Consider the following 72,089-nt stretch of genomic DNA (forward strand, 5'->3'; position numbering starts at 1 on the left):
ATATAGTACAGATGCTGAGTTGCAGATAGGCACAACAAAAAGATTTTCACACTTAAAGCTTTTGGTCAATGGCCTTTGTCAACAATAGACACACATAAGCACACACACACTCACACAAACACAACTCACACACACAACTGCAGTCTCAGGCAACTAAAACCACACTGTGAGCAGCAGCACCAGTGTATGATGGGGGTGGCAACTGGGTGGGAGAAAGGAGGAGGCTGGGGTGGGGAGGGATAGTGTAGTGGGGATGGCAGACAGTGAAATGCTGCAGGTTGGGCAGTGGGAAGGGGAGAGAGGTGGGGATGGGGGGAGGGGGGAGTAGTCGAAAAGGAGAGAAATAGAGAGAAATAAATAAAAAATAAAATAACATAAATAAAAAAGAGAATGGGAGTGGGGCTGGAATGATGGCTGCGTAGCGATGGAATGGGAGCATGGAAGGGTCTGGATGGGTGAGGACAGCGACTAATGAAGGTTGAGGCCAGGAGGGTTACGGAAAGATAGGATGTATCACAGGGAAAGTTCAAACCTGCGCAATTCGTAAAATCTGGTGTTGGTGGGAAGGATCCATATGGCACAGGCTTTGAAGCAGTCATTGAAATGAAGGATATCATGTTTGGCAGTGTGTTCAGCAACAGGGTGGTCCACTTGTTTCTTGGCCACAGTTTGTCGGTGGCCATTCATGCAGACAGACAGCTTTTTGGTTGTCATGCCCACATAGAATGCAGCACAGTGGTTGCAGCTTAGCTTGTAGACCACATGACTGGTTTCACAGGTAGCCCTGCCTTTGATGGGATAGGTGATGTTAGTGACCGGACTGGAATAGGTGGTGGTGGGAGGATGTATGGGATGTGTGGTGTCACCGCCAGACACCACACTTGCTAGGTGGTAGCTTTTAAATCGGCCGCGGTCCGGTAGTAAACGTCGGACCCGCGTGTCGCCACTGTCAGTAATTGTGACCGAGCGCCGCCACACGGCATGTCTAGAGAGAGACGTACTATCACTCGCCCAGCTGTACAGCCGACATTGCTAGCCATGGTTCACTGAGAATTACGCTCTCATTTGCCGAGACGATAGTAGCATAGCCTTCAGCTACATTTGCTACAACCTAGCAAGGCGCCATTACTAGTATAGATATTGAGATTCTATTAATGTATCATCAAGAGCGATGTTCTACAAATGTGGATTAAAGTTAAGTATTCCAGAAGCTACGTACTTTTCTTTATAGCATTCATTACGTATCCTGTTTCAGACCTCACGCCAGCCTGCGTGAGTTTAAGCGCGTGCCTTTCGGCTTCATCTCATTGTGTCTAGGCCGTCTTGTCTAGACGCAACAGGATGGGTCTTACATCTAGGTCTATTACAGGGGTAGGAGCCATGAGGTAAGGGATTTGGAACAGGGGTTGTGTAAGGATGGACGAGTATATTGTGTGGGTTTGGTGTATGGCTGAATACCACTGTTGGAGGTGTGGGAAGGATAGTGGACGGGATATTTCTCATTTCAGGGCATGATAAGAGGCAATCAAAACCCTGGCAGAGAATGTAATTCAGTTGCTCCAGTCCTGGATGGTACTGAGTTATGAGGGTAATGCTCCACTGTGGCCAGACGATGGGGTTTTGGGAGGTGGTGGGAGACTGGAAAGATAAGGCACGGGAGATTTGTTTTTGTACAAGATTGAGAGGATAATTACAGTCAGTGAAGGCTTCAGTGAGACCCTCAGCATATTTTGAGAGAGACTGCTCGTCACTGCAGATTCAATGACCATGGGTGGCTAGGCTGTATGGAAGGGACTTCTTGGTATGGAATAGGTGGCAGCTGTTGAAGTGGAGGTATTGCTGATGGTTATTAGGTTTGATATGGACAGAGGTACTGATGTATCAATCTTCGAGGTGGAGGTCAACATCTAGGAAGATGGCTTGTTGGGTTGAGCAGAACCAGGTGACGCAAATGGGGGGAAGTTGTTGAGGTTCTGGAGGAATGTGGATAGGGTGTCCTCACCTTCAATCCAGATAGAAAAGATGTCATCCATGTAACTGAACCAGGTGAAGGGTTTAGGATTCTGGGTGTTTAGGAAGGATTCCTCTAGATGGCCCTGAATAGGTTGCCATAGGATGGTGCCATGCAGGTGTGCGTAGCCTACCTCTGATTTGTTTGTAGGTAATGCCTTCAAAGGAGAAGTAATTGTTGGTGAGGATATAGTTGGTCATGGCAACTAGGAAGGAGGTTGTTGGTTTGGAATCCATTTGGCACTGGGGAAGGTAGTGTTCAATAGCTGTAAGGGCACGGGCATTAGGAATGTTAGTGTACAGGGAGGTGGCATCAATAATGACGAGCAGGGCACCGTGTGATAAAGGGACAGGAACTATGCAGAGTCGGTGGAGAAAGTAGTTGGTATCTTTTATATAGGAGGGTAGGTTCCTGGCAATAGATTGAATATGATTTGTTTGTATGTCTGTTTTAAACATACAGTATCCCTTATGTCTTACATATTGTTTTAAACATACAGTATCCCTTATGTCTTACATATTTAACTAGTGATCCTTGCAATCTAAAGACACGGGTAAGAGAAAATACGTGTGCTATTTTCTTGCTATAGGATACAAACACTATTAAAAACTATTTTTTTTAATTCAGTTTTGTATTTTTAAATACAAGTATTTCAATATTTTATTTACATTACAGTATATGTTCTACAACTATAAATTAAATAAGATGTATGACCATTCAGTACAAAAAATCAAAGATATGAACAGACAGTACTTGATGTCCAGAAAAAAAGGAGGAAGCTCTCACAGAAAATGAACAGATTGTACTTAAAATATAACAACCATGATATGCACTGAGCCTGATTGTGATAAAGTGACAGGACTAGCATTTACCAGCTCTACTGCACACTAGATGAGTATTATCAAAATCAGCACCCAGCTACAATGCAGCATCCTTCTTTTCCCTTGATAACATTAACATCCATGCACAATAAATAATATCATTAAGCACATTTGCTTTTTTTTATTTTTCAGTACACAAAGCCCTGAGGAACCTTGCTTTAACGAAAGGATCACTGGCTACTTCTCACTGTCTGCTGGCTTAGTTTTGAAAAAAATTTAAGACAGCTCTTTAGAAAGAATTTTAACTAAACTTTTTTGTCTTTAGAATATGTAGATAATTGAGGAATGATAAATCCCAAAATTGAATAGATTCATTTCATTTTGAGTTTGTGGCAGCTCCCTATCAATCCACTTCAAGTTTGCGAAAACTGCCATTTAGAGCCTCAATCCCAATTATGCTTTGGTGTTTACCATTCTGAGTATTTTTTCTTCTGATTATTCCTTGGTCACTCAGTATCTTCATATTTTCTAATGCCAACAATGTGTCTCTTTTGGCAACAAGTTCCTTCTTCCAGAGATCTGCAATAAAAATCATTTTCATTACTGTAATTATTGTCTGTAACAAGAACACTGTTGTAAGATGCTTAGATATCAGTTCTCTGTTTATAACAGCAATTAATTATTCATGCTTCCTCCTTTCCTCTTTTTTCTTTCAATCTAGCATCTGTCATTACTGTTAAATGAGTAAAAATATGTTAGTTGCAGTGTAACATATCTACTGTTAATGAATCACTTTTTAAAAGGAGAATCACATCTCTAAAAAATAAAATCTTACCTATCATTTCATCCATCGGTATTTGTCCACCATACTCTTTAGGGAGTATGTCAAGTCCTACCGTGTTTTGAAGGTTGCCCAAGGACTCATGCATCTGAAAGGGAAGAGATTGTATTGAGTAATAAGCTGCATAGGATGCATGTGGTTTACTTAATAAATCATGTCTCATACCTAAGTCTCCAGTATTTATTTAACAAAAAAATTAATTTTGAGTTGGATTATTAAAACTGGTTATGCAATTTTGGATGAGAAATACCTTTCCAGGTAATAGGTAGCTGTGCTGTGGTTGCTGGGAAAATAACTCATGTTGGTGTGTGCTTAAAACAATGAGTCATGTTGAGTTCATATTGCAAACAATAAAAACTCCAGTTCTCTATACAATATTTTGAAGGACATTTATGGAGCATGAACTGGGCTGATTGATTGTTTGACACTATGAAGCTTAACTAATCAGAGCTTGTTGTCTCGTTGTTTCACATTGTAGTGTCTTAACACAGACATTACTGGGTTAGAGAAATTTAAAATAACTTATTACAGAATCTTAGAGCTAGCTCTCAGGTAGCTCACACTAAAAGCAATCAATCTGCTATTGTATTTAACAGTCACTGCCATGATTTTATTTTACAGATGCTTTTATTGAGTCACATTTACACAACATAATGCACACATTACTCGTTTTGCGAAGCTATAGTCATTTTCTAATGTGATGTTGTTATACTAATTGTCAAACTGTGCTTCATTAAAAAAAGAAAAAAAGGACCATGTACTGTACAACACTTAAATATGTTTTGATACAGTTGAGAGAAATAGCTACATCTACTGGGCTGAAATAGTTATTGCCTCAGCAATAAGTATGTCATTCAAGATGTGTATGACCCTTTGCTATTATCAGTGGCATTGCTGTGATAGGAATGATTCTAGTTTATTTTACTGTAGCCTTTTGTCTCACATCTATAAAAATGAATAGAAATGTTGTTGGATAGTTATGTTGATTTTTGCTGATTATCAATTAACTGCATTGTGACAATTAATGTATGGTATACTACTGCAGCAAAAGAAGGTTATAGGCAGCTGAAACTGGTAATCTGTACATTACTTAGTGCAGTTGCAACTGACTGTATGATATTTGTTAATTTTAGTAATCAGAAAATGAGGCTGCTGTTTCTGCATTAGATATTATGTTAGTGTTTACTACCATGGTATACAACAACGTCCACCACTTTGAAAAAGAAAAAGAAGAAAGAAGAGAGAGAGAGAGAGAGAGAGAGAGAGAGAGAGAGAGAGAGAGAGAGAGAGAGAGAGTAGACAATATCGGCAAACTTGACTTCTTAAGTAATAGAACCCAGTATGTTGTCCTCGATGGTGAGTGTTCATCGGAGGTGGAGTGCCCCAGGGAAGTGTGGTAGGTCCACTGTTGTTTTCTATCTACATAAATGATCTTTTGGATAGGGTGGATAGCAATGTGCGGCTGTTTGCTGATGACGCTGTGGTGTACGGGAAGGTGTCATCATTGAGTGGCTGTAGGAGGATACAAGATGACTTGGACAGGATTTGTGATTGGTGTAAAGAATGGCAGCTAACTCTAAATATGGATAAATGTAAAGTAATGTAGATGAATAGGAAAAAGAATCTTGTAATGTTTGAATACTCCATTAGTAGTCTAGTGCTTGACACAGTCACGTTGATTAAATATTTGGGCGCAACATTGCAGAGTGATATGAAGTGGGACAAGCATGTAATGGCAGTTGTGGGGAAGGCGGATAGTCATCTTCGGTTCATTGGTAGAATTTTGGGAAGATGTGGTTCATCTGTAAAGGAGACCGCTTATAAAACACTAATACGACCTATTCTTGAGTACTGCTTGAGCATTTGGGATCCCTATCAGGTCGGATTGAGGGAGGACATAGAAGCAATTCCGAGGCGGGCTGCTATATTTTTGCTGGTAGGTTTGATCATCATGCGAGTGTTACGGAAATGCTTCAGGAACTCGGGTGGGAGTCTCTAGAGGAAAGGAGGCATTCTTTTCATGAATCACTACTGAGGAAATTTAGAGAACCAGCATTTGAGGCTGACTGCAGTACAATTGTACTGCTGCCAACTTAGATTTTGCGGAAGGACCACAAAGATAAGATAAGAGAGATTAGGGCTCGTACAGAGGTATATAGGCAGTCATTTTTCCCTCGTTCTGTTTGGGAGTGGAACAGGGAGAGAAGATGCTAGTTGTGGTTAGAGGTACCCTCCGCCACACACCGTATGGTGGATTGTGGAGTATGTATGTAGATGTAGATGTAGATGTAGAACTTGCTGCATCAGTTACAACACTCAGTTCCAAGCATCCAAATTAATAAAAAGTAGTTGAGGGAAAGATTTATACAGTACTGACATTTGTTCACTTTTAGACAGATTAATAGAAAATGATAAAATAGGTGCAAATTGTACTGAAAGTAACAAAAGCATGGGTAGAACTGTGTAAATATCAAACAGTTTGTTCTTTAGTTCAAGAGGTATTAAATATTTTGTATCAATAAGTGACATATTCTCAAATAGTTCAGCTCCTTCGGTGTCTGTGTGTAGTTAAATGTGGATTTGATCATCCATTCTCCTTCCTCTGGAAATGCTGTGTGGCTAGGGCCTCCCGTCGGGTAGACTGTTCGCCTGGTGCAAGTCTTTCGAGTTGAAACCACTTAAGCGAATTGTGTGTTGATGGGGATGAAATGATGGTGATAAGGACAACACAATACCCAGTCCCTGAATGGAGAAAATCCCCGACCCAACCGGGAATCGAAACCGGACGATTAGGTGTGAAATTCTGTCACGCTGACCACCCAGCTACTAGGGGCAGACTCTCCCTCCTCTAATATGTAATGTTGTTCAGCATTTTAATTGTATGTGTTGTAATAACTAATGGTGCAACATTTTAGCAAAATTATTAAAGAGTACAGAAAGAAGAGTCAAGAAATATCTAAAGATATGGCAGTTCAGATTAAATTTTGTGCCACTTATTTTGATTATTCAAGCAAGGCCAAGCAACAGAGGAAAATTCAAAAAGAAATTAGAACAATAAATTCAGTCAGTGAGAACTTATTGCTATTATAATAGTAAAAACAAATTGTAAAAATGATAAAATGTACTTACTGTAATTCTGTTCTTTATCTTGTCACTCAGTCTTGTTCGTGCAAAGTCATACACATATCGCACTGGGGCAGGAACATTTAGTAAATGAACTTCTTTGTGCCTCATTGGCAGTGATTGCTGCAAATTCAGAAATAAATTACATAAAGTATATGTGTCGGTAGTACCTGTTCAGTGAATTCAATTGTTGTAAACAACTGAGCATAACTATCATGTTAAATTTAAAGCGGTTTTACGCAGAAATTTATTGCGTTTCTACTTTTGAAATCTCTATAATATCTTAAATTATCTACATTGATATCAAGTAAATGACAGTTGTCTCATTAATATTCAGCATCTCATCACAGCTGTACAATTGAAAAGTTACATTTACCTTATTTAAAGCTCTGCTACACAGTCACAAATGTCTTACCTCTCCCCACTTAACAATGGTTGCAAACTCCGTTGGTGTAAGGAAGGTAATGAGTGATGGTGAGGAATTGGAAATATCACCAATGTGTGTTACCCCCAGCACTTGGTTGTCTTCATCTTCCATAAGAGCCTCATATGTCATCATGAATACTCGCCCTAAATCCTGAATTGTATGCTTCTTTGGATCCAGCTTACCTTTAAAAAATAAACTACATGGTTCATACTGCAGGAGAAATTTTTCAGCTAAGGTTCCAAAATTTCATTGATAAAAGAGTTATCTATTCCAATTTGGCACACCATAATGAAAAAGTGTATCTTGTGCATGGTAAAATATGCTATACATTTATTACTGCAGAATAATGGAAAGCAAAGTTCTTTCAGAATATTAATATTACTAAAGTTATTATTATTATTATTATCTTTATCATTACTTTAATCTGAAACTTGCATACCTGGTGCATAGAAAATCACCCTACGACCATTTTTGTCCCTTCTTGGTGAAACAAACATGAATCTGTGGAGAATGCAATTGGTTCAGTTTTATGAAATTCACTTTAGTACAAGAGGAGTCAACATATAACTGCATATTGATTTTACATACCCACGACTGATAAGCTCATCTACTCGTGAGTCTAATGGGTCAAGTTTTGGTACTAAGTATGAGAATGTCTTCTTAAAATTTAGGTATTTCAGTAGGACCTGTTGAGCCATTGGTAAACTAAACTTCTTTACACGAAGAAAACGAAGAAGGAAGCTGTTGTCTGTAAAAAAAAAAAAAAAAAAATAGAAAACACACAAATAAATTTCATTGCCACATTTAACATAGTAAGGACCTAACTGACGATTATAATGAAGGAAGTATGTGAAAGCCAGAGTTTTCATTCAAAACTGATGTGGCAACAAGACAGAAAATGTGATTAAAATATAAGCATGATGAACTGTGTTCATATTCTAAAGAATTTGTTCTCACAGTGTTGCCTGGGAGCATAACATGGTGCCAAACTAAAGTAATAATTCTGAACTGAAGAGAAAGACAAATGTTTGGACAGACACTGCAGTGTGCTCAGTTAAATGAAACACACAACCTATTTCAGAATAGTTGCAAAAGCGAAATATACCCCAATTATTCTTCTTTGGGCTAGGGTGTTCACTAGGGAACAAAATCTGGGCTGTAGTGGACATCTCTATTTTTATGTAGTTACTAGCTGAATATCCAGCATTTCCAGGTATGTAGTTATTCCAGCCTTCTATTAATCCACAGCTTCCTCCCTTCTCTCTTTGTCCACCTGCTCCTCCCCTCTAGCCCAACTCCTTATTCCCCAACTCTCTGCCAATCTCTTACTCCCTGCCTCTGTCTGTCTCCTTCTCTTTCCTTTCTCTGTCCACCTTCTGCTCTTTCCTCTCTCAGTTCACTTCTTCCCCCCCCCCCCCCCCCTGTCCATCCCCTCCTCTCCCATATCCGTGCCCATCTCCTCCTTCCCCATCATTATGTGTCCATCTCCTTCCTCCCCCCCCCCTCCCCTCCCCACAAATTCATCCCAATGTGGAGGCTGTTTTTCTTTCCACATTAGATAGTAGTTAATTTCATGTTCCATGCATCCGATAAGTAAGTAACATGTGTACCAAATTTGGCTGAAATTGTTCCAGGGAATTAGTATGAGTTTTTTATCCATGTCTTTGCCCATGTAAGGACATGTCAAATATATTTCACATACACTTAATATATTGCACATGTATTTGTAGACAAATTTTACCTGTATCTCTATTGAATTTCGACATGCAGTTTCATTTTCATGCAACTCAATGTTTAGGACATCGTAACTCCTGAACAATATTCTGTACAATGATATAATTTTGCAGGTGTGTCCAGTGGTATGTGTGGTCACTGTCTGAAAAATGTGCTGTGAACAGTGTTAGTAGTACAGAAGTAATAAATTAAAAATGTCATGCATGATGTGGTAGATTTCATGTATCTCTGTATTTGAGGCCATAGCTCCTAAACTCTATGTCATACAATGAGATATTTTTCTAGGTACATTCAATCACACATGTGGATACTCTCTGCAAAAAGTGTTGTGAATAGAGTTATTAGCAATGAAGTAATAAATTTAAATGTCTTGCTTGATGCAGCAGTTTTCACACAACTCAATGTTTATGAAATCATATCTTCTGAACTATCTGCCATAAAATGATATAATTTTGCTGGTACATTTTGTGGTAACTGTCTATTAGTGTGTTATGAATACAGTTAGTAGTGAAGAAGTAATAAATCAAAACATCATGCTTAATGTGACACATTTACTGCATGAACAGCAAAAATATAGTAAACAATAAACTTTCCTCCTTTTATAATTTTGTGGGGGTCATCAAGCAGAAGAAATTTCTTAAGGGTTTCAAATTGTGTGTCAGTTCTGTTGCAAGTCCCTAAGCACTCACACTCTCAAATGCTGGCTGATTAAAGAATGGGTACCGACACGTCATGGGCTACACTGCTTTTCCACCTCCACCCCCACCCCCACCCCTTTGAAGTTAGGTGGTTCTTACCCCCACAGTGATGATTTCCGGACAGTAAGTGATATGTTTATGAAGGCTGATTAAGACCATCCAGTGCTTTATGAGGAGACGTGGAATGAACATACAGGCATACATTTGTACATACATACTATAAAATGGTTGTATGTAGACTAATTTTCACAAGAGAGGGTGTCTTAAAAAATGGAAACATCTTCCAACAAAACTCTGATTTACATGCATATGAATCTAGGCTGAACCTTAGCCTACATCTAAAGATGGTAAGTACAAACATATACAAAAGAGAAGTAAATCATACTGGAGCTATTTTGGATAATCATTTGCCCTCTTATGTAAAATGCTTACTGACATTAAATACATTTAATGCAAAGATGAAACAGTCCTTGCTTGACACTGCTTCTGCTCTGTCTCTGAATTTCTGGAACACTGTATTAAGTAAATCTCATTTATTAAATATTGTTAATTATGTATTATGCCACTTTATAATATATAATTTGATTATTTATTCTCACTTAATAACTAAAGCTATTATATGTACATGCAGTGAAGTATGTCAGTTTATATTACGATGTACTGTACTTGTATTATGTTGATCATGTGGTCATAGTGTCTACTGTAATTGTAAATCAGTTTTTTACCCCTTGTCCCATATGTGAAAACAATGTATTAAATTGATTTCCTGGACCAAATAAATAAATAATTAATGTGCTTTTTATGTTTATGGGACATCTGTGAGCATATCAATATAATATAGTAGGCCATGGTGTAATTCAGAAGTTGATTTCAATTGAAAATATTGTTTCTTTGTAAAATATTTAATAAAATATTTTATGACAATATATATTTCCTTACACATTTTAACCATTTTCATTGCATTAATATGTATATATTTTGCATGTTGCTATTACATAAAAATCTTGGCTTTAATGGTTGCTTACAAGATAATTCAAGCTAGAACACCACTGAATAAATTGCATCAATGTTGAATATATAGGAAGAATGACAAACTTGTTTGATTCATGGAGAAATCTTAGCTGGAGAACATGGGAACGAGGACAACAAATACGAAGTGATAAAGGAAATCATGCAATTAAGTATTGGTAGAAAGTTTGTTCTCTTCAAAATCTTTTTTATTAATTGTAATGATGGTGTCGGTATATCTCACGGTGTGTTCATTGTTGTCCTGTTTCTAATGAATTGTGCTACCTCCCACAAATCTAATTAGACAGTTAGAACAATAAATTTTCTGCACTCTGTCTACGACTATTCTCCAGTGTGCTCCATATTATTTACACAGTTAACTGGAACATACAATTGTGTTAATGACAGGGTATATAGATTTCTGTTATTCTTTTCATGCTCCATACTGTAATATTAGTAATTTTCACCTCACAAACATTAATATATGCTCAATAGTAAATGCCTGATGGCCTAAAGTTATCGAACAATTGTAAAGTAAAAGGAATGAACCATCGCATCACAGCGACAGAATCTATTATTCTTTATCTTTGCCGTTCTTATGTGGCACCTGTAAATCTCTATGTACATGTATCAATTAACAATATAAAAAAGAATTCTGTTGTTTCAAGAGAATGAGGCATAGGGCACCTCACCTTTTACTGTTTGTATTCCATGAAAGGTGGATGCGGACGTGCTGTGTTCCGCATTGGTATTTTATATTTTATGTGAAAATATTCAGTAAATATGCTAGTTGTTATTTTCTCAATCAGAAAACATGTAGTTTCTTGTAACTGATTACAAGCAGACAGCATCAAGAGGACATTTTGACTGTTATGTATAAAGTATTTAACCACAATGGTCAGCTACTGTAATTTAATTTGAAAGGTATGCACCATTAAAAAACGTGTGTTAAAGATAAGTGTGCTTATTTTAGTAAATTAACCTTGATGATTTCCATCTCCTCATTTACTGAAATGTTAATTTTTTGTGTTAGTTCATCACCAGAAATTACGATCACGCTGATGGGCCGAATGCAGCATGAGGCAGAAGGAACATTATCGTTTTCCTATTATTTCTGAATCAGCTCTTTTTTTTAATTGTGTAGTGTTGCATTTCTTTTAAAGTCTATAAATCTTCTGGTCCCTTAGTGTTGTTACGGGTATGACTACATCGCAACTATAAAAACGCACAGAAATGATGTTTCTTCCGAACGATCTCAAATAAATCAATCTGCTGCTCTTATTCAAAATAATCCAACCAGGTATTTAATGCTCAACGTATGTTATTATAATAGTGTAATCAGTCCCTGATTCTGTTGCCAAGTGGCCCACCTAAATATTCAATTTTTCGACATTTTTCAAAAAAATTATAAAATAACAATTCTTTTTCTTTTCGTCCCCCAAGAGCAACGCTACAATACATACAATAAATGAAAGTGGAATTTAATATTTGCTGTAGTAAAAACTTGCCTGACATCTGAATTGAAACAGCATGTAACAACAAGATAAAACTTTTCACAAGTGTTGTACACAGATGCACAGGCTCACAGATCACTTACAAATGTAATGGAAAATGGTAAACTCTTTTTATTTATCTATGTTATCTATGATCTTGGAGTGAAAGAAAAGGCTACAGGGAAGCAAGATAGCTATAAATTGTCCACATCTAATGAAAAGCACCCATGGATAACTTCAAACGATCACATTTAATGGACAAATGACCATCAACAATGTCTTGTCAATTCACTTCACAGGAAGGAGCAGGGACATTCAAAATGTATTCAGGAACTAAACACTCTGATCTTTCCTCCAATAGCCCATCAATTAAGCATGAAAATACTCAGTGGAATGCATGAAAAAGTTTAGAGGAGGCACTTATCCACCTGTGGATATCAAGTGCATGATGATGATGTGCATAGGAAAGAGTATAATTCTGAAGATGGTCATTTGTGTGCTGTGAGCTCATATGAGGCTTGCTAAATAAAGCCCAGGGTACTGCAAATGATGATTCTTTTGCTGAACCAGAAGGTTTGTCTCAGGAATGCAGGGATATTGTGACATAGTAAATGAAATGATTCATGGGTAATTTGTAAGCATAAAATACTTTAAAGGAACTGGCTTTTGATTGTACATTTAATTCTGTAGGTGTGCAATGCTAACGATCATCGACGTACATTTGTCTTGACACCTCTAAAAGTACCTAAATGTTAGGAGGCTGTTTCAGCAACTGTCTTCTTCCAGAAATTTGTTTGTTGTTTGGGTTTCAGCCATTCAAAGCTGAGTTTGTTAGTGTCTTGTGTGATATCAATTTCACATAAAGCTTGCCTTTTTCTTTGCGTTTTTTGCATCACAAAATAAATAAATGCTATATTGTCAACCAGGGACCTAGAAATGATGGAGAGGCTCCGTCCCCGCCGCAGCCGTCTACAACCCCACGATGACTACGGCAGTCCACTTCACCCCTCCGCCGCCCCACACCAAACCCAGGGTTATTGTGCTGTTCGGACCCCGGTGGACCCCCCAGGGAACGTCTCACACCAGACGAGTGTAGCCCCTATGTCTGCATGGTAGAGTAATGGTGGTGTACACGTACATGGAGAACTTGTTTGCGCAGCAATCGCTGACATAGTGTCACCTAGGCAGATGGAAAACCGCCTAAAAACCATCCACAGACTGGCCGGTTTGCCAGACCTCGACACAAATCTACCAGGCGGATTTGTGCCGGGAACCAGGCGCTCCTTCCCGCCCGGAAAGCTGTCCGTCAGACCCCACAGCCAACCGGTCGGACTAATGGTATATTACTAAAAACACATTTTAGATTCCTCTATTATAATATTGGGCTGTCTATCTGTTTCCCCAACATCTAAAACATTTATGTTAAAATGCCTATTTATACCATGGTGCGTGCATATATCTTTGAATTTCCAATTTTTTCTCTGAGAAAATTGTTATTTTTGTGTGTTTATTTCCTCTGTTACTGTAAAAGTCAGTACAGAAATGAACAGAAGGTATTTACAAATAACTGGCTTTGCTCAATATTCACAAGAGTAATAAGATACTTGTACTGCAAGCTAAGTAGAAAGTGTCAAGTCACTGTGAATTTATTGCACTTTACTTAGACAAGGAATAGGGTTCATAAAACAAACTCATTGCCACTGTTAAGTTTTCGCTCCGGTTCGAAAATATTGTCGATCTGTATCTGGATTTTGGAGTTGCTTTGCAATGAAGGTCCATGTCTCATTAACGTAAAGTTAAACTGCTAACACGCACTGGCTGTAAAGTTCCTGTTCTAGACACATTAGAAATTTGGTTGGAAATTCATTCAGTTTAAAGTAAAGCACTCTACACCACTTTTACTCTGTCTTTGCTGTTCATTCAGTTGTTGCTTTCAAGTGTCTTAAGACCAAAAACTCGTCAACTGTTTCTATGACTTCACTGCGACTATTTAATATTTTATTACTGATGTATCTATTGTACTTATTTTAGACTTATTATAATTTATTTTCAAGCCTACTTTCAAACCTGCAGTGCTAAGTATTTCCATGCTTATTGAAGTTCATCCGCTCTAGAAGCAAACAGAACAACTTCATCAGCAAAACAAAGCTGGTTCAGATATTTTACATTAAGCGTATACTTGACTGACTTCCTCAGTTTAAGGAGCTGAAAACATCCTCTAGGACTGTTGAGAATATTATTGATGATATGGAAATTTCACACTCTTGGTGTAATATAATGGCAGCTCTTACAATGGCAAGTTTTTTCTTTCGTATATTATTATATGTCAGTCAAAGTGTGTGAAAAACTATTGATATCTGTACTGGGAGCTTGGGTCCACATGTCAACGATCGAAATAACAACTAGATGTCAAGTCCAAAAGCGTAAAGTCCCTACCGGCGGTTTCTGAAGCTTTCTCTCGGTTGTAAGACAACTGACAGAATTGAAATCCTCTCCACTACATTCCCAATTGGAATATTTCTCCATCTGTCTATTTTGGGAGGGAATAAGAAATACCTACTTCTAGGATATAAATAGTCAAGCGTCTATAATGATTTGCTGTACTTGAATTAGATTAGTATCACTGTTGGCTCTAGAGGATATATGCTAAGATGGTAACACAGATAACTGTATGCTTGACAAGCACAATGCGAATTGCGAAAGCGTGATTGCATAAGCATGCACAAACCCTCGTCTCCATGTGGTTCAAGCGTGCTTGCAGACCTAACGTATGAGTCTTTTACGGGAAATGTCGATCTCATGCAACGAAGTGCTGGCTTTGGCAGCCTTTTTGCTTGTAGCATGAGAAAAACAAAAAAAAGGAAACGTGATAGGTATATGGAGCAAAGAGTGGATAAAGAAACGTAAATATTATTTCCATATTAACTGTTCTCGGTGGACAGGCTACGCAAATTGCCTCATAGAACTGCTGATTTCTTCTCTTTCTCTCTCTACGTAATATTGTATTTTTTCATTTGACAAATTATACAACCTTTATACAGGATGTATTTTAACAGGACTAAATAAACATTAAATCAAACCAGTCATTGATGAATGCTTCTACAAGCCTCCCTATTCTTGATACAAATAATCCAGCATGTCCACGCTTCAACGATTGCACAAGCAAGCATAATCGGAATTCGATCAAGCATCAGACCCGATGCTTGAGCCAAGATACACAGATTAGAATGCTTGGGGAAGCACGGTTGCTTGTCACTAACGCAGTTACGTGTATTATCATCTTTAGGTAGCACAAATGTGCAGTTATCGGGAACTCAACTGTAACATCACTACAAGTACTTCTGTAGGAATATTAGAACATCATTCTTTAACGTAAATGAGATGAAAAGTTACAATATTTAACAATGAAGATATTTTTTAAATTCTATAATAGCCATCAAAGACCACGTTAGGTGGTCCTGTTTTGCAGCCTTCTTTGCAGCGCAAAATTTGCGTTCTTCCTCTGGCAGTCTATCTGCTTTCGTATGTCTTCACCTGTTCAGTTTCTGTTCACCTATGAAGCCTTTAACGCTGGTAATCGCTGATCTCTACTTTGCCTGATGTGAGGTGTGTCTTCGATTTAATCCAACACGCTCAAGAGAGTGTCTCACCTCCTTGAACCATTTGTCAGACAATTTGGGTCTGCTGACAATTAGGAAAACTTGTGATGTCAGCTTCGATTTATCCATCATACGTAGAGGTCCATAAAATTTTAGTCTTTTTTTTCTAATACTCTCGATTAATCTGTCATATTCCTTCCTCGTATTGTGTAACCAACTATTCCTGCTCTTTAGACACATTATCTTGCAGAGAACATTTCTCTCGAATTTCTCGACGTCTCTCCGTCTCGACAATCCTGTCATTTGGAAGCGTTCACTAATATACAGACACTCTGTTTTAATACCAGTGTTGTAGTGTTTTACTTTTACTGGCCTTGAGGAGTACTTTCTCTTGTATAAAGCACGTGTCCTACGAAAGACATTGGCTACATTTTCTCATCCAGTAGCTGACATTTCTTTCGTTAGTTTTCAGGTGTTCGATTTTCCCAACATATTTAAAGCTGTAAGCTCTTTCAGCCTTACCGTGCTCTGTCTTTAGGTCACGAGGGACAGCTTCGGTGATTGTTACATATTTTGTTTTTTGAAAGAAATTTGGCTTCGACCCTTTCTGTTTTTTGTTTCAGTATGTTTATCTTCTCGCTAGCTCCGTTACCTGCATTCGTAGAATGGACTGCTATATTGTCAGCGAATTCAAGGTACCATTTAGGGTTCTTCTACACATACTTTGTTGATAGGCCTTAACCTGTCCAGTTCTTTTTATTAGTCGCAAATGAACTTCTCCAAAACACAGCTCAAGAAATCAGAAGCAGCCCATCATCCTATCTGACCACCTTCGAAAGCTCCGCCATAAACTGTGTCTTCAAACAGGTCGACATTAACGTTAGCTTGATAATTGTTATTGTTTTGGCGCCCACTCCGAATTCTGTCGGTATGTCGATAACGCTTCCCTGTCGACCGAATTGTATGCTATATTGAAGCCTAAAAAACTATTATCAGATCTTTGCAGGGACAGTCTTTCGGTACCGTACACGTTTCAGTCTCCACATCCACTCCGAGCATAATCATCCTATTACACTACTGGCCATTAAAATTGCTACACCACGAAGATGACGTGCTACAGACGTGAAATTTAACCGACAGGAAGAAGATACTGTGATATGCAAAAGATTAGCTTTTCAGAGCATTCACACAAGGTTGGCACCGGTGGCGACATCTACAACGTGCTGACATGAGGAAAGTTTCCAACCGATTTCTCATACACAAACAGCAGTTGACCGGCGTTGCCTGGTGACACGTTATTGTGGTGCCTCGTGTAAGGAGAAGAAATGCGTACCATCACGTTTCTGACGTTGATAAAGGTCGGATTGTAGCCTATCGCGATTGCGGTTTATCGTATCGCGACATTGCTGCTCGCGTTGGTCGAGATCCAATGACTGTTAGCAGAATATGGACTCGGTGGGTTCAGGAGGATAATACGGAACGCCGTGCTGGATCCCAACGGACTCGTATCACTAGCAGTCGAGATGGTAGGCATCGTATCTGCATGGCTGTAACGGATCGTGCAGCCACGTCTCGCTCCCTGAGTCAACAGATGGGGACGTTTGCAAGACAACAACCATCTGCACGAACAGTTCGACGACGTTTGCAGCAGCACGGACTATCAGCTCGGAGACCATGGCTGCCGTCACCCTTGACGCTGCATCACAGACAGGAGCGCCTGCGATGGTGTACTCAACGACGAACCTGGGTGCACGAATGGTAAAACGTCAATTTTTCGGATGAATCCAGGTTCTGTTTACAGCATCATGATGGTCGCATCCGTGTTTGGCGACATCTTGGCGAATGCACGTTGGAAGCGTGTATTCGTCATCGCCATACTGGCGTATCACCCGGCGTGTTGATATGGGGTGCCATTGGTTACGCGTTACGGTCACCTCTTGTTCGGATTGACGGCACTTTCAACAGTCGACGTTACATTTAAGATGTGTTACGACCCCTGGCTCTACCCTTCATTCGATCCCTGCGAAACCCTACATTTCAGCAGGATCATGCACTGCCGCATGTTGCAGGTATGTTGCAGGTCCTGTACTGGCATTTCTGGATACAGAAAATGTTCGACTGCTGCCCTGGCCAGCACATTCGCCAGATCTCTCACCAATTGAAAACGTCCGGTAAACGGTGGCCGAGGAACTGGCTCGTCAGAATACGTCAGTCACTACTCTTGATGAACTGTGGTATCGCCTTGAAGCTGCATGGGCAGCTGTACCTGTACACGCCATCCAAGCTCTGTTTGACTTAATGCCCAGGCGTATCAAGGCCGTTATTACGGCCAGAGGTGGTTGTTCTGGGTACTGATTTCTCAGGATCTATGCACCCAAATTGCGTGAAAATGTAATCACACGTCAGGTCTAATGAATATCCGTTTATCATCTGCATTTCTTCTTGGTGTAGCAATTTTAATGGCCAGTAGCGTTTGAAGCCCGCTAAATATTCCCCATGCAAGCGATCAATTTGCTCCTCTAGTTTCGTTGGCAGTGCTTTGAATAGTAGCCGGCCGGGGTGGCCTAGCTGTTCTAGGCGCTACAGTCTGGGACCTCGCGACCGCTACGGTCGCAGGTTCGAATCCTGCCTCGGGCATGGTTGTGTGTGATGTCCTTAGGTTAGTTAGGTTTAAGTAGTTCTGAGTTCTAGGGGACTGATGACCACAGCAGTTAAACCCCATAGTGCTCAGAGCCATTTGAACCATTTGAATAGTAATTTATGTTACAGGGGCGATCGAAATGTGGCCGTAGCTACTGGGATCTGTTATTTCCTCTTCTTTATATAAATGATGAATCCATAGGCATCTGCTGGAGGGGAGGGGGGCGGGAGGAGAGGACAAGTGTGGGCATTGCCCTCTCCTGGAAGCTGGAGTACAGAGATTTTATTCAGTACAGAATTCTTATACATTTCTGGAAGTGATGACACATGGTTCTGCTAAACATAACTCCATGAGATACAATAAAATTTTCCTCTCACCTACAATATTTAGTTCTTGTAGAATGACACGTCTCGAAATTGGCAATCTCATTTACATCAAAAATGATAATTTTGGAGTCTTGCCACCCGTGGATAAATTTCTTAGCCGCCCTTGGAGGAATCAGAGGGAATCACTTTCGAAAAGAATTTTCGGAAGTATTTTTAAAATAAATGCACAAAGAAATAAACTGTACGACAAATTTAAAGAACTAGGTGGGTTCAGACACGTCTCTTGCACGAATCAGCTCTTCGCATACTATTGTCATGATAACGAAGTCGGGCACTGTTTTGGCAACAGTATTCTATTAGCCAAGAACGACTGAGTATTCCGGCTAGGCACGCGCGATGGTTTTGTTTGTTACCGTGCGCGAGTGACAGGAGTCGCTGAATCAGCTCTTGCGTAGCCATCGAGTTCGTGCCTTTAGGTGACGACCTTTCACTGCCCACCACGCTGCGGATGAGTGACGGCTGACACTGCCGAAAGGCATCTCATTGTTCTACATTAATCGTCAAGGCAGTTTCAAAATATTTATCGCAGTTTGTAGCAGTAAGCTGTCCAGTAACAGACTTTTAACTCAGCTACAAAAGAGATCATTAGCGACCCAGCTCGTGTGCGCGAATGGTCGACTTCAATTTACTGGGAGAAATCTAAGAAAGTGCAGCTCATCTAGAAAGCAGACTGCTTACAGAACACTTCTTCGACTCATGCTTGAGTACTGCTCGCGTGTCTGGGCTCGCCACCAGATCGGATTAAACGAAGACATTGAAACAACTGAGAGGCGTGCTGCTAGATTTGTTACCAGCAGGTTCGATCAACACGTGACTATTACGGAAATGCTGCGTGAGCTCAAATGAGAATCCTTGGAGGGAACAAGACGTTATTTTTGCAAAACACTATTGAGAAAGTTGAAAGAACCGACTTTTGCGGGAGATTGCAAAAAGATTCTTCTACCACCAACATATTATAACTCGCGAAGACATGATAAGAGAAATTAGGGTTCGTACGGATACATATAGACAGTCGTTTTTCCCTTTCTCCATTTGCGAGTGGAATAGGAAAGGGAATGACGAATAGTGGTACAAGACACACTCCATCACGCACTGTATCGTGGCTGATGGAGCATGGGTCAGCACAGCCGGTAAGAAGGAGAAACCAGACATTGCCTCAATAGCTATTAAGGGCGCGTGATTACCAATTCCTGGTACGAGTGCTTACTACACGCGTTTTCGCTGTAACTACGAGCGCGTGGGGCAACTGTGTGGAAGAGGCCTTGACATATCAGCTTGTGGAGAGTTTCTAACGTGACCCATCTTCTGTCAGTGGATATTAACGAGGTAAAAAATGTCTTGTGACTGGTGCAAGAGTTTCGATTTGAAGGCGCTTCAGCAGCTTGAGTGTCAATTTTGCTACACACAATGCCTGACGAAAAAAAGTGGAGTACCCAGAACGGATGGTCAGATCTCAATGTAGCTTCGTACACATATGCACCATCATTGGGTATGTAAATGATTAGAGTTGCAATTCTCTGTGACAGAGCGACCATCAGAGTGTCTTAATGTTGATCATATTTAGTCTTGATTGCGAACAGCGCCAGATGTGAAGGACACGGATGTGTTGGCTACTCATTTTACTGGTTACTCATGTTATCAGCACCAGACAGAGTTTGGAAGAGGTCTCATTGTGGATCTCCGTTTGGCTGGCTGACTGAATAGTGCAGTGTCCAGATTTGGATGACTTTGGATTTGACAGTGGCCAAATGTTGGGCTAAATGAAAACGTGGGGGCAGGGATACTCGCCGTTAAGGTTCCGATGAACGACGTCCGACTATTACAAGGGAGGATCGGAGTATGTGCACGAAGCTCATCGTAAACCCTTCATATCTACGTTTGCCATCCAAGAACAAGTAGTGGCCTTCCTTCTACATTCTTCGGCGCCACTGGTCAGAGGCCAGTAGCAGACGGACTAGTGAGTTACCGCCCCATGCGTGGGCTGCCGTTAAAGTTACAAAACAAACGGCTGTGTCTGGAATGGTGCCGTAAACGGGAAGCGTGCACTGTTGGTGAATGGCGTCGCACAGCGTTCAGCAATGATCCGCGCTTCTGTACTACCCCGGATGAGTACACGAATATGGCGGCGATCTGAGGTAAAGTCCTTGGTTGGTTGGTTGGTTGATCTGTGGGAGGGGACCAAACAGCGGGGTGATCGGTCCCATCGGATTAGGCAAGGATGGAGGAAGGAAGTCGGCCGTGACCTTTCAAAGGAACCATCCCGACATTTGCCTGAAGCGATTTAGGGAAACCACGGAAAACCTAAATCTGGACGGCCGGACGCAGATTTGAACCGCCGTCCTCCCGAATGCGAGTCCAGTGTGTCAACCACTGGTCCAACTTCCTCGGTAGGAAAAGTCCTATTCTTCTAATCCTTAGGAGAGGCAATGCGACGTTATTCCCGGTGTCATGGTATGGGGGTGGGGAGCCATCGGATATGACTTCAAATAAATCATATCACTGAGGAAACGCTAACTCCAAAACGGTACATCATGAACATCGAGTGTCTACATGTATTACCTCTCACACGGCAGTACCATGTTACCATTTTTCAACAGGACAATGCTCGTCCATTTGTGGCTAATATTTCTAATTGTCTGCGTGATGTTGAGTTACTCCCGTGGCCAGGAAGACACCCAGATCTGCCGCCAATACAACACGTATCGGACCAGCTCGGAAGTCAACTGCAGTGTCTACGGTGTAAAGGACTAGTGGCGAGATTGCCTCAGGAGAAGGTACAATGCCTTTATGACACCATTCCCATCAGAATCAGTGTACGTATCCAGACCAGAGAGGCTGCAACTTTATACTTACAAGTGGGCTCATATTGCCAAATTATTTGTAAATTTTCCTCGATTTCGTAATAACTAAAATAACATCACATACGCTCTCAACCTATGAAGTTTCACTTCGTTTCCTCCTCACCTTCATTCTTTTTTGTCACGCAGTGTATTTTGTTGGGTAGTTGCCCAATGAGTCTTACAAAGCTGAGAGTCTTACAAAGCTGAGTGGACGCTGTTCCACAACTGTTCACTACAGAAAAGTGTGAGTGCGGTCACTGGGATTCGAAATGTCAATCACTCGCAAGCAATGCTAAATCACTAGACGCGGTCGTGTTGAGCGTGGCGAGGACGAAACACCAGAGCCACGCCAAAAATGCACCAAGAAAGAAATAACGGGAGGTATGATTTGTTTTCTGTTTTCTGAAGGGACCAACGTTGTGGAGATTATTCACAGAACGCAGCCGCACTGTGGCGATGGCTGTCTTAGTGAACAATAAATTTACGATTCGGTGAACCATGTATCTATCTGTGATGAAGAGCGGTTTGGTAGGCCATCCATTTCGAAAACGGACAGGAGCCAACTGAACAATTCGCGATCGTCGTACCAGATTTTATGATACTGTGCATGTGTTGGTCATTAGAGATCCATGGAAGACTGCAAGTGCTGAACCGTGGCTAAATTATCGTGATGTTTGTACTAATTGGCTACCGTGCTACCGGGCGAACACAAACAGGAACGTTTGAAAACGCTGAAATCACATTTACTGTTGTCTGAAGAGGATGGAGCTCCTCAATCTTATAGCAACCTTCGATGAGATGTAGGTCCCTCACTACGAACTACGGACTAAGTGGCAGATGTGACGGTACGTCACGTAAATTGACATTTTAGTAAAAGAAAAAAGGTTTTTGCTTGTGTCACGTGTGAATTATACATTATTTCAAGACTGTGTACGTGTGCACGATGTATAAGAAAGATTAAGAAAGTTAAATAATACCACCAAAAATCACAAACTGCGATGTGATTAACGAAGAACATGTTTATTATCTGTGTAATGAAAATGAACATGACCAGAGACTATTGTTTTATTGAAAGCGCTCTGCTTTTTTTGTTTCGTCTAGAGGTAGGCCGCCATTGTAGCGCTGGATAATAATTAATGTACGTTTTTCTGTATTTTTGCAAAATATAATAGAAATTGTTATTAGAAAATGTGTATTATTGACTTAGTTGTCACCTCTCATGGTCGCAACCATTAATTCTCATTAACCAAGTTTTTACAGAACCTCGTTGTGCAGGGAGCTCTTCTCCCTTTGCAGTATTTAGTCGGCCATTACGCTGACTGTATTATTTAATTAAAATTTCATCTCATCATATTAAATGTAAATGCGAGAGACTTCTCAATTTTGATCTTTCATTAATTTCAAAGTTAAAAAGAGTAGTGATAGATTTCATTTACCAAAATTCACAGCCCTGAATGAGTTAAGTATGTTTTATTTTGGCTGCCTAATGGCAGATGAGATTTTCTCTAGTCTTGCCTTGCAAATAATGAGCAAGAAATACTGAAAATCATTCCATTCAATAAGCTCCGCTATATCTCAGTTAATCGTTGTGAAATTTGGTACATAAATAACCAGTATCCCCTGAGACCCATATTAATAATTACAGTTTGCGTGAGAATACGCATATTTTCTTTTCTAAATAGCAGCGCTAACGCAAACTATTTATTAGAAGGCGGTGAGTCGCGCGTTGCGTTTAAAACATATCATACCGTACGGGGCAGCCGATGTCCGTACGACTGTTATCGCGGTATAAGTTAATTAAAAGTCTCATGCTGGCCCACGGTATTTAAAGACACCCCAACCAAAATGATAAAATATATAATTATAAAAATAAAAATATATGAAACTTCCTGGCAGATTAAAACTGTGTGCCGGACCGAGACTCGAACTCGGGACCTTCGCCTTTCGCGGGCAAGTGCTCTACCAACTGAGCTACCCAAGCTGTGAGGACGGGGCGTGAGTCGTGCTTGGGTAGCTCAGTTGGTAGAGCACTTGCCCGCGAAAGGCAAAGGTCCCGAGTTCGAGTCTCGGTCCGGCACACAGTTTTAATCTGCCAGGAAGTTTCATATCAGCGCACACTCCGCTGCAGAGTGAAAATCTCATTCTGGATAAAAATATATAATTATCCCGTGATAAGTGGCAGCATACATATATATATACTTATACCGTGATACAGAGCATGGTGTAGAAACACCCATCTTCACCTACAACAAGAAAATTCAAAAGCTAAGCTTCTGCAGAAAAGTTGAAGATGACAGTGGTTTGGGATATGAGAGGTCTATTGTTGATTCATTACACTTCTAAGAGTCAAACTGTGAATACTGACAGTTATTATCAGCAACTGCGAGCCCTCAAATCCCAAAGCAAAACAACGAAGAGAGAGAGCTTTTTAAAAGGAGGGCTTTTGCTTCTGAGCTATGTTCGCCCTCATACACTAGGTATTTTCAATAAGTAATGCAACAAATGTAGGTGGGTTTTATTCAGGATTTCAATAAACCACATTATTCCCCACTCTTTTTGCTACAAAGCCCTATTGCTCAGCATTATCCGCTTTCAATGCGACGGCCTTACGCCATCGTATTAGGAGGCCATGTATTCCCGCATGCTATCAGTCTACTAGTCGACGTCGGAGCCAACGTTTCCTCCCCATCATCCACATACTGCTTCCCGTGAAGTGTATCCTTCACTGGCCCAAACACCAAACAGATGGAAGTCGGAAGGTGCGAGATTCGGGCTGTAGGATGGATGAGGAAGAACAATCCAATTAAGTTTTGTGAGCACAACCAACAGAGACGTTAGTTGTGCAGCGAGGTATTTAATTGTGACCACCTCGAATGAGAGTGTCCCCAAGTTCTGACACTACAGAAGTCACAGCTACGCGCTACCGTCCAGGAGATCGGACAGGCTTTCGCGACTTTGTTACGGTGATGACAGACGCCTCGCCCAACGACTCGCCGTGCTTTTTTTCACTGACAGATCTCTGTAGACATTCTGCAGACGCCTATGAATATCTGAGACGCTCTGATTTTCCGCCACAGGAAACTCAATGACAGCTCTCTACTTGGAATGCACGTCAGTTACAGATGCCATTTAGAAGGTTAAGTATAGAGCCGCCACATGTCGAAACTTCATGAAACTATGGAGACTGAAGTAGAATATTCCACGAAGTCCCGTAACAAATATCGAATTTTTTCAACCTAAACTGGCAAAGAAGAAAAAATGTTGCATTGTTTATTGAACTCCCCTCGTAGTTGGAAAAACAATTTAGACCTAGATTTTCAACTTTTTGGTGAAACCAAGTTTCCCACGGATGACGAGGTTGTGGAGGTGGTGAAGAGTAGATGTGGACGATGCTACAAAGCTTCTTCCGGCACAGAATGTTTGTCAAGAGATGGACCAGGTACATAGATGTTGAGGGAGATTATGTAGAGAATGACGTCACTAGTAATATTGTTTTCTACCAATTTTTTAAAGAGCTGTTTTTCCTTTTTGGATTCACTTCGTATTTCGTATAAATGTTCATGCCTACCTTTGATGATACAGCGAACATCTGAGATAGCTCGTTCGTTCTTGCAAGCTTGTTAGCATATTGTGGTGGCCCTTCGGTGGCAATGCGAGTACAGAAACACTGGGGGCAAAGGCGCCCTTACCCCTTGGCAAGGGGGGGTCGCTCCCCCCCCCCCCCCCCTCTAGCTCTCAGGGAAAGGGAAAAATATAGCGTACATGGGTGGTTTTCTTTCAACAAAATGATTTAAAAGTTGGTGTTACACTGGTTTTCAACAGGTTCGGAATTGAATCTTTTTTATGGCTACTTACAAGTCGCCATTCGTCTTCCAAAATATTAAAAATACTCTACACACTCAGATCTAGCCTCCTCCTCCCCCCTCCCCAACGTCCTATACACTATCGTATGGGCACACTTGCTTAATGCTGGATGGTACACAGAGACACCGACCACAATCCAATAAATTAATAGTGTAGCGAGAGTCTTGTACTCGTAATTAGCAGAACATTTTCTTTCCTGAACATCCTCTCCATCTGATGCGGCCTTGTTCGTCTTGGTGGTGATGAGGTGACAACTACGTTGTTGAAGGACGTAATCTGTATAGCACAGCTCTCCTGACTTGACTTTTCCAAAATTATTTTACCTACAGTCGTTGCATTTGTTATTTACCTACACTCGTTGCATTTGTCTTGTGGCAGCAGGGCAAATCAGTCCACAAGGGCCTACAGAGATCTTATACTTGAGCTTATGCTATGGAAATCATTTTTTCATTCTCTGATTAACGGCTTTACAGGTATGTGGTTGCTTCTCATCTGATTCTCTTCGTGCAGTCGAGACGTTAGTGATAAGCGATATTCAATTTCCCAGAACTATTATATTAGAGTGTATGCAGACTTGTTACTCCTTGGTCCGATCAACAAGTGGGTATTACGGAAATGATCCATGAACTCGAATGGGTATCCCTGAAGGAAAGCCGACGCCGGACACTTTCGAGAAATTTTATTCTTGGTGGGCACCACAGCCTCAAAAAATCTGAGGAGAGACATCATTCATTATTCAGCACCACGAAGCTTCGGGCGTGACCCATTTTCAAATGCATCTATAACAGATGGGAAACATTGCCCTCGTCTCGCCATACAAAAATCGCGTGTCACACGTCCTGCATACACTTGTACATATGTGTCAGTGCTACGAACAGTTGTGTGTAGGTTTGTTTCGTAGCTATGCGTCACCAGATCGTCCTCTTTGGCGACCATGCCACGCACAATTACGAATGGCGCGTGATTTTTTTTTTCTATGACGAGACAGGGACGATGTATCCATGCATGTTATACAAGGTATCGTCAGCCGAGTTTTCTCTGGTGTTTTGGCACGTATTTGCAATATCGTTTCTGCAATGTGTAGCTGGGGTCAACCCAAAATAAATACTGCCCACGCAAAGCGTTCGTTCCTTTCCCGTCACAAACAAAATTATTTGTAAAGTGGAATTTTACGTCCCCATTCTATAGGGTGGCTCCAAATTAACCTGGTGCGGCATTCGTTTCATCAATATGTATTAACAGGTACTGTAAAATATGACGAATAACCAGTACTCAAACTGTGACAGCTCTGTCACCGACATGCGGCAGCGCTGCTCAGTGGCTGCTGCAGTACTGATGGTGCTGAATAAAGTACAGTTCTAAAATACAGCCCGATGGAACGATGTCTCTCCTCAAACTCTTGAGAAAGTTTAAAGAACTGTCATTTGTAGCAGACTGCATAACGATCCCACTGTCACCAACATACATCTCGGGTGAGGCCCGAAAATATAAGCTAAGAGAAATTACCACTCGTACGGAACCGTATACGCAACCATTTTTCCTTGTTCCATTTGCGAATGGAACAGGAAAGGAAAGGATTAACAATAGTATACGATACCCTCCGCCACGAACTGATTGGTGACCTAGCGATTATGTATGTACACTACTGGCCATTAAAATTGCTCACCACGAAGATGACATGCTACAGACGTGAAATTTAACCGACAGGAAGAATATGCTGTGATATGCAAATGATTAGCTTTTCAGAGCATTCACACAAGGTTGGCGCCGGTAGCGACACCTACAATGTGCTGACATGAGGAAAGTTTCCAACCGATTTTTCATACACAAACATCAGTTGACCGGCGCTGCCTGTTGAAACGTTGTTGTGATGCCTCGTGTAAGGAGGAGAAGTGCGTAACATCACGTTTCCGACTTTGATAAAGGTCGGATTGTAGCCTATCACGATTGCGGTTTATCGTATCGCGACATTGCTGCTCGCGTTGGTCGAGATCCAATGACTGTTAGCAGAATATGGAATCGGTGGGTTCAGGAGGGTAATACGGAACGCCGTGCTGGATCCCAACGGCCTCGTATCACTAGCAGTCGAGATCTACATCTACATCTACATTTATACTCCGCAAGCCACCCAACGGTGTGTGGCGGAGGGTACTTTACATGCCACTGTTATTACCTCCCTTTCCTGTTCCAGTCGCGTATGGTTCGCGGGAAGAACGACTGTCTGAAAGCCTCCGTGCGCGCTCTAATCTCTCTAATTTTACATTCGTGATCTCCTTGGGAGGTATAAGTAGGGGGAAGCAATATATTCGATACCTCATCCAGAAACGCACCCTCTCGAAACCTGGCGAGCAAGGTACACCGCGATGCAGAGCGCCTCTCTTGCAGAGTCTGCCACTTAAGTTTGTTAAACATCTCCGTAACGCTATCACGGTTACCAAACAACCCTGTGACGAAACGCGCCGCTCTCCTTTGGATCTTCTCTATCTCCTCCGTCAACCCGATCTGGTACGGATCCCACACTGATGAGCAATACTCAAGTATAGGTCGAACGAGTGTTTTGTAAGCCACCTCCTTTGTTGATGGACTACATTTTCTAAGGACTCTCCCAATGAATCTCAACCTGGTACCCGCCTTACCAACAATTAATTTTATATGATCATTCCACTTCAAATCGTTCCGCACGCATACTCCCAGATATTTTACAGAAGTAACCGCTACCAGTGTTTGTTCCGCTATCATATAAACATACAATAAAGGATCCTTCTTTCTATGTATTCGCAATACATTACATTTGTCTGTGTTAAGGGTCAGTTGCCACTCCCTGCACCAAGTGCCTATCCGCTGCAGATCTTCCTGCATTTCGCTACAATTTTCTAATGCTGCTACTTCTCTGTATACTACAGCATCATCCGCGAAAAGCCGCATGGAACTTCCGACACTATCTACTAGGTCATTTATATATATTGTGAAAAGCAATGTTCCCATAACACTCCCCTGTGGCACGCCAGAGGTTACTTTAACGTCTGTAGACGTCTCTCCGTTGATAACAACATGCTGTGTTCTGTTTGCTAAAAACTCTTCAATCCAGCCACACAGCTGGGCTGATATTCCGTAGGCTCTTACTTTATTTATCAGGCGACAGTGCGGAACTGTATCGAACGCCTTCCGGAAGTGAAGAAAAATAGCATCTACGTGGGAGCCTGTATCTAATATTTTCTGGGTCTCATGAACAAATAAAGCGAGTTGGGTCTCACACGATCGCTGTTTTCGGAATCCATGTTGATTCCTACATAGTAGATTCTGGGTTTCCAAAAACGACATGATACTCGAGCAAAAAACATATTCTAAAACTCTACAACAGATCGACGTCAGAGATATAGGTCTATAGTTTTGCGCATCTGCTCGACGACCCTTCTTGAAGACTGGGACTACCTGTGCTCTTTTCCAATCATTTGGAACCTTCCGTTCCTCTAGAGACTTGCGGTACACGGCTGTTAGGAGGGGGGCAAGTTCTTTCGCGTACTCTGTGTAGAATCGAATTGGTATCCCGTCAGGTCCAGTGGACTTTCCTCTGTTGAGTGATTGCAGTTGCTTTTCTATTCCTTGGACACTTATTTCGATGTCAGCCATTTTTTCGTTTGTGCGAGGATTTAGAGAAGGAACTGCAGTGCGGTCTTCCTCTGTGAAACAGCTTTGGAAAAAGGTGTTTAGTATTTCAGCTTTACGCGTGTCGTCCTCTGTTTCAGTGCCATCATCGTCCCAGAGTGTCTGGATATGCTGTTTCGATCCACTTACTGATTTAACATAAAACCAGAACTTCCTAGGGTTTTCTGTCAAGTCGGTACATAGAATTTTACTTTCGAATTCACTGAACGCTTCACGCATAGCCCTCCTTACGCTAACTTTGACATCGTTTAGCTTCTGTTTGTCTGAGAGGTTTTGGCTGCGTTTAAACTTGGAGTGAAGCTCTCTTTGCTTTCGCAGTAGTTTCCTAACTTTGTTGTTGTACCACGGTGGGTTTTTCCCGTCCCTCACAGTTTTACTCGGCACGTACCTGTCTAAAACGCATTTTACGATTGCCTTGAACTTTTTCCATAAACACTCAACATTGTCAGTGTCGGAACAGAAATTTTCGTTTTGATCTGTTAGGTGGTCTGAAATCTGCCTTCCATTACTCTTGCTAAACAGATAAACCTTCCTCCCTTTTTTTATATTCCTATTACCTTCCATATTCAGGGATGCTGCAACGGCCTTATGATCACTGATTCCCTGTTCTGCACTTACAGAGTCGAAAAGTTCGGGTCTGTTTGTTATCAGTAGGTCCAAGATGTTATCTCCACGAGTCGGTTCTCTGTTTAATTGCTCGAGGTAATTTTCGGATAGTGCACTCAGTATAATGTCACTCGATGCTCTGTCCCTACCACCCGTCCTAAACATCTGAGTGTCCCAGTCTATATCTGGTAAATTGAAATCTCCACCTAAGACTATAACATGCTGAGAAAATTTATGTGAAATGTATTCCAAATTTTCTCTCAGTTGTTCTGCCACTAATGCTGCTGAGTCGGGGGGTCGGTAAAAGGAGCCAATTATTAACCTAGCTCGGTTGTTGAGTGTAACCTCCACCCATAATAATTCACAGGCATGGCTGTAACGGATGGTGCAGCCACGTCTCAATCCCAGAGTCAACATATGGGGACGTTTGCAAGACAACAACCATCTGCACGAACAGTTCGACGACGTTTGCAGCAGCACGGACTATCAGCTCGGAGACCATGGCTGCCGTTACCCTTGACGCTGCATTACAGACAGGAGCGCCTGCGCTGGTGTACTCAGCGACGAACCTGGGTGCACGAATGCAAAACGTCATTTTTTCGGATGAATCCAGGTTCTGTTTACAGTATCATGATTGTCGCATGCTTGTTTGACGACATCACGGTGAATGCACATTGGAAGCGTGTATTCGTCATCGCCATACTGGCGTATCACGCGGCATGATGGTGTGGGGTGCCATTGGTTACACGTCTCGGCCATCTCTTGTTCGCATTGACGGCACTTTGAACAGTGGACGTTACATTTCAGATGCGTTACGATCCGTGGCTCTACCCTTCATTCGATCCCTGTGAAACCCTACATTTCAGCAGGATAATGCACGACCGCCTGTTGCAGGTCCTGTACGGGCCTTTCTGGATACAGAAAATGTTCGACTGCTGCCCTGGCCAGTACATTCGCCAGGTATCTCACCAATTGAAAACGTCTGGTCAATGGTGGCCGAGCAACTGGCTCGTCACAGTACGCCAGTCACTCATCTTGATGAACTGTGGTATCGCGTTGAAGCTGCATGGGCAGCTGTACCTGTACAAGACAAGCTCTGTTTGACTCAATGCCCAGGTGTATCAAGGCCGTTATTACGCCTAGAGGTGGTTGTTCTGGGTACTGATTTCTCAGGATCTATGCACCCAAATTGCGTGAAAATGTAATCACATGTCAGGTCTAGTATAATATATTTGTCCAATGAATACGCGTTTATCATCTGCATTTCTTCTTGGTGTAGCAATTTTAATGGCCAGTAGTGTAGATATAAGTCTGAACAAGTATGTGCATCTTTACAAATACAGTACGGTATGATAGTTCGTTATTAGTCTTTTGTCGCTGAAAAAGCTCACAGTATTCGGGATTTGTTTCAGAGTCCTTTAATATGGCATCCGGGGACAGGAATCTCTGATTTACACCGATTCCTGTCACTCTTACGAGGCATATTCCATTTGCTTCTTTCAAATGCAAAGTGCCCTTTACCTGCGTGGACAGTTGAAATCTGATAAGACCATCCGGAATGTGCTCCAAAGCAGTGAAATCGTATTTTCCCAACAGCTTCAAATACCGTGCATTTACTCAAATGCCTGTACGTCGTGTCGACACATCAGCCATTGATTTCTCAATATGTAGGTTGATTCGAAACCTATTGCTCGAGGTAATATTTTGCATGACGTGTGCGTGATATCCATGCTGGTGTCGAAGAATCTGGGAAAGTCTTACGTGTTACAACCTCGCTACTGAACCGGCTGCCTTGAGGCTTGGTTTCTACTTTACCGCGAACGTGCTTCATCGACATGCTACATCCGTGTTTCCTAGAAGCATTATATGTAATCTCGCCTTCCTGTACGCCGTCAAATACATCTGCTGACTGTGCAGAAGCTCCGTTTTCGTTTAAAAAGATAACAGCGCAAGGAAGAGGTGATATTGCGACAAACATTAATACAGAGCTCTCTCATTAACAACGAGAGGAGGTATTTTTAACTCTATGCCCCATTAAATACTACGGCAGCTACTGGTAACCCAGTAGTTGCTAGTGGGAGAAATTCAATGGTAGATTTGTGTTTCAAGTCTGGTAAGCACGTGTCACAGATATAAGTGATTAAAACTATCCATTTTCGAAACTTTAGAAGACCTGTCTGTCCTCATAGCCAAGGACAGTAAAGCACGTCATGCAAGGTGCTTAACACGGTGGTATTCGGTTCGATTCCTGATGGTCGAGAAGTAATTTTTATCTCTAATATCTGCCCGGAAAAAATGAGGACAGGTGATGACTTTAAGTTCTTGATCAACAACCTAATCTGCAGTGTCCTGAAATTAATCCCATACCTCTTCTCTGTAAGTCAGAGAGAGGGCGTGTGACACTTGATGGTGATCCGCCAGTTGGGGGCGGAGGGAGAGGGAAGGGGAAGACGTTAATATCGGTGACCTGCTTAGAATTACTCGAAAGGAGAGTATAATAAGTTTATGTGGTTAGCCGGGTGCTAATCTTTAAATTGGACAACACTTCGCCGACTTACGTGTCCCTCATCTACCCGAGTTATCCAACTGGGAAAAGGGAGGACCTGAACCCCTACCGTTCCTGGCGATTTCTCATATCGTTGAGAGGTGACGGCTAGATTAAAGGCAGACTGAAAATTTCCTTGGACCGGGCTTCGATCCCGCGACCCCTCAGTTTCCAGGCACATCCTTCCCTACGAGATCACCAGGCTCGACAGGGACCGGCTTTCATCCTCTTTCTCGCTTTCTTTGAACACTCATCTATATTAACACGAATCTGATGTCCTCGAATGCTTTACGGAAAGTAAAATGGTGTAACCCTAGAAGATTGCTGCATTTCCGCACGAAATTTTAATGCGGTCGAAATGACCTGCAAAGTTTTGCTAACATTCACTTGTAGGATAGGGATAAAGAAAGGCAAAGGTCCCGAGTTCGAATCTCTGTCCGGCACACGTTTTAATATGCCAGGAAGTTTCATATCAGCGCACACTCCGCTGCAGGGTGAAAATCTCATTCAGGATAGGGATATTTTTTGTATGGAGAACAAAGTTACTGAAAGCTTTCAAATACATAAAAAGTTATTGTAAGGACGAAGAATCAAGTTAGAGAACATTTTCGGGTATTAAAAAATTACGTATATAGTCCTCTTAATTATACAATACATATTCAGAGTACTGTATCCACGAATAGCCGGATATCTAAGCAAGCGTCAGAACCCCGAAAAAAATGGTGAAGCTGCAAGGCGGAAGGGCCGTCTGTGGAAGAGAACGTGATACCAAGCGGTAGTCGAGCTAAACACGGCTTACTGGCAGCGGACGGGACACACGCTAGGACAAGGGACAAGTCCAAAGCGACCTATGCAACGACGAGGTGCAATAAAATGGTTCAAATGGCTCCAAGCACTATGGGACTTAACATCTGAGGTCATCAGTCCCCTAGAACTTAGAACTACTTAAACCTAACTAACCTGCCCGAGGCAGGCTTCGAACCTGCGACCGTAGCGGTTCCGGACTGAAGCGCTTAGAACCGCTCGGCCACAGCGGCCGGCGACGAGGTGCAAAGCGGAAACCTTAGCCACAACGATGTCGACTGTTCAAGAGCAAGAGAGAGGCAATCCGAATCGCGACCAGAGAGACGAACCTTCCAAGTGAGGTTGCTATCGAATAGACCGTTGTACAGCGACGACAGTCACCGACAATATCAGATACGCATCCAGAACTGAATGACCGTTCTTCTTCCTCCTCTAACTTTTCAGTCCCCCCTGTTATGGAGGAAGGCGAACTGTTTGAAGGCGTCTTGTATGCCCTTTTCAGCCACTGGGCGGTGTTTTCCTATTCGCACGGTATCCTGTGTTCCTGGGAGCGTTTCTCTCCCAATTTGGCATTTATTTGGAGCAGATTATTGGAGATAGTTCTCGTATTCACCTTACAACCTAAGGGAACCTCCGAAAACCGTGGCCAGTTTATACCGCCTGCGAGCACCACTACGACCGCGTGGCGACGATCCTATGCCTTCTACAACAGTCGGCACACGGACCGTGCTGTCGAAAGTCAGCGTTGTGCGTGCTGCTAAACGCTCAGATAGATACGACTTGTGCTTACGGTATTGTGCCTCAACGTGGATACACGACCGCAGCGCGCTCCAGCGGCAGTTTGTTGTATCTGGCTCGCAAATCGGACTGTTTACGAACTGAACGGATTTGAAATTCCGATATTAGCTGTATTAAAACGCACATCTGCTCCCTTGTCCATATGGCAGTCACGTTGTTCTGTCTGTAGTATAAATAAATAAAAACTTCAGTATCTATGGACATGGTACAAGCCAAAATAGGAAAGTACGATAACCAGTCAACAACGACATCGGCGTATAAAAATTCCGTTACAAATAGTCCGATAAAAATTCTTACCTGTTCACTGATCCTATTCAGGAGCAGGATCTTTACAACATCATATGAAATACGACAATTAAAACAAGAAAGTGCAAAATATCTTGTTCCAAGTAGCGCAAGCTGTCTTGTACAAAAATGGTTCAAATGGCTCTGAGCACTATGGGACTTAACATCTGAGGTCATCAGTCCCCTAGAACATAGAACTACTTAAAACTAACTAACCTAAGGACATCACACACATCCATACCCGAGGCAGGATTCGAACCTGCGACCGTAGCGGTCGCGCGGTTCCAGACTGAAGCGCCTAGAACCGCTCGGTCACATTGGCCGGCCAGCTGCCTTGTAGAGGAAGCCAATTGAACAAACTCACTCCTTAATTTTCTGTTGCTTAGAAACGGCATATATATACCCTGTATCAACCTACACAACATTAGTAATTTGATTCCTACTGGCATTAGCTAGGGTGGAGAAAAATTGTCACGAAATGTTAACCGTGGATAGCTGAGGTCAGTAGGAACCAAAACTACTAATGTTGTGTAGGTCGACAACGCAGAAATTTTAGACTACGGAAACTTGGCGCCACGTGCTCCGATTGGCCGGCGGAGGGGGGGGGGGGGGAATTGGGAGGGGGTTGCCCTGTTGCCGGATGCTCTGGATAACGCATGATGCGAATGCTTTGTCTGCCGGAGATAGCGTTGTATCCAATTCTTTCTGTCATTTAGTCTTGATCCATATACTGTGGTCATTAGGATGTTCATTGCCCAGCTGATGTGATTCCTACTCACTCTTCAATATGGAGTGCAATGTCATCAGTGAAACTTACCATTGATTCATTTCACACTGAACATTAATCCCACTGCTGAACCTTTCTTTTATTTGCATCATTGGTTCTTCGGTACACAGATTGAACATTAAGGGAAAAAGACTGCATCCCTATCTATTTAACATGACCAGCACCTTCTTGGTCCCAGGTTCACTCTTGGTTTTTACACCTACTGTGTATTTTCTGCCCGCCCCTAGAGCTTATACCTTTTTCCCGAAAATTTCAGTCTTGCACCATGTACGTTACAAAAATTTTTTGCGGGCGAGAAATACCGTTGTTCTTAACACTGATGTCCAATGTCGCGTCCTCTTGGCCTGACTCTGAGTGAGTTTCTTTTTCCTTTTTTTTATTTAGTTTATGATTGTTCTTCTCCAAAGGATACAGAAAATATTGAAGAAGTGAGGAAGAATAGGCTATTTTAAACAGAAGAACGATTTTCTTCTCTCAAGGGGCATAAACCGGATTTCAAGGCATACGGAAAAACACAGATTAATGTGAGCTTCAAGTTTCACATTTCATATAGCGAGGGAGTGGTGGATAGGTCGAAGGACCGGCTATATGCCTTGGTCGAAGGATACACGTTGCACCCGCAGGTGGCTTCACGGCCAACAAGTCTGGGGCCAACACGCCGCTCCGAGAACTTAAGGCCATCCTTTCCCCTCGTCTTCCGCAATTGGCTGAGAATCGTGACACGCGACATTTCTGGCCATGTTGGGCTTTCCTGCTATGTGCGTCGTGTCTTTTCGGAAGTTTCCACTGAAATAAGGCCACAGTACTGTACTGAGAGTACAGTACAGTACAATACAGTACATCTACACTTTTTGAGGGCAGAAGAGAGGGAAATCTTATCTGATTCCTTCTGAAGGGAGAGATGCAGCAAGAATAATTTTTACGATTAAACGCAAAATATCTAAACATTTAAGTTTCGAGGACGAGTGTATTAACTAACACAGAGCTGCAATGTTCCAACTTAAACAAATTTGTGGTCAGATTTGGTGCGTAATGATGTTAAATATTTGACATAAACATCTTTTCGTTAGTCTGCAGATCGCTGAAACATTCCAATAAAGATGACGTGTAACTGAGTACACACGTCTGATTAGCGTTTCATTTCGTTTTGTTATTATTGTTAGTTTCTTGAAGACTGCTGCATGATATTCGCTTGCTTACGTTCAGTGTACCAATACAACAAACTAAAGTAGAAAAAAAGAAGACAAAAGCATAAAAGACAAGTCAGTATTATCGGAACAGTCAGGTCGATTTTTTAAAAAATCCTCTGTAGTTTACAGCTGTTTCAGTGCAATTTGAATTGCATACGGTGTGTGCATCAAATAATGTACCTTGTATGTGTGGGTGCTAGCATCACACAAGACTGTTTTGAACGCTTCAAGCTTGGGCAACACAGCTGTTCAGAGGGCACTGTTTATTGAATGCTCATTATCCCATCGCATTCATATTTTGCACAATACTTCAATTCAATAAGAATTCCGTGACAAAATATGACAATATTACTCCACAGCAAGTATATAATGCACAGTGATTGCATGTCGGTAATAAATAAAGTTGTATGGCATGAATGGTTGGGAGCCCGCGAAGGGCAGGTTCACCCGCCTAATTGGAAACGTTTTCTTTATCCTCTCAGCCGCGGGTACCTTGCCTTCGCGAAGTATGAACTGTGTACGTAAGTACACTCCTGGAAATTGAAATAAGAACACCGTGAATTCATTGTCCCAGGAAGGGGAAACTTTATTGACACATTCCTGGGGTCAGATACATCACATGATCACACTGACAGAACCACAGGCACATAGACACAGGCAACAGAGCATGCACAATGTCGGCACTAGTACAGTGTATATCCACCTTTCGCAGCAATGCAGGCTGCTATTCTCCCATGGAGACGATCGTAGAGATGCTGGATGTAGTCCTGTGGAACGGCTTGCCATGCCATTTCCACCTGGCGCCTCAGTTGGACCAGCGTTCGTGCTGGACGTGCAGACCGCGTGAGACGACGCTTCATCCAGTCCCAAACATGCTCAATGGGGGACAGATCCGGAGATCTTGCTGGCCAGGGTAGTTGACTTACACCTTCTAGAGCACGTTGGGTGGCACGGGATACATGCGGACGTGCATTGTCCTGTTGGAACAGCAAGTTCCCTTGCCGGTCTAGGAATGGTAGAACGATGTGTTCGATGACGGTTTGGATGTACCGTGCACTATTCAGTGTCCCCTCGACGATCACCAGTGGTGTACGGCCAGTGTAGGAGATCGCTCCCCACACCATGATGCCCGGTGTTGGCCATGTGTGCCTCGGTCGTATGCAGTCCTGATTGTGGCGCTCACCTGCACGGCGCCAAACACGCATACGACCATCATTGGCACCAAGGCAGAAGCGACTCTCATCGCTGAAGACGACACGTCTCCATTCGTCCCTCCATTCACGCCTGTCGCGACACCACTGGAGGCGGGCTGCACGATGTTGGGGCGTGAGCGGAAGACGGCCTAACGGTGTGCGGGACCGTAGCCCAGCTTCATGGAGACGGTTGCGAATGGTCCTCGCCGATACCCCAGGAGCAACAGTGTCCCTAATTTGCTGGGAAGTGGCGGTGCGGTCCCCTACGGCACTGCGTAGGATCCTACGGTCTTGGCGTGCATCCGTGCGTCGCTGCGGTCCGGTCCCAGGTCGACGGGCACGTGCACCTTCCGCCGACCACTGGCGACAACATCGATGTACTGTGGAGACCTCACGCCCCACGTGTTGAGCAATTCGGCGGTACGTCCACCCGGCCTCCCGCATGCCCACTATACGCCCTCGCTCAAAGTCCGTCAACTGCACATACGGTTCACGTCCACGCTGTCGCGGCATGCTACCAGTGTTAAAGACTGCGATGGAGCTCCGTATGCCACGGCAAACTGGCTGACACTGACGGCGGCGGTGCACAAATGCTGCGCAGCTAGCGCCATTCGACGGCCAACACTGCGGTTCCTGGTGTGTCCGCTGTGCCGTGCGTGTGATCATTGCTTGTACAGCCCTCTCGCAGTGTCCGGAGCAAGTATGGTGGGTCTGACACACCGGTGTCAATGTGTTCTTTTTTCCATTTCCAGGAGTGTATGTCTGTTAAGTGTAGGTGATTGTAGCGAGTGTGTGTGGAGCGTAGTGTCATGTTCATGTTGTAGACAATGAGAGGATAGAGACGGTTAAACGCTGCTGGCGCACAGCCTAATACTCTCGAAAAGCTCTAAGGCGGCCTCCGAGCTTAACTCCCCATCCGAAGGACGGATCACCGCCAACAGTGTCACATGCCCTCACTTCGAGAGACACTGCGGAGTGCTTTGTTATTTGAACCAAGACACTGGCGCAGAGTCTGGTGATCAGGAACTTTGCACCAGCACCTCTCCTCCCATTGCTGGCCAAACAGTGAAGTGCAAATTTTATCCATCACCGGGATTCTAACCGGCTTACTTCCGAATCGAACGCCGCCGCACAGCCGGCCGAAGTGGCCGTGCGGTTAAAGGCGCTGCAGTCTGGAACCGCAAGACCGCTACGGTCGCAGGTTCGAATCCTGCCTCGGGCATGGATGTTTGTGATGTCCTTAGGTTAGTTAGGTTTAACTAGTTCTAAGTTCTAGGGGACTAATGACCTCAGATGTTGAGTCCCATAGTGCTCAGAGCCATTTGAACCATTTTTGAGCCGCCGCACAGACGGTCGTTAGCGACCTTTCTTTGTCATTGTATTGTTCTCGGCATTTGGTCTGTCTGGGCGCCACATGACATCCCTTCAAATTCGTCGTTAAACACACCACTCAGTTTTTTTGTTACATTTATTGTTAAAATTGCGGGAGCGCGCGTTCTTAGAAGAGTGAACCAATATATTTCGTTCTCCTAGGAATAACTCGAGGAAAGACAGTGAATATAAAATTTGAGAGACTCGAGGTCACACGGTGGATTACGAAAATTGGTTCTTTCTGTGCACCGAATGGTACACGAAATGGGAAAGGTAGACCATAGTACACAAAGTTCCTTCCATCACACACGATTAAATTATTTGCGAAGCATAGATACTGATGTATACAAAAATGATTATTTTAAAATTTCGCCCCCGTCTTGGATATCATTCTGGGGACGCCCGTAACGTCGGGTGTACCTCAAAGAGAAGTAACTGGACCTCTGTTGTTTTGAATATAAATAAACGATTCAGAAATGACGATCAGCAGCAGAATAAGACGCTACAGTTGAGTACGGCAGAGCGTCGGCGTTGAACGATCGGAAGGAACTGCAGAAAGACTAGGAACAAAATATCAGCTGTAATGAATATCAGCTGTTTTTAAATGAAGATAAATGTACGATAATTAGTATAACAAAGAGAATGAAGAGAACAACATCAGATTAGAAGATTAGTGAACATGATGAGCATGTCACATCGCATAGGTATTTAGGAGTAATACTAAGAAGTGATACGGAAACGGACAAAATCAGTTTTTGAGAAGGCGATTCGAAAACTTTGGTTTCTCCAGAGCGTCCTGAAAAAATGCAGTGCAATGGAAAAGGGACAGCATAAAACTCTGTCGCGAGCATTTCTGAAATACTGCTACAGTACTCACAGCTTTATCAAGTAGGCATGACAACTGGCGAATTCACGTACTGCTGCTAGAAACGAAACAGGTGGGTATAGCCCGAACTGTAGTGTAAGAGAATTGCTCGTGGAACTTAAATGAGAATCCTTGGAAGGGGGACGACATAGCTATACCGAATACCTGTATTCGAAGAAGACTTTGCAACCTTTATGTTGTCACCACTGTGTGTCTCAAGTAGTGATCATGCGAGAAGGTAAGAGGTTGGGTGGCACACGGAGGCATAAAGACAGTCGTTTTTCCCTCACTCACAACTAGAATGGAATGAGAAATATTTAAAGACGGCTGTGCTACCGTTCTGCTGCCAGCATCGTGTATTTCGCTTAGGAATCACGGGGAAAGAGATAAGAGAGATCAGGACGCGCATGGAGGCATACAGTTATTGGTCAAACGTCTGAGCGGAGCGGAAACAAGACTCCTTCGAAATTACACAATGCAATGTTGTATGGATTTTCGCAGCCAGACGAAGAGTGGGAAATGGTTAAACGGGGCATCAAAAATGGTTCAAATGGCTCTGAGCAGTATGGGACTTAACATCTGAGGTCATCAGTCCCCTAGAACTTAGAACTACCTAAAACCTAACTAACCTAAGGACATCACACACATCCTTGCCCGAGGCAGGATTCGAACCTGCGACCGTAGCGGTCTCGCGGTTCCACACTGAAGCGCCTAGAGCCGCTCGGCCACACAGGCCGGCAAACGGGGTATCAAACTGCCAGCGTGATATCTAATTTCCCAAAGAAAGATTTAACTTCTTGAAAGTACTCTGGGTAATTGAGAAAAATTTAAATTCTAATTCGAGGGAAAATTGAAATATTTCACGACCTGCTCCTGCTAGCTTTGTAAATGAAGTGATAAAAAATATGAAACCAAAACATAAACTGAAACGTCTCTGCTTTCTCATGCTCTGTATACTCCTAATAATGATAGAGTAACGGTCGATACTTACATGTATTATATTTCATGCTTTTGGGACAAAACTGGAAAATAAAAAATTAAAAAAAAACGGTCAAATGTTTTGTGAAATGGTTTGTTTAGAAGTAAGAAATTAAATGTCTTAGACAAATATTTGGCGCGTCTTTGCTCGAAATCATGTACAGCGAATGATGTGCCGACTGAGAATTTACAGTTCAATGTTTAACATAGAATCTTGGACTTTAGAGAGTTCTAGAGGATATTTGATGGAATTTTATTCATACGGGGACCGTACGAACTTCCCCTCAGCGATATGATTCGTATTGATAGGGTGTGTAGGACATGAGTATGACTTGTATAAATAGGAAGACGCAACTCTCAACCGTTTTGGCGTGCTTATATACTTGTATGGCCGCTAATACACACGGTGTTCGCAGCCGCGCGAGTAAGCTCTTAGTTTCATAAACACGAGGTCTCTGCATCGAATTTGCTACTCGTACTACTTTTTTTGTGTGTTATCTGCACCAGTATTCGGTGCTTTGCTCCGACATGCGTGGTACGACACGAAATTGTGTGACGACAGAGAACCGTTTATGAATGTAAACCAAGTTTGTTTTGCGACAGACATACTGAAAGAAGCCAAGGACATGCAAAAATTCAGCGTTCCTTACATCTACTGTGTAAGCCGTGATAGTTATTGTGTCCCACATTTCTACGATCGGTTTCACCCTGATTTGTGCATTGTTGCATAGGTTACACTTCATACGTGTCGAAAATGTAGGTACAGTAATTTAAATAAAATGACTGCGCTGATTTGAATGAAAGTCTCACGTATCCTGTTTTCATTTCCAATCTCCTTGAGAAAAGAACTTTCTCTACTTCTTTCTTGCTAAAGGTTAAGAAAACAGTGAAGAATGATTTGATATTAAAATTTTTCACGGTCACAATCTGTTGCTAGCATTACGTGGGAATGAAAATTAAATTAATGGCAGCGAGATTCGAACCCGAGACCTCGGCACATACGAAACGAAGCGGTTACTCGGCCGGCTGCGGATTCCGTAAAGACTAGCGCCCCTACAAAGCTTGCAGCGTAAGCACGCCTATAATTTTCAAACTCGAATTTCTCAAAAACTGTTTATAGTCGTTTCTTCCTGTTTACATTTGTCAACATCAAAAAATGGTTCAAATGGCTCTCAGCACTATGGGACTTAACATCGGAGGTCATCAGTCCCCTAGAACTTAGAACTACTTAAATCTAACTAACCTAAGGACATCACACACATCCATGCCCGAGGCAGGATTCAAACCTGCGACCGTAGCGGTCGTGCGGTTCCGGACTGTAGCGCCTAGAACCGCTCGGCCACCGTGGCCGGCTGTCAAAATCCCAGACGTGCACTACATATCCTCTCAACGTGAATCAAATCGGTGAGGGGAAATTCGTACTGTTTTCCTGTCAGTGATCTCCTAGAGTTACCAGCGTATGAGTACCTCAAAATGGCTCTGAGCACTATGCGACTCAACTGCTGAGGTCATCAGTCGCCTAGAACTTAGAACTAATTAAACCTAACTAACCTAAGGACAGCACACAACACCCAGCCATCACGAGGCAGAGAAAATCCCTGACCCCGCCGGGAATCGAACCCGGGAACCCGTGCGTGGGAAGCGAGAACGCTACCGCACGACCACGAGATGCGGGCTGAGTACCTCAGCTGCTGGATATTATTTCGAGCATCATTCAAAGGCGCATGAGATGCTTCTCTAATGTTTTTTATTTTTTACTTTTATACGAGTTATTTCACAAAATATTTGACTTTCTCTTTCTCATTTTTAATTTTATGTTGCTGTCGCTGAATACGCGAATGGAATAGGAAGGAAAACTGACAACTGTCGTCCAGTCTTTTAGGAGCGCCTATAATTTTCAAACTCTACTTTCTCAAAAACGGTTGATAGTTGCATCTTACTGTTTACATTTGTCAAAATCCCAGACGTGCACTACACAACCTGTTCTACATGTACATCTAAATATATACTCCGCCAGCCACCAAGCGGTGTGTGGCGGAGGGCACAATTCGCGGAAAAGTCGTATCCCCCCCCCCCCCCCCCCCACTGTTCCACTCGCGGATCGCGCGAGGGAAAAACGACTGTCTGAACGCCTCAGTACGAGCTCTTATTTCCCTTATCTTTGAATGATGATCCTTACGCGATTTGAAAGTTGGTGGTAATAATATATGCTCTGCATCCTCGGTGAAGATTGGATTTCGGTATTTAGTGAGCAGCCCCTTCTGTTTAGCGCGTCGTCTATCTGCAAGTGTGTACCACTTCAAACTTTCTATGAGATTTGTAACGCTCTCGCTATGGCACCTGTTGATACGAATCGAATCGTTGAGCGGAAATTCGTACTGCCACCTTGTCAGTGATCCCCTTGCGTCACCAACGTATTAGTACCATAGCTGCTGTGTTATCATTTCGAGTATCATTCAAAGGCGCATGAGATGTTTCTCTAATGTATTTTATTTTCTACTTTTATACGAACTATTTCACAAAACATTTGGCTTTTTCTTTCACATTTTTTTTTCTGTCGCTGAGTATGGAATAAGAAAGGAAACTGATAACATTGGTTCGGTGCATCTACATCTACATCTACATTTATACTCCGCAAGCCACCAAACGGTGTGTGGCGGAGGGTACTTTACGTGCCACTGTCATTACCTCGCCGGCCGGAGTGGCCGTGCGGTTCTAGGCGCTACAGTCTGGAGCCGAGCGACCGCTACGGTGGCAGGTTCGACTGCTGCCTCGGGCATGGATGTGTGTGATGTCCTTAGGTTAGTTAGGTTTAATTAGTTCTAAGTTCTAGGCGACTGATGACCTCAGAAGTTAAGTCGCGTAGTGCTCAGAGTCATTTTGTCATTACATCCCTTTCCTGTTCCAGTCGCGTACGGTTCGCGGGAAGAACGACTGTCGGAAAGTTTCCGTGCGCGCTCGAATCTCTCTAATTTTACATTCGTGATCTCCTCGGGAGGTATAAGTAGGGGGAAGCAATATGTTCGATACCTCATCCAGAAACGCACCCTGTCGAAACCTGGACAGCAAGCTACACCGCGATGCAGAGTGCCTCTCTTGCAGAGTCTGCCACTTGAGTTTGCTAAACATCTCCGTAACGCTATCACGCTTACCAAATAATCCTGTGACGAAACGCGCCGCTCTTCTTTGGATATTCTACATCTACATCTACATCCATACTCCGCAAGTCACCTGACAGTGTGTGGCGGAGGGTACTTTGAGTACCTCTATCGGTTCTCCCTTCTATTCCAGTTCGTGGAAAGGATTGTCGGTATGCTTCTGTGTGGGCTCTAATCTCTCTGATTTTATCCTCATGGTCTCTTCGCGTGATATACGTAGGAGGGAGCAATATACTGCTTGACTCTTCGGTGAAAGTATGTTCTCGAAAGTTCAACAAAAGCCTGTACCGAGCTACTGAGCGTCTCTCCTGCAGAGTCTTCCACTGGAGTTTATCTATCATCACCGTAACGCTTTGGCGATTACTAAATGATCCTGTAACGAAGCGCGCTGCTCTCCGTTGGATCTTCTCTATCTCTTCTATCAACCCTATCTGGTACGGATCCCACACTGCTGAGCAGTATTCAAGCAGTGGGCGAACAAGCGCACTATAACCTACTTCCTTTGTTTTCGGATTGCATTTCCTTAGGATTCTTCCAATGAATCTCAGTCTGGCATCTTCTTTACCGACGATCAACTTTATATGATCATTCCATTTTAAATCACTCCTAATGCGTACTCCCAGATAATTTATGGAATTAACTGCTTCCAGTTGCTGACCTGCTATTTTGTAGCTAAATGGTTCAAATGGCTCTGAGCACTATGGGACTTAACATCTATGGCCATCAGTCCCCTAGAACTTAGAACTACTTAAACCTAACTAACCTAAGGACATCACACAACACCCAGTCATCACGAGGCAGAGAAAATCCCTGACCCCGCCGGGAATCGAACCCGGGAACCCGCGCGTGGGAAGCGAGAACGCTACCGTACGACCACGAGCTGCGGACTGTAGCTAAATGATAAGGGATCTATCTTTCTATGTATTCGCAGCGCATTACACTTGTGTACATTGAGATTCAACTGCCATTCCCTGCACCATGCGTCAATTCGCTGCAGATCCTCCTGCATTTCAGTACAATTTTCCATTGTTACAACCTCTCGATATACCACAGCATCATCCGCTAAAAACCTCAGTGAACTTTCGATGTTATCCACAAGGTTATTTATGTATATTGTGAATAGCAACGGTCCTACGACACTCCCCTGTGGCACACCTGAAATCACTCTTACTTTGGAAGACTTCTGTGCATTGAGAATGACATGCTGCGTTCTGTTATCTAGGAACTCTTCAATCCAATCACACAATTGGTCTGATAGTCCATACGCTCTTACTTTGTTCATTAAACGACTATGGGGAACTGTATCTCCTCTGTCAACCCGACCTGGTACGGATCCCACACTGATGAGCAATACTCAAGTATAGGTCGAACGAGTGTTTTGTAAGCCACCTCCTTTGTTGACGGACTACATGTTCTAAGGACTCTCCCAATCCTCTGTCATGCTCAGTACAATGGCTTGCGGAATAGTTATGCAAAAGTAGAGGATGAAATTGGACTAATGATGGCTGGTCCAGAGATATGTAGGACACCGTCCCTCCGATGGACTATCTGGGAATGGTGTTGTTGGAGACGTGAGTGCACGGTACAGGTAATTGTAGTTGTGGAGTGTGTCGTGTCGTGTGGCGCGCACCTGTGCGGACGTCGGCGACGTCGCGGTTGGCGCCGACCCACTGGCGGAAGGCGTGCAGCGCCTGCGCGCGCGCCGCGTCCTCCTCTCGCAGCTCGCTGCGGGCGACGGCGCGTACGCGCTCCTGCAGCTGCGGGCCGGAGCCGCTGGCGGGGCGCGCACAGGTCTCCATGTCCGGCGAGCTACTGCCGCCTCTCGCCGCCCAGGCCAGCACCGCCGCCACGGCCGGCATCCCGCCCTGCAACAGCCGACAGCCACTCGTCAGCCCGTTGCGCAAGGTCAGGCCGCGGCGCGCCCCAGCCGGTCGCCCTTGCGTAAACACCTCCGCCTCGCGTCGCGCGGAGGTCGCGTCACGCGTGCCGTATTTCCGGAGCTCTATTTCCCAAATGCCTCGTACCAGTCTTTTAGATGGACGCTGGCCATATTATGAACACACCACGATCACTACGGCTTGGGTTTCTATGACGTAAAAATCCGCAAAAGTGGAGTAGGACTCGCGCACGGAGGACTCCGTACAAACGTAATTACAGGGTGCGTCTCTTAAATCCGCACAAATGAAACTTCTTTTTAAAAGCAAATTTATTAAATAATTACTTTTGAATACATTATGGGAGTGACAGTGTTCAATGTGTTACAAATACAGGGTGTTTCAAAAATGATCGGTATATTTGAAACGGCAATAAAAACTAAACGAGCAGCGATAGAAATACACCGTTTGTTGCAATATGCTTGGGACAACAGTACATTTTCAGGCGGACAAACTTTCGAAATTACAGTAGTTACAATTTTCAACAACAGATGGCGCTGCAAGTGATGTGAAAGATATAGAAGACAACGCAGTCTGTGGGTGCGCCATTCTGTACGTCGTCTTTCTGCTGTAAGCGTGTGCTGTTCACAACGTGCAAGTGTGCTGTAGACAACATGGTTTATTCCTTAGAACAGAGGATTTTTCTGGTGTTGGAATTCCACCGCCTAGAACACAGTGTTGTTGCAACAAGACGAAGTTTTCAACGGAGGCTTAATGTAACCAAAGGACCGAAAAGCGATACAATAAAGGATCTGTTTGAAAAATTTCAACGGACTGGGAACGTGACGGATGAACGTGCTGGAAAGGTAGGGCGACCGCGTACAGCAACCACAGAGGGCAACGCGCAGCTAGTGCAGCAAGTGATCCAACAGCGGCCTCGGGTTTCCGTTCGCCGTGTTGCAGCTGCGGTCAAAATGACGCCAACGTCCACGTATCGTCTCATGCGCCAGAGTTTACACCTCTATCCATACAAAATTCAAATGCGGCAACCCCTCAGCGCCGCTACCATTGCTGCACGAGAGACATTCGCTAACGATATAGTGCACAGGATTGATGACGGCGATATGCATGTGGGCGGCATTTGGTTTACTGACGAAGCTTATTTTTACCTGGACGGCTTCGTCAATAAACAGAACTGGCGCATATGGGGAACCGAAAAGCCCCATGTTGCAGTCCCATCGTCCCTGCATCCTCAAAAAGTACTGGTCTGGGCCGCCATTTCTTCCAAAGGAATCATTGGCCCATTTTTCAGAGCTGAAACGATTACTGCATCACGCTATCTGGACATTATTCGTGAATTTGTGGCGGTACAAACTGCCTTAGACGACACTGCGAACACCTCGTGGTTTATGCAAGATGGTGCCCGGCCACATCGCACGGCCGACGTCTTTAATTTCCTGAATGAGTATTTCGATGATCGTGTGATTGCTTTGGGCTATCCGAAACATACAGGAGGCGGCGTGGATTGGCCTCACTGTTCGCCAGACATGAACCCCTGTGACTTCTTTCTGTGGGGACATTTGAAAGACCAGGTGTACCGCCAGAATCCAGAAACAATTGAACAGCTGAAGCAGTACATCTCATCTGCATGTGAAGCCATTCCGCCAGACACGTTGTCAAAGGTTTCGGGTAATTTCATTCAGAGACTACGCCATATTATTGCTACGCATGGTGGATATGTGGAAAATATCGTACTATAGAGTTTCCCAGACCGCAGCGCCATCTGTTGTTGAAAATTGTAACTACTGTAATTTCGAAAGTTTGTCTGCCTGAAAATGTACTGTTGTCCCAAGCATATTGCAACAAACGGTGTATTTCTATCGCTGCTCGTTTAGTTTTTATTGCCGTTTCAAATATACCGGTCATTTTTGAAACACCCTGTATTTACTATTAAAAACAGTCTTGATCACAATTTATTTATTACGGTGACCGGTTTCGACCACTACTGTGATCATCTTCAGAGCTACAAGTCGTATACAAAGCTTTAATTAGAGGGCTACATACATTAAAGAAAATACATAAAGTTATAAAGCTATAAAACGTTGAATTACCAATGAGTAAGGACCTCCTTCAGCAGGACAATCACTACTGGAGAAACCAGTGCACGTCTTACTATACAAGGTGAGTCACCTAACGTTACCGCTGGATATATTTCGTACACCACATCAAATACTGACGAATCCATTCCACAGACCGAACGTGAGGAGAGGGGCTGGTGTAATTGTTTAATACAAACCATACAAAAATGCACGGAAGTATGTTTTTTAACACAAACCTACGTTTTTTTTAAATGGGACCACATTAGTTTTGTTAGCACATCTGAACATATAAACAAATACGTAATCAGTCCCGTTTGTTGCATTGTAAAATGTTAATTACATCCGGAGATATTGTAACCTAAAGTTGACGCTTGAGTACCACTCCTCCGCTGTTCGATCGTGTGTATCGGAGAGTACCGAATTACGTAGGTATCCAAAGGGAACGGTGATGGACCTTAGGTACAGAAGAGACTGGAACAGCACATTATGTCCACATGCTAACACCTTTTTATTGGTTTTTTCACTGACGCACATGTACATTACCATGAGGGGTGAGGTACACGTACACACGTGGCTTCCGTTTTCAATTACGGAGTGGAATAGAGTGTGTCCCGACATGTCAGGCCAATAGATGTTCAATGTGATGGCCATCATTTGCTGCACACAATTGCAATCTCTGGCGTAATGAATGTCGGACACGCCGCAGTACATCTGGTGTAATGTCGCCGCAGGCTGCCACAATAAGTTTTTTCATATCCTCTGGGGTTGTAAGCACATCACGGTTCTTCATCTACATCATCTACATGGATACTCTGCAAATCACATTTAAGTGCCTGGCAGAGGGTTCATCGAACCACCTTCACAATTCTCTATTATTCCAATCTCGTATAGCACGCGAAAATAACGAACACCTATATCTTCCCGTACGAGCTCTGATTTCCCTTATTTTATCGTGGTGATCGTTCCTCCCTATGTAGGTCGGTGTCAACACAATATTTTCGCACTCGGAGGAGAAAGTTGGTGATTCGAATTTCGTGAGAAGATTCCGACGCAACGAAAAACACCCTTCTCTTAATGATTTCCAGCACAAATCCTGCATCATTTCTGTGACACTCTCTACCATTTTTCACGATAATACAAAACGTGCTGCATTTCTTTGAACTTTTTCGATGTACTCCGTCAGTCCTATCTGGTGTCTGCCCCCGGTAGCTGACTGGTGCCGGCACGATAGCTCAGCGTCCTCGGTCAGAGGGTTAGCTACCTTCTGCAATAATAATAAAAAACTGAGTGAACCGATCAACGAAGAACCTGAATGGGTGTCATCGGACGTCCGCCCCGAGCAGATTCAACGAGCAATTTAGAACAAAATGAGGTAAAAAAAAAAGAGGTCAGCGCGACAGACTGTTAATCCTAAGGGCCCGGGTTCGATTCCCAACTGGGTCGGAGATTTTCTCCGCTCAGGGACTGAGTGTTGTGTTGTCCTACCCATCATCATTTCATCCCCATCGACATGCAAGTCACCGAAGTGGCATGAAATCGAAAGACTTGCACCAGGCGAGCGGTCTACCCGACGGGAGGCCCTCGTACCGCGCCATTAGTCCTACCTGGTAAGGATCCCACACCGCGCAGCAGTGTTCTAAAAGAGAACGGACAAGCGCAGTGTAGGCAGTCTCCTTAATAGGTCTGTTACATTTTCTAAGTGTCCTGTCAATAAAACGCAGCCTTTGGTTAGCCTTCCCCACAACATTTTCTATGTGTTCTTTTCAATTTAAGCTGTTCGTAACTGCAATACCTAGGTATTTAGTTGAATTTACGGGCTTTTAGATTTGACTGATTTATCGTGTAACCGAAGTTTAACGAGTTCCTTTTAGCACTCATGTTGATGACCTCACACTTTTCGCACCATTCAGATTGTTGTTGTTGTTGTGGTCTTCAGTCCTGAGACTGGTTTGATGCAGCTCCCCATGCTACTCTATCCTGTGCAAGCTTCTTCAACTCCCACTACCTACTGCAACCTACATCCTTCTGAATCTACTTAGTGTATTCATCTCTTGGTCTCCCTCTACGATTTTTACCCTCCACGCTGCCCTCCAATACTAAATTGGTGATCCCTTGATGCCTCAGAACATATCCTACCAACCGATCCCTTCTTCTAGTCAAGTTGTGCCTCAAATTTCTCTTCTCCCCAATTGTAGTTAATACCTTCTCATTAGTTACGTGATCTACCCATCTAATCTTCAGCATTCTTCTGTAACACCACATTTCGAAAGCTTCTATTCTCTTCCTGTCCAAACTATTTATCGTCCATGTTTCACTTCCATACATCGCTACACTCCATACAAATACTTTCAGAAACGACTTCGAGCAGTCTAAAGCGCTGCAGTCATGTACTGTGCTGCTGATCCCGGAGGAGGTTCGAGTCCTCCCTCGGGCATGAGTGTGGGTGTTTGTCCTTAGGATAATTTAGGTTAAGTGGTGTGTAAGCTTAGGGACTGATGACCTTAGCAGTTAAGTCTCATACGATTTCACACACATTTGAACACTTTTTTAGAAACAACTTCCTAACACTTAAATCTATACTCGATGTTAACAAATTTATCTTCTTTAGAGACGCTTTCCTCCCCATAGCCAGTCTATATTTTATAACCTCTCTACTTCGACCATCATCAGTTATTTTGCTCCCCAAGTAGCAAAACTCCTTTACTACTTTAAGTGTCTCATTTCCTAATCTAATTCTCTCAGCATCGCCAGACTTAATTCGACTACATTCGTTTTGCTTTGGTTGATGTTCATCTTTTATCCTCCTTTCAAGACACTGTCCATTCCATTCAACTGCTCTTCCAGGTCCTTTGCTGTCTCTGACAGAATTACAATGTCATCGGCGAACCTCAATGTTTTTATTTATTCTCCGTGGATTTTAATACCTCCCCTGAATTTTCCTTTTGCTTGGTTTACTGCTTGCTCGATGTACAGATTGAATAACATCGCGGAGAGGGTACAACCCTAACTCACTCCCTTCCCAACCACTGCTTCCCCTTCATGTCCCCCGACTCTTATAACTGCCTGCTGCTTTCTGTACAAATTGTAAATAGCTTTTCGCTCCCTGTTTTTTATCCCTGCCACCTTCAGAATTCGAAACAGAGTATTCCAGTCAACACTGTCAAAAGCTTTCTCTAAGTCTACGAATGCTAGAAACGTAGGTTTGCCTCTCCTTAATCTATCTTCTAAGATAAGTCGTAGGGTCAGTATTGCTTCACGTGTTCCAATATTTTTACGGAATCCAAACTGATATTCCCTGAGGTCGGCTTCTACCAGTTTTTCCATTCGTCTGTAAAGCATTCGCGTTAGTATTTTGCAGCCGTGACTTATTAAACCGATAGTTCGGTAATTTTCACATCTGTCAACACCTGCTTTCTTTGCGATTGGAATTATTATATTCTTCTTGAAATCTGAGGGTATTTCACCTCTCTCATACATCTTGCTCACCAGATGGTAGAGTTTTGTCAGGACTGGCTCTCCCAAAGCTGTCAGTAGTTCGGGGCCTTGTTTCGACTTAGTTCTTTCAGTGCTGAAACTTCCTTATAAAACCAAATTTATTAAAACAAAATACGAGGGTCATTCAATTTATTAAAGCGGCAAATTGGTCTCTGGAAAGAAAACTTGTTATTAGGGCAAGTTTGGTACTTTTATGGCTTCAAATTGGCGTCAGTAGGATGAGCCCTGATCAGCTGATGTTTCAACATTGTTTTTCTTATAACCTCGAAAATACATTTCAAGATGGCGAGTCCGCTTGAAACGTCCGCATTAGTTGAACAACGTTCTGTTATTCGGTTTTTACTTGCTGAAGGCGAGTACTTTACTTGTAGTGTGAAGCCTAACTTCTTACCAAATTTCATGATTCTAATTCAACGGGAAGTACTCTGTAAGTTATATGAGTGAGGTTGCGAGTATCAAAATATGTGACGTAAACAACCGTACCCTTTGATTACGTTGACTTGGAAGCTTAAATTTTAAACACCGCCAAAGGACAGTAGGTCTTAGTATGTGATATAACTTTCAACTTGATATGTCTACCATTTCCTGAGGAAAAGGGTTTTTAACAGACAGACAGACGGACAACAAAATGGTCTTTTAGCAGTTCCGTTTTTGCCAACTGAGGTATGGGGCCGTAAAATCATCATAATTTGCACAAAACCATTGTGTTAAGACCAAAATTTATAAAAATGTGCATAATAACATAAAAATAAGTAATCTTCAAAATGGTTCAAATGGCTCGGAGCACTATGCGACTTAACTTCTGATGTCATCAGTCGCCTAGAACTTAGAACTAATTAAACCTAACTAACCTAAGGACATCACACACATCCATGCTCAAGGCAGGATTCGAACCTGTGACCGTAGCGGTCGCTCGTTTCCAGACTGTAGCGCCTAGAACCGCACGGCCACTCCGACTGGCAATAAGTAATCTTTGAGAATATTTCTAGTGGAGAAGATCAGCGGTCTCGATACAATATTTCAAAATATCTTTGCACCGACTTCTCTTCAGATGGTAAACTCTTTCACCCAGTTCAGTTCTTGTGGAAACAGTGTAACATTCGTCGTCGTTTACTCTTACTTTTCCTAGACATTGTAAAGTCAACGATCATATATGCCCTGTTCAAAGTCCATTGGTATATGCTTCCAATCAGTTAGATCCATCTAATTACATTGTTTCTGAAACGTCTTAGCGTATTAAAACTATGTAGATTTCCAGGACTCGAGCCCAGAATCTAGCCCTTCGATAGCAATGTTCTTGCTACCTGAACTTCCCAGCAGAGACTAAAAGCCGGCTCGCACGATTTCAATTCTACCAACACCTCTCTTCAGCTTCTCAAACTTCACGCAAGTTATCCTTCATCACTTTCTAGACTAGCATTCCTGGTAAAAGCAATTTTACGATGAAGTGGACTAGAATAAACATTTCACTCCTTTCTGAGTAACCGTCCTGAGTGACAAAAACATCACACAATCCCAGATTTTCTGTCCAACTACAGGCCTGCGCCAAAGTTTCGTCTTGTCACCTCAACTTCATCTCTTACATTCAGCTGGCATCCCAAAACCATCACCTCCACCATCTCCAACATGATAACGACTCCAATCAATCCTCCAGCTCCACATCAACGTGTAGCCAGTGGTTCCATACCAAAAGCCCAGGGAGTAAATAAAGGAAAAACAGATCAAGCAATATGTCCCAGAGACACTTGCTTTACAATTTACGACCTTCTAATTTACCTAACTAAAACATAAAGATACCTTGGACTTACACTCCACAAGAAACCAATCTGGAATGCCTGCCTACAGACCACCCAAAAAAACGATCACAATAGAATAAAACTACCAACATGGTGACTAAATCCCACATCCGTATCTGCATGATCCTCATCCAACACATCCTCGTCTGAGCAAATGTTGTATGAACCTCTGGTCCTATGAAGATTTCTCGCTCCTTTCCAATCCTGGAGTGGCACTTACTGTTCCTCTCTTTCCATATCTGATTACATTCTGCCACCTGTAACAACTTACAAGGTACCCAATCCTTCTCAAATACCCGAAACACTTTCGCCTGCCCTACTTTACGAATATCTTCCATCCATTGCACTAGAGGGAGCTACTGAGGGCAAAAATGAGAGAGGACGGGTATTACAATAAATTCTGTAAATAACTGAAGAAATCAGGTAATGGGACAACTATGAGACGAAGAGATTGGCATTGGAGAGGAAATTGTGGTGAAGCATGAAACCATCCAGAAGATTGATGAATTACTTTTCCTCCTTCCCCCTACCATCCCCCTCACCTCCCCCGTCCCCAGAAAATCACTTTCACTTTTACGATCCAACCAGCCTTTTCTGCAAGGCTAAAAATGCGTATGCGTTTGGCTCATAAATTAAACACACCTCTTCATTCCCCTCTCTGTGACCACATATTCTTCCTTCTGTCTCTCCACCTCATCCCCCCCCACCTCTATCTCCTCCTTCCTATTCTCTCTGTCTCTTCATTTCCTCCTCTCCCACTTTGTTTATTTCCTTCACCATCTCTCTCTGAACGGATCTTCCGCCCCTCTCCATTTTACCATATCCTCCTTCCCCTTTTTCTTTCCATCTCTGCCTCCCCTTCTAGCTTTTTCACCTGCCCTGTACTCCTCTATACATTCCACCCACCTCATGCTCTCCCCCCCTCCACTCTCTCTGTCGATTTTCTCCTTCCCTCACTCTGTTCATCCTCTCCTCTGTCCATCTCAACCTGTGTCCAGCCATGCTCATCGTCATATGTAGTCCCTGCAATACAATTCAACAAAGCAGGCTGATAATGCTCCCACAACTCACCTGTGTTGCAAGGCAAGTTATACGTGAGGGGCTTGAAAATCAGTTATGTGCCTTGACCTACAGGCCATCATGCAAAGTAGGTCAATGAAGCAGGCCTAGACTACTCCAACCCATGACACCTGTCATGCAGCCTGCCGAGGTGGCCGAGCGGTTCTAGGCATTTCAGTCCAGAACCGCACAACTGCTACGGTTGCAGGTTCGAATCCTGCCTCGGGCATGGATGTCTGTGATGTCCTTACGTTAGTTAGGTTTAAGTAGTTCTAAGTTCTAGGGGACTGATGACCTCAGATGTTAAGTCTCATAGCGCTCAGAGCCATTTTAAGCATTTGAACCTGTCATGCAGGGTAGCTCAGAAAACTGTTTCTTGCTCCTGACACGTAGGCTGCCCTGTAAACCAGGTTGATTTGGCAAACCGATACTTTCCCACATAACATATCCGTCATGCAGTGTAGCCTATACACCAGGGGCTGGAAAAAACACGTTTTTGCCCTTATCTCTGCTGTTGTTGGAGCTACAAGGTTATAAACCTCATAATGTTGATACTCGTTATGCCTGCTGTTTCTATAGCAAATTTGGTTTAAATTTATTCAGGGACTAGGGAGAAGATCCCAGGTATACACACATATACTCTGCTAGAGGAGAGAGAGAGAGAGAGAGAGAGAGAGAGAGAGAGAGAGAGAGAGAGAGAGAGCAGACAAGAGATGACAGAGAGTGGCAATCTGTCTGCTGACAGTCAGCACCCCATAACAGAGGAATGTAAATGAGAAATAAGTTAAAAAATGAACAGGATATCAGAAGGGTTACAAAAAGATAAAGTTTAATCACAGGACATTTGGCATGCAACTTGTTTAATGCAGTTAGAAAGTTGGTAGGAGATATGGGGGTAATAACAACGAAAGGGCAAAAGTATAGAGCAGTGACAGACCAGCCAGGTGCTTTACCTCTGCAGCCACACCACGTTGTCGATAGGATGGTAAACACTAATCTCCGTCTATGGCGCACAGGTTGACAACACCTCAGTTTCCTATGGTCATTATGAAGGACAGTGTATTTCGAGAGCTGAAAGTGAAACCGTTCGGTATTCTTCGTAATTTATCCGTGTTACCATTAAAATTCAGCCGCCAGAATTTCGACATTATTGTTTTTACTATTGGTTTGAAACGGAGATTGTGGTCTATAGTTTGTAGTGTTTCCAGAGGTCTAATTAGGTACAAAAGATGATTTATTGATTGTGAAGTGGCAAAAGCTATTTATTGTAAGGAATGTTTCAGTGAGAGATTGATCGGCATCATAGCCTGAAGTCCACAATAGGTTGAAAAGTGATAACTTTGTTGTGAGTATGCGAAGCCCACGAATGTGACATTATGAAAAGAAGCTTGGCCATATTTATCAAACAGTTCAAGTAGTTATTTAGAAGCCAGTTAGTAACCACAGGATTATGTTCGTCTCACATTACTTTAAATTATCATTTTACTATACATTACGTGCCACAATTTTATTTTTACTATTATGGCAATTATCGTGTTATTACACCAATATTTTTTCTTCAAATACACAGCGCATTACGTCTCTGTTATCACGTTAGGATTTGGTTCAATTGCTTCCGCCTGTTGCTACTAAATACGTTATCTGTCTTCTGCTCAACTGGATTATTTACAAACAGGTGCTGACACTCCCGTTGCGTTTCCTTCACAACTCATGCCGAGCGCAACTCAGCTAAATATGTAAGCAACGGCATTGTTCCTGTCCTGCTTAAAGTGAGCTACAGGCTCGCGCTACCTCATGCGTGCGACACTGTCCTAATAACACGAACAAGACAATGCATTAATTCAGCCTATGAAAATGAGGGAGAAAAAAATCGATTAACATGGATTGAGGAACAAAAATGAAAGTGCAGCCACCTGGTACAGTATCGTACAGAGCACAATTTAATTGTTACAAACACTAGGTTTAAGAATCATGAAAGAAGGTTCTTTGTATGGAGAAACCTGGAGACACCGGAAGATACATTATACAGGCGGGGAAAAATACTGTGGTAAGCAAAACTTAAGAACGAAAGTAGCTTTCGTATGATGAGTGACTGCCAAGTAAAGCAGCGCGATGAAACTTGGACAATACAAAGGAAGGACCTGTAGAGTATAATACAGAAGGAACTTGAAGAATCAGAGATACAACGGTTTGCTGGAAGGTATGTGGCATTCGATGCCTACGCACAGGCCATGTATCTTGCGTAGATAACGGGCGGTTGATTTGCGTGCGCGCTGATGGCGCCCGATAGCGACTCACATGGGTTCCTTAGGATTTACACCAGGCGAATTTGGTGGCCAAACATCAACATGAGTTCACTATAATGCTTCTCAAACCACTGTAGCACGGTTCTGGCTGCGAGATACGGACAGTTAAACTGTTGAAAGATGACATCGCCGTCAGGGAAGACATCAAGCATGAAAGCATGCAGGCGGTTCGCAGTTGTCAGCATGTCTTCGATTATTACCACAGGTCCCATGCAGGTGTAGGAGAATGTCTCAAAAAACTAAATTCCGCTCTAACAGGGCATGAAATCCCAACGGCTCTGTCCGGCAGCCGTGTCATCCTCAGCCCACAGGCGTCACTAGATGCGGAAATGGAGGGGCATATGGTCAGCATACCGCTCTCCCGATCGTATGTCAGTTTACGAGACTGGGGAGGATGTCTCCCATAGCAGAATACTGCTTCCACCAACCTGTACAGGGTTATTACAAATGATTGAAGCGATTTCACAGCTCTACAATAACTTTATTATTTGAGATATTTTCAAAATGCTTTGCACACACATACAAAAACTCAAAAAGTTTTTTTAGGCGTTCACAAATGTTCGATATGTGCCCCTTTAGTGATTCGGCAGACATCAAGCCGATAATAAAGTTGCTCCCAGACTCGGCGCAGCATGTCCCCATCAATGAGTTCGAATGCATCGTTGATGCGAGCTCGCAGTTCTGGCACGTTTCTTGGTAGAGGAGGTTTAAACACTGAATCTTTCACATAACCCCACAGAAAGAAATCGCATGGAGTTAAGTCGGGAGAGCGTGGAGGCCATGACATGAATTGCTGATCCTGATCTCCACCACGACCGATCCATCGGTTTTCCAATCTCCTGTTTAAGAAATGCCGAACGTCATGATGGAAGTGCAGTGGAGCACCATCCTGTTGAAAGATGAAGTCGGCGCTGTCGGTCTCCAGTTGTGGCATGAGCCAATTTTCCAGCATGTCCAGATGCACGTGTCCTGTAACGTTTTTTTCGCAGAAGAAAAAGGGGCCGTAAACTTTAAACCGTGAGATTGCACAAAACACGTTAACTTTTGGTGAATTGCGAATTTGCTGCACGAATGCGTGAGGATTCTCTACCGCCCAGATTCGCACATTGTGTCTGTTCACTTCACCATTAAGGAAAAATGTTGCTTCATCACTGAAAACAAGTTTCGCACTGAACGCATCCTCTTCCATGAGCTGTTGCAACCGCGCCGAAAATTCAAAGCGTTTGACTTTGTCATCGGGTGTCAGGGCTTGTAGCAATTGTAAACGGTAAGGCTTCTGCTTTAGCCTTTTCCGTAAGATTTTCCAAACCATCGGCTGTGGTACGTTTAGCTCCCTGCTTGCTTTAGTCGTCGACTTCCGCGGGCTACGCGTGAAACTTGCCCGCACGCGTTCAACCGTTTCTTCGCTCACTGCAGGCCGACCCTTTGACTTCCCCTTACAGAGGCATCCAGAAGCTTTAAACTGTGCATACCATCGCCGAATGGAGTTAGCAGTTGGTGGATCTTTGTTGAACTTCGTCCTGAAGTGTCGTTGCACTGTTATGACTGACTGATGTGAGTGCATTTCAAGCACGACATACGCTTTCTCGGCTCTTGTCGCCATTTTGTCTCACTGCGCTCTCGAGCGCTCTGGCGGCAGAAATCTGAAGTGCGGCTTCAGCCGAACAAAACTTTATGAGTTTTTCTACGTATCTGTAGTGTGTCGTGACCATATCTCAATGAATGGAGCTACAGTGAATTTATGAAATCGCTTCAATCATTTGTAATAGCCCTGTATTCGTGGCGCACTGCAAGTTTCAGGATGCCGTTCACCTCGATGATGGCGTTTGCGGAGACAACCATCGACCTAGTGCAGCAAAAATGTGATTCAGCCGAAGAGTCAACACGTTTCCATTTATCGACGGTCGAATCCCAATGGTCATGTGCCCACTGCAATCGTAATTGACGATGTCATTGTTAGCATGTGAACACGTAGAGGAGGTCTGCTTCGGAGCTCCATGTTCGACAGTGTACGGTGAACGGCGTGCACAGGAACACTTGTGCGTGCACCAGCATTATACTGTTTCGGCAGAGATGACACAGATCACCATTTAGCCTGTTTACAGACCAGACAAGCCTCTGTGAACAGCCGTGGACGTCCAACCATTTAGCGCCTACTGGTAGGACTATGGTATGAAGATTAGCATCTCCAAAACGAAAGTAATGTCAGTGGGAAAGAAATATAAACGGATTGAGTGCCAAATAGGAGGAACAAAGTTAGAACAGGTGGACGGTTTCAAGTACTTAGGATGCATATTCTCACAGGATGGCAACATAGCGAAAGAACTGCAAGCGAGGTGTAGCAAAGCTAATGCAGTGAGCGCTCAGCTACGATCTACTCTCTTCTGCAAGAAGGAAGTCAGTACCAAGACTAAGTTATATGTGCACCGTTCAATCTTTCGACCAACTTTGTTGTATGGGAGCGAAAGCTGGGTGGATTCAGGTTACCTTATCAACAAGGTTGAGGTTACGGATATGAAAATAGCTAGGATGATTGCAGGTACTAGTAGATGGGAACAATGGCAGGAGGGTGTCCACAATGAGGAAATCAAAGGAAAACTGGGAATGAACTCTATAGATGTAGCAGTCAGGGCGAACATGCTTAGATGGTGGGGTCATGTTACACGCATGGGAGAAGCAAGGTTACCCAAGAGACTCATGGATTCAGCAGTAGAGGGTAGGGGGAGTCGGGGCAGACCGAGGAGAAGGTACCTGGATTCGGTTAAGAATGATTTTGAAGTAATAGGTTTAACATTAGAAAAGGCACCAGTGTTAGCACTGAATAGGGGATCATGGAGGAACTGTATAAGGGGGGCTATGCTCCAGACTGAACGCTGAAAGGCATAATCAGTCTTAAATGATGATGATGATGATGATGGTAGTTTCGCTGTCCTTCCACCTCTTTCCGTAGGTGCTCACGAAAGAAACACGTTAACTTTCGACCGACTTCGCCAGTTTCGATATATTCGTTCACAGGTTCTGCATAATAATAATGTGCCCATTGTGAAAATCGTTTATCTTGATGGATTTCCCTATTTGTAGCCCATATCTCCGCTAGAGTGATCCCCCGTCCGTGTGTGCTCCGCTTATATACACTACTGGGCATTAAAATTGCTACACCACGAAGATGACGTGCTACAGACGCGAAATTTGACCGACAGGAAGAAGATGCTGTGATATGCATATGATTAGCTTTTCAGAGCATTCACACAAGGTTGGCGCCGGTGGCGACACCTACAACGTGCTGACACGAGGAAAGTTTCCAACCGATTTCTCATACACAAACAGTAGTTGACCGGCGTTGCCTGGTGAAACGTTGTTGTGATGCCTCGTGTAAGCAGGAGAAATGCGTACCGTCACGTTTCCGACTTTGATAAAGGTCGGATTGTAGCCTATCGCGATTGCGGTTTATCGTATCGTGACATTGCTGCTCGCGTTGGTTGAGATCCAATGACTGTTAGCAGAATATGGAATCGGTGGGTTCAGGAGGGTAATACGGAACGTCGTGCTGGATCCCAACGGCCTCGTATCACTAGCAGTCGAGATGACAGGTATCTTATCCGCATGGCTGTAACGGATCGTGCAGCCAAGTCTCGATCCCTGAGTCAACAAATGGGGACGTTTGCAAGACAACAACCATCTGCTCGAACAGTTCGACGACGTTTACAGCAGCGTGGACTATCAGCTAGGAGACCGTGGCTGCGGTTACCCTTGACGCTGCATCACAGACAGGAGCGCCTGCGATGGTGTACTCAACGACGAACCTGGGTGCACGAATGGCAAAACGTCATTTTTCGGATGAATCCAGGTTCTGTTTACAGCATCATGATGGTCGCATCCGTGTTCGGCCACATCGCGATGAACGCACATTGGAAGAGTGTATTCGTCATCGCCATACTGGCGTATCACCCTCTGTGATAGTATGGGGTGTCTTTGGTTACACGTCTCGGTCACGTCTTGTTCGCATTGACGGCACTTTGAACAGTGGACGTTACATTTCAGATGTGTTACGAACCGTGGCTCTACCCTTCATTCGATCCCTGCGTAACCCTAGATTTCAGCAGGATAATGCACGACCGCATGTTGAGGTCCTGTACGGGCCTTCCTCGATACAGAAAATGTTCGACTGCTGCCATGGCCAGCACATTCTCCAGACCTCTCACCAATTGAAAACATCCGTTCAATGTGACGGAGCAACTGGCTCGTCACAATACGCCAGTCACTACTATTGATCAACTGTGGTATCGTGTTAAAGCTTATGGGCAGTTGTAGCTGTACACGCCATCCAAGCTCTGTTTGACTCAATGCCCAGGCGTAGCAAGGCCTTTATTAAGGGTACTGGTTTCTCACGATCTATGCACCCAAATTGCGTGAAAATGTAATCACATGTCAGTTCTAGTATAATACATTTGACCAATGAATACCCATTTATCATCTGCGTTTCTTCTTGGTGTAGTAATTTTAATGGTCAGTAGTGTAATATTCTGCCCTTTGTGAAAGTCGTTTATCTTAATGGATTTCCCTGTTTGTAGCCCATATCTTCGCTAGAGTGACCCCCCGTCCGCGTGTGCTCCGCTTAAATACTTTTGTTACCGTCTTATGTGCCCGAACGCCACCAGGTACCATCCAACGTTGCGGTGGGCAATAGTCATAATGTTTAGGCTTAACAGTGTATAGTACCTTTACGATCATAGTTACCGTGTACAATATCAAGACTCACCTATTATTGCATTTACAGAACCCCTGACGAACGCAATATGCCGAAATGAGCTCACTGTAATTTACATTTGAGTGTAGGATGTTTAGGTTTTTATGTTGGTAACGCCATGTAGCGCTCTATATGAAAATCACTGACTGTGCTGTGTGCAATCTGTGGCTGGTTTGCATTGTTGGAATTTGCTATTTTAGTGTTGCGCAGTTGGCTGATAATAGCGCGTAGCGTTGCGCAGTTGGAGGTGAGCCGCCAGCAGTGGTGGGTGTGGGGAAAGAGATGGCGGAGTTTTGAGAGCGGATGATCTGGACATGTGTCCATCAGAGACAGTAAATTTGTAAGACTGGATGTCATGAACTGTTTATATATATATATATATATATATATATATATATATATATATATATATATATATACTCCTGGAAATGGAAAAAAGAACACATTGACACCGGTGTGTCAGACCCACCATACTTGCTCCGGACACTGCGAGAGGGCTGTACAGGCAATGATCACACGCACGGCACAGCGGACACACCAGGAACCGCGGTGTTGGCCGTCGAATGGCGCTAGCTGCACAGCATTTATGCACCGCCGCCGTCAGTGTCAGCCAGTTTGCCGTGGCATACGGAGCTCCATCGCAGTCTTTAACACTGGTAGCATGCCGCGACAGCGTGGACGTGAACCGTATGTGCAGTTGACGGACTTCGAGCGAGGGCGTATAGTGGGCATGCGGGAGGCCGGGTGGACGTACCGCCGAATTGCTCAACACGTGGGGCGTGAGGTCCCCACAGTACATCGATGTTGTCGCCAGTGGTCGGCGGAAGGTGCACGTGCCCGTCGACCTGGGACCGGACCGCAGCGACGCACGGATGCACGCCAAGACCGTAGGATCCTACGCAGTGCCGTTGGGGACCGCACCGCCACTTCCCAGCAAATTAGGGACACTGTTGCTCCTGGGGTATCGGCGAGGACCATTCGCAACCGTCTCCATGAAGCTGGGCTACGGTCCCGCACACCGTTAGGCCGTCTTCCGCTCACGCCCCAACATCGTGCAGCCCGCCTCCAGTGGTGTCGCGACAGGCGTGAATGGAGGGACGAATGGAGACGTGTCGTCTTCAGCGATGAGAGTCGCTTCTGCCTTGGTGCCAATGATGGTCGTATGCGTGTTTGGCGCCGTGCAGGTGAGCGCCACAATCAGGACTGCATACGACCGAGGCACACAGGGCCAACACCCGGCATCATGGTGTGGGGAGCGATCTCCTACACTGGCCGTATACCACTGGTGATCGTCGAGGGGACACTGAATAGTGCACGGTACATCCAAACCGTCATCGAACCCATCGTTCTACCATTCCTAGACCGGCAAGGGAACTTGCTGTTCCAACAGGACAATGCACGTCCGCATGTATCCCGTGCCACCCAACGTGCTGTAGAAGGTGTAAGTCAACTACCCTGGCCAGCAAGATCTCCGGATCTGTCCCCCATTGAGCATGTTTGGGACTGGATGAAGCGTCGTCTCACGCGGTCTGCACGTCCAGCACGAACGCTGGTCCAACTGAGGCGCCAGGTGGAAATGGCATGGCAAGCCGTTCCACAGGACTACATCCAGCATCTCTACGATCGTCTCCATGGGAGAATAGCAGCCTGCATTGCTGCGAAAGGTGGATATACACTGTACTAGTGCCGATATTGTGCATGCTCTGTTGCCTGTGTCTATGTGCCTGTGGTTCTGTCAGTGTGATCATGTGATGTATCTGACCCCAGGAATGTGTCAATAAAGTTTCCCCTTCCTGGGACAATGAATTCACGGTGTTCTTATTGCAATTTCCAGGAGTGTATTTTGCACTGCGCGTCTCCCTCCCCCTCCGCAAAAAAAGAAAAGGAAAGGAAATCCAAGGAGTGGCACCGTACCACCTCTCCTCCGAAGACAAAGTTCAAAGCCGAACCATCAGATGGTAAAGCCATAGCGACGGTCTTCTGTGACTCTGAAGGGGTTATTCTGCTTGATGTCCTCCCTCATGGTGCCACAATCAACTATGAAGTGTGTTGTGTCACCCTCAGTAAACTGAAGAAATGACTTCGGTGAGTCCGTCGGCACAAAAATGCAAATGAACTTCTCTTTCTGCACGACAACGCAAGGCCTCACACAAGTTTGCGCACCCGAGAGGAATTAACGAAACTTCATTGGGATGTTCTTCCTCATTCATCTTACAGCCCTTATCTCGCACCTTCCTACTTCCATCTGTTTGGTCCAATGAAGGATGCACTCCGCGGGAAGCAGAACGTGGATGAAGGGGAGGTTATTGATGCAGCAAGGCGTTGCCTCCGACGTCGACCAGTACCATGCGATCATATAGACCCTCTCAGAAGACTGGCATAAGGCCGTCGCATTGAACGGAGATTATATTGAAAAACAGAGTTTTGTAGCCAAAAGAGTGGGGAATAATTTGGTGTATTGGCATCATGAAGAAAGTCAACCTTCTCTCCTCGCAACATTTAATATCAATTTATGTGTTAGGAGCCTTTTCTAAAGCCGGCCGGAATGGCCGAGCGCTTCGAGGCGCTACAGTCTGGAACCGCGCGACCGCTACGGTCGCAGGTTCGAATCCTGCCTCGGGCATGGATGTGTGTGATGTCCTTGGGTTAGTTAGGTTTAATTAGTTCTAAGTTCTAGGCGACTAATGACCTCAGAAGTTAAGTCCCATAGTGCTCAGAGCCATTTGAACCATTTTTTGAACTTTTTCTAAAAAAATTGTTTTGAGTGTAGTCACAAATTAAAGGTGGACGTAAACAGTACAGACAAGAAGAGAGGCTTTGGATATGGATCGGACAACTAACGAAGAGATACTGAATCGAACTGGGGAGGAAAAGATATTTATGGCACAGCCTGACCAGAAGAAGATATCGGTTGATACCACACGCCCCGAGGCATCAAAGAAAGTTAATTTGGTACTGGAGGAAAGTTTGGGAGGGCGGGAGAGGGAGGGGTAAAAACTGTAGTGGGAGACCACCGTGTGCCCACAGAAATTAGGTTGAAATGGATGAAGGCCGCAATAGTTTACCAGAGACAAAAAGACTTGGACAGGAGAGAGCAGCGTTGAGACCTACATCAAACAGGCCGTCGGCCCGATACCAAAAAGCCGGCCGGAGTGGCCGTGCGGTTCTAGGCGCTACAGTCTGGAACCGAGCGACCGCTTCGGTCGCAGGTTCGAATCCTGCCTCGGGCATGGATGTGTGTAATGTCCTTAGGTTAGTTAGGTTTAATTAGTTCTAAGTTCTAGGCGACTAATGACCTCAGAAGTTAAGTCGCATAGTGCTCAGAGCCATTTGAACCATTTTTGATGCCAAAAACAACAACGAAGGCAAGTACACCGCTGCCCATTAAAATGCAGTACCGTCAAGGTGGCGTGCAACAAAAGGTCAAATTTGGATGATGTATACTACATGCACTGTTGTGTAACTGATAAGCATTTGAGCGTTATTGCGCAAAGTAGGTAGTCCCTATTTACATCCTTTATATGAGGAAAGTATTAGGCACTGAGCTTCTCATGCAGAAATTGCTTTTGAATACTGCTTCGAAGTCTTTTTCGACCGAGTCCTTGGATTACAAATTCTTGGTTTACTGGCGGCGTCAAATTCGGATAAAATCTCAAGCTTTTGATGACTGTCTCTGTGGTGTCACCGCCAGACACCACACTTGCTAGGTGGTAGCTTTTAAATCGGCCGCGGTCCGCTAGTATACGACGGACCCGCGTGTCGCCACTGTCAGTAATTGCAGACCGAGCGCCGCCACACGACAGGTCTAGAGACAGATCCTAGCACTCAGCCCAGTTGTACAGCCGACGTTGCTAGCCATGGTTCACTGAGAATTACGCTCTCATTTGCCGAGACGATAGTTAGCATAGCCTTCAGCTACATTTGCTACGACCTAGCAAGGCGCCATTACCAGTATAGATATTGAGATTCTATTAATGTATCATCAAGAGCGATGTTCTACAAATGTGGATTAAAGTTAAGTATTCCAGAAGCTACGTACTTTTCTTTATAGCATTCATTACGTATCCTGTTTCAGACCTCACGCCAGCCTGCGTAAGTTTAAGCGCGTGCCTTTCGGCTTCCTCGCATTGTGTCTAGGCTGTCTTGTCTAGACACAACAGTCTCCACCATCGTCGTCGGACTGTTTGACTGTTACTTTTTTCGGTAGGTTGAAGTACAGCATCAACGATGAATCTCGGTCGTACTGTTTTGGTGTAAGGGTAAAACTGTTCTATCCTACAATGATGTCATTCCAAGGACATCGCTGGAGAGCACGTTGAAGGTGTGACGGTGGGACTTGAAGTTCCACACCACCCTCCGACGATGTAAGTTCATGGTGGCAGGCAATAGGTAACACAATTACATTAGGTACTGATACTCGTAGTCGTAAGATGTCGACACAAATCGAGTGGTCTTATGAGTTCTGACGCTTAATTAGTGGCCGTAACAGGGCTATCGTAAGCCATGGTTTGAATCTGATTCCTCAAGGATGGTGAGAGGAACAAGATGGCGGTGCCAGTGCCGTGGAGTCGTGGTGCCAATGATTTGTAAGCCAGCCACCGCGTTGCGCAGGGCATCCACTTTGTCATAGAGACACCTTGCCTTCTCTCGAATGGACGCATTCAGAGTGACCATGTTTGTTTCCTCGTGGAGGGTAACTACCCTCGTGAGCGAGGGCATGCAGGCTCCACCGAAGCACCTTATTCTGCAAAAGCCCGCATGTAACGCAAAAGCGCGCATATAACGCCCACAAAGAGTGCGTGCGTTCTCTTTAGGGTTCGTTGGATGATTAATTGATTTGGGGGAGGGGACCAAAAACGAGGTCATCGGTCCAACCGAATAAGAGAAGGATGGGGAAAGAAGTTGGCCGTGCCATTTCAAGCCAACCATCCTGTCATTTGCCTGAAGTGATTTAGGGAAATCACGGAAAACCTAAATCAGGATGGCTGGACGCGGGTTTGAACGGTAGTCCTGTCGTATGCGAGTGCAGTGTGCTGACCACTGCTCCACTTCGCTCGGTCTCTCTTTAGGGCATAACTGCAAATTTGTACCTGTTGAGTGCGTTGTGGAGTCCGAAGGATAGGTTTTGTTTCTGAATGACTTCAAGTCAAATACGAAAATCGGACAGGAAGCTCATCTCATCGGAAGAGCTGTTCAATGAGGCCAGAGAACGAATTGAAAATGGAGAAAGTAAACAAAGACTGCCGCTGCTCTTGGTACGAAGGAGTCTGCTTTAAGGAAAAGACTTAAAGCTATGAGTAGAGAACGTAGATTTTGGCGTTTTCAGAGTGCGTTAAGTGTAGGAGATAATGGCACGAACAGTGCTTTTCATTTGAGGGTGATATTGCATTCATTTGTGACGTTTGCTACATGCCTATTCTTTGGCCATGTTTTGCGGTACTCTTAAATGCAGGTGAACGAAAGAGTACGCATTTTCCGTTTTTGTATTTTTGAAAAGTTCGATAAAAGTATTACCTCTCTGCTGCTGTAGTTTTATGAACATGTACATTTTGAGTTAATAAATGTGCCGGTAAACCTAAAATGACTGTTTTCTTACTGATAATAACCCAGACATTTACGGTTATTTCTTAGCTGCGCCCTCTTAGGTATGGTTCCCCAGTATAATTTTCACCGTTTCCTTGACCACAGAATCCCAATAGTTCGATACGTGTGCTAGAATTCTCGTTTGTTCAAACAAAATCTTGTGTATATTTAACAGGCTTTGGCTGGACACAGCTGATTTTTTCGAAATTCCTGTATCTCATGTGACGCTGATGCTCAGCACAGAGATCGGAACTGTCTGCACATACTGCCCCAAGTGACTGCTGCCACATCCGCAAAGTATTACAAATACATGGTACCCTCAGGCGGAGATAATCTTTAATAGATCACAACAGTTCTCAATTTTCCTGGGTGGCCGGATGACTGATATAATTCCTTGTCTCTTTAGGACTACCTGTCTTACTAATTGTTACACAGCAGAGTGGAAGCCCCTCTATATGGTGATCCTCCTGACTTGGTTGAACGATATCAAGTGTTGGTTTCCTTGATATCGTCGACCTAATATAACGGACTGAAACGCCTTCGTTCTGAATACCGTTGTCGGATGGCTATTCTGATGGCCTTGTCTGAAACACTTCTAGTTCTGTGAATTAGGTTGTTCAGCATAGCTCTCCTCCGTGCTGGACAACGAAGTTTGAGGTGAAGTCCGTATGCATCGGTTGTCGATACACAGAATGACCGAGTCGCCCATCATCTTTCCTTCCTACCAGCACATCGAAGAAAAGCAATTTGAATGTTGTTTGTTTTTGAGGGGATCACGTCATGCCTCAAATAAGAAGGAGAAACGTCTACCACTCATTCTTTCTCTGTTGCCGCTGTCAGCCGGTGTTACAAATCACCCTCCACTCTGAAAATAGAATTAAGAAAACTCTGAAAAACTTCCCTTTTCAATCTCATGACATCATCATCATCATCATCATCACCATTTAAGACTGATTATGCCTTTCAGCGTTCAGTCTGGAGCATAGCCCCCCTTATACAGTTCCTCCATGATCCCCTATTCAGTGCTAACATTGATGCCTCTTCTGATGTTAAACCTATTACTTCAAAATCATTCTTAACCGAATCCAGGTACCTTCTCCTCGGTCTGCCCCGACTCCTCCTACCCTCTACTGCTGAATCCATGAGTCTCTTGGGTAACCTTGCTTCTCCCATGCGTGTAACATGACCCCGCCATCTAAGCCTGTTCGCCCTGACTGCTACATCTATAGAGTTCATTCCCAGTTTTTCTTTGATTTCCTCATTGTGGACACCCTCCTGCCATTGTTCCCATCTACTAGTACCTGCAATCATCCTAGCTACTTTCATATCCGTAACCTCAACCTTGTTGATAAGGTAACCTGAATCCACCCAGCTTTCGCTCCCATACAACAAAGTTGGTCGAAAGATTGAACGGTGCACAGATAACTTAGTCTTGGTACTGACTTCCTTCTTGCAGAAGAGAGTAGATCGTAGCTGAGCGCTGACTACATTAGCTTTGCTACACCTCGATTCCAGTTCTTTCACTGTGTTGCCATCCTGTGAGAATATGCATTTTCCATAAAAATTAACACGTATGGCCAATTACTTTCCGTCAAACAATAAAGCAAATCCTCTCTTTTTCTCCCAGTTATGTATCATTCTCTTTTCGTCTCCCAGTCACGCTACTACCTTGCCGAACTTTTCACGAACTCTTAAAAACTCTTTTTTTCTACTATAGCCATTACTGTTTCCACTATACAGGGTGTCACCGTAAGAGCGTGCAAAAGTGTAACAGGACATAGAGAATGCTCCAATGAAGAATTTGAGGTAGGAACATGGGGTAGGAGAAGCCAACTTAAGGAGATATGGAAGTGAACTTGTTTACCGATTTGTCTAACATTACTGTTTTCCAGCTTATTTACGACTAATACGCGTACACATTTACACATACCGTGCTGTTTATTTACATGTACATTCTTTATTTCCTACAAGGAAACAGGGAGGGCGAGCCTGATTACTGGGAAGTCACGATGCAGGTTTTGTGTACAGAGAGACGTACACTACAATGCGATGGAGCAGCACCGGTACAGTTTCGCAGAACTCACTGGCATGCTCTGTGTGTTTGGGGAAGCACGTTGCAGTGCTCTCGCTGCTGAAAGGCTGTACAGGGAACGATTTGGTAACAGGCATCATCCGTTACGACGAGTGCAGCATCACGTCATGCTTGCACTGAGGTTATGGTTCAAATGGCTCTGAGCACTACGGGACTTAACATCTGAGGTCATCAGTCCCCTAGAACTTAGAACTAATTAAACCTAACTAACCTAAGGACATCACACACATCCATGCCCCAGGCAGGATTCGAACCTGCAACCATAGTGGTTACGTGGTGCCAAACTGAAGCGCCTAGAACCGCTCGGCCACACCGGCCGGCGCATTGAGGTTAGTCGGCCGTTGTGGCCGAGAGGTTCTAGGCGCTTCGGTCCGGAACCTCGCTGCTGCTACGGTCGCAGGTTCGAATCCTGCCTCGGGCATGGATGTGTGTGATGTCCTTAGGTTAGTTAGGTTTAAGTACTTCTAAGTCTAGGGGACTGATGACCTCAGATGTTGAGTCCCATAGTGCTCAGAGTCATTTTTGCATTGAGGTTGATGGTCGTCAGTTTCAGAACATTTTGTGAGATACAGTACATATGGTTGGTTCATTGTGTCAGTGATGATATTTGTAGGTAACTGTAACTAATGTAAATAAAAAATTACGCAGTAATGTGATTCTATTCCTATTACCTCCTTAAGCTGGCTTCTCCGACCCCAGGTTCCCGATCTCAAATCATTCAGCGAAGTGTCTCCTGTTAAATTTAAGCACGTTCTTAAGGCAACGCCCTGTATATGTTTCAGGGGTTGGACGAAAATATGGAAACACCGCGAGAAATGCATGCTCGAACCTAAATCCAGATGCTGGCCATGCCTGCAGGTGGCGCTGTTGTATTTGACCACAAACGGCACCTGTGCAATACCAGCAACACGTTGCAAGTGCCAATCGTGGTCAGATCAGTGTTCTGTGTAGTTATGTTTTATGTTGTAGTTGAATGAATTCGTACGTGGGCAAATTGTTGGTGTGCGTATGGTGAAAACGGTTCAAACGGCTCTGAGCACTACGGGACTTAACATCTGAGGTCGTCAGTCCCCTAGAACTTAGAATTACTTAAACCTAACTAACCTAAGGACATCACACACATCCATACCCGAGGCAGGATTCGAACATGCGACCGCAGCGGTCACGCCGTTCCAGACTGAACCGCCTAGAACCGCTCGGCCACACGGCCGGCACGTATGGTGAGTACTGTCGTAACCAAGGTAACTAAAGTGTTTGGTGTTTCAAGAATCAAGAGGCACTATGTAGAAGATTTATATAGCACTATATATATGTTGTTCTAACGTACTTTGCAGTGTCCTTCAGACATGCACTGCAGTGATCGACAGCCGTACGAAATACAAGAATCATATTCGCATTTGCGAATACTGCTAAACTTTGGTTGCTCTATTCATTGGTCACAATGAAAATTGTGCACGGTCCGGGACTCGAATCCGAATTTTCCACTTGACGCGGGTGGTCGCCTTGACGTCTTGGACCACCCGAGCATAGCACGTTCCCGGGGCCGTCCCAATCTTTCATACCGTCACCGATTTCGTCTACATCCTATAATTCCACAGATACTGCGAATCTCGTATAGGAAGAGTGTTATTAAAGTCTAAGCACAGTTATTAAGCGTGAAATAAACTGAAGCGCCAAAGAATCTTGTATAGGCACGCGTATTCAAATACGGAGATATGTAAACAGGCAGAATACGGCACTGGGGTCGGCAACGCCTATGTAAGACATAGTCGTTAGATCGGTTACTGCTTCAACAATGGTAGGTTATCAAGATTCAATTGAGTTGCACGAGGTGTTGTAAGCGGCGCGTGAGAGATGGGACACAGCATGCGATGAAGTGCGGATTTTCCCTTACGACCATTTCGCAAGTGTACCGCGAATATCAGGAATCCGGTAAAACATCAAATCTCCGACATTTCTGCGCTCGGAAAAAAATCCTGCAAGAACGGGACCAGCGACGGCTCAAGAGAATCGTTCAATGTCACAGAAGTGCAAGCCTTCTGTAAATTGCTGCAGGCTTCAATGCTGGGCCATCAACAAGTGTCAGGGTGCGAACCATTCAACGAAATATCATTTATATGGGCTTTCGGAGCCGAAGACCCACTCGTGTACCATTGATGACTGCACGATACAAACCTATACACCTCGCCTGGGTCTGTCAACACCGACGTTAGACTGTTGATGACTGGAAACACGTTGCCTGCTCGGACGAGTCTTGTTTCAAATTGTATCGAATGGATGGACGTGCACGAGTATGGAGACAACCTCATGAATGCATGGACCTACATGTCAAAAGGGGACTGTTCAAGCTGGTGGAGGCTCTGTAATGGTGTGGGGCGTGTGCAGTTGGAGTGATATTGGACCCCTGATACGTCTAGATACGTCTCTGACAGGTGAAACGTACGTAAGCATCCTGTCTGATCACCTACATCCATAGATGTCCGTTGTGCATTCCAGCAGGACAACGCCACCCTACAGAGTGGCTCCAGGAACTCTCCTCTGAGTGTAAACACTTCCGCTGGCCACCAAACTCCCCAGACATGAGCATATCTGGGATCCTCGTACTCTTCCGTATTTATGGACAGCCCTGCAGGATTCATGGTGTCAGTTCCCTCCAGCACTACTTCAGACATTACTCGAGTCCATGCCACGTCGTGTTGCGGCACTTCTGCGTGCTCGCGGGGGCCTTACAAGATATTAGGTAGGTGTACCGGTTTCTTTGGCTCTGCAGTGTATTATATTGCAGTGCCTGTGTCGTTGTGATGTACTCTGCAATGTAATTTATGTCGCATAGAGCGAAAGCGGAAAAACATAATAAACTAAGTCACAACGCTGTCGAAAGTGTGTGAGAAATGTAACGAAAAATGACGGGAGCTGCAAAAGTCACTGCAGAACTGAAGATCGCACTCGCGAACCCTGCAGCCGCAAAACAACACGAAGCGAGCTCCATTACAGAGCCAGCTCGAATTCCAAAACCAGTGATGCAAATTTCCGTAACAAGAGCACGTGTGCTGTGGATCAGTGGAAGAAAGGCAATTGATCGGACGAGTCTTGTTACACACGGTTTCCAATTTCCGGCCGAGTTTACTTCCCAAGAACGAAATACGACGGTGTTTCCACGACGATTTGGGTAGCCATATCGTGGTATTCCATGGGCCGCATGGTTGCTCTGCAAGGTCACATTACTGCCAAGAGCTGTGTGACCATTTCGGCTGAAGAGAGCCTTCCTGTGGTACAACGGTGATGCTGTGTTCTAACACTGTAGGT

General features: G+C 43.9%; 1 protein-coding gene across 1 annotated transcript; it reads right to left on the reverse strand.

Moving 5' to 3' along the window:
• Positions 1-2,945: 2,945 nt before the first annotated feature.
• Positions 2,946-45,591, reverse strand: LOC126188377 (clavesin-2). The gene is made up of 7 exons (XM_049929975.1): positions 45,363-45,591; positions 7,812-7,971; positions 7,663-7,724; positions 7,212-7,405; positions 6,803-6,919; positions 3,668-3,761; positions 2,946-3,411 (listed from the first exon to the last, which is right to left on the reverse strand). The coding sequence occupies exons 1-7, from the start codon at positions 45,589-45,591 to the stop codon at positions 3,236-3,238; spliced, it is 1,032 nt and encodes a 343-aa protein (XP_049785932.1). The 3' UTR covers positions 2,946-3,235.
• Between the last annotated feature and the right edge of the window lie 26,498 nt (positions 45,592-72,089).

Source organism: Schistocerca cancellata, chromosome 5 (assembly GCF_023864275.1).
Source record: "Schistocerca cancellata isolate TAMUIC-IGC-003103 chromosome 5, iqSchCanc2.1, whole genome shotgun sequence".
Lineage (NCBI taxonomy): Eukaryota > Metazoa > Arthropoda > Insecta > Orthoptera > Acrididae > Schistocerca > Schistocerca cancellata.

Bases quoted from the DNA above. Each gene is read 5' to 3' on its own strand.
- LOC126188377 (XM_049929975.1), bottom strand. From the start codon at position 45,591: ATGCCGGCCGTGGCGGCGGTGCTGGCCTGGGCGGCGAGAGGCGGCAGT. The intron at 6,920-7,211 runs GTAAGACATTTG...CTGAATTTGCAG, and splicing joins CCATTGTTAAGTGGGGAGAG to CAATCACTGCCAATGAGGCA. The intron at 3,762-6,802 runs GTAAGTACATTT...CTTCCCTTTCAG, and splicing joins AGATAAAGAACAGAATTACA to ATGCATGAGTCCTTGGGCAA.